Below are 72,089 nucleotides of genomic sequence, written 5' to 3'. Positions count from 1 at the left end.
CTTATAAAACCAGTCTATTTTGTAGTTAATTTTATATATTTTAGTCTACATATGGTTCGATATTAAAATAAGCAAGCATCCAAACATCATATTTAAACTTCATTTTTAAAATTGTTCTTTCTGTTTTCAAGAAAAATAAAAAGTATTTTATATATGCATTTTCAGATGTACATATGTATGTATATGTATGGCATGTATTGTATGTGTGTGAATGTGTAATTTGGTGCCTAATTTTTTACCACATTATTTATGGAAAAGGTGGGATTTAGATACAGTCAGGTGGCCATTTCCAGGAAATGTATAGCCTTTTTTTACTTCATTAGAAAATGTTATAAACTTAATACATATAATTGAAAAATCATTTATATTTTCAATGGGAATATTATTATTTTTTAATATATTTTATTGATTTCAGAGAGGAAGGAGGAGGGAGAGAGAGATAGAAACATCCATGATGAGGGGGAATCGTGGATCAGCTGGCTCCTGCAAGGCCCCCACTGGGGATTGAGCCCACAACCCTGGGCATGTGCCCTTGACTGGAATCAAACCGGGAAACTTTCAGTTCGCAGGCAGACACTCTATCCACTGAGGCAAACCAGCTAGGGCATCAATGGGAATATTATTAAAATTCAGAGGTTCTTTGTCTACTTATACTTTAAAAAATGCAAAAAAAAAAATATATTGTGACTTAAAATGATATAGTAGGAGAACCTGGGTATTAAATCAGATATTGGGCTGCAGGGCATTGGCCAGAGGACCCTGCCCCCAATTGAAGTTGGGGGGTCAATTTCGGGTGGGGCTGGCCATGGGGAGGGGCTGTGGGCAGTGGACCAGTTGGCCCTACCCCTAAACGGCCCTGCCCCTGATTGGGGTGGGGCATGATCTGGGGTGGGGCTGGGTGGGGGAGGGGCTGCAGGAGGTTGACCAGCAGGCCCCGCCCCGTTTTGGGGTTAGGGGTGCAATCAGGGACAAAGCAGCCAGGGGGAGAAGCTGCAGGTCGATCAGGGTGGTGGGGGCCCATAGGGATTGGGGCCAGCCAGGGGGATGGGCTGCGGGAGGTGGCCAGCCAGCCCCATCCCCTATTGGGTTGGGGTGTGGGATCAGAGGCAGGCCTGCTGTGGGGAGGGGTTGTGGGTCTTCATGGTGGGGTGGGATGATCAGGGGCAGGGCTGGCCAGGGGAAGGGAAGGGGCATTTGGCTGGCCGTCCCCACTCTTGATCAGGGTGGAAGAGTCCAATCAGGGGCAGGCCGGCAGTGGGGAGGGGCTGCAAGGTTGGCCGGCTGGCCCCACCCCCTGATCGGGCAGTTCACTGGCCACAGTGGGCATCATAGTGACTGGTCGTTTCAGTCGTTATGGCCATTAAGGTCGCTGGCCTTTCATATATATAGGTATTTTTATTTGTGTATATATGTGTGTATATTTGTCTATATATCCTATATACCCATATATATGCCTATATATACTACATACTAGCAGTTAGGTCTTTTAGTCCTGGGATCATACATTGAAAATCAAATACATGCTAATAATTTTATAATTGAAAGAAACCTTAGAATTTGTGTGCTAGTGACATTCTTTAAGATAAGCTGAAGTTTTTGCTGCTCTGTTGGGTAATTTCCAATTCAAAAATTATGACAACTCCAAGGGACAGAGAAGGGGTAAAAAACTTAATGTGGTTAACTACTCAGTTCCAAAGAGTCCTTTGAGCAGCTGGGCCAGTGGTTGAACATTAACCTATGAGCCAGGAGGTCTCAGTTAGATTCCCAATCAGGGCACATGCCTAGGTGGCAGGCTCTATCCCCAGTAGAGGCATGCAGGAGGCAGCTGATCAATGATTCTCTCTCTCATTGACGTTTCTTTCTTTTTTTTTTTTTTAAGATATTTTTATTCATTTCAGAGAGCAAAGGTGAGGAAGAGATAAATAGAAACATCAATGATGAGAAAGAATAATTGATTGAGTCTACAACCCAGGCATGCGCCCTTGACCCCTTGACTGGAATCAAACTTGGGACCCTTCAGTCCTCAAGCCTATGCTCTATCCACTAAGCCTAATTGGCTAGGGCTCTCTCATTGATGTTTCTCTCTCTCTCTCCCTCTCTCTTCCTCTCTGAAATCAATAAAAATATGTTTGTTTTTTTAAAGAAAACAAATAGTCCTTTGAGCAGACATTTGGACGTATTCATTATACTCATATCACCCTGCCATAGACAATGCTAATCATCCACTAGACTTTGGTAATGACCTCATTCCTAAAGCTCAGTTCCACTTTTACAGTGGTCAAAATAAAAACGAGGTCATATAGACTGACCCTAAAATAAAATGTAAATGGTTTCCACACCTCCACTTTGTAGAGTCTATCTATACACATTTTTAGTCGCATTGCCAACTCACCTTATTTCTCTTTAACTCCTGCTTCAATTTTAACCTCTGTTCCTTCCACAATGCCAGTAATTCCTGCCAACCACCTGGTTCTAGCTCATTACAACAGTCCCCAGCCACCTGCTTCTTTACTCCTCCATTCCATCTGCCATAAAACGAGCATTGCAAAACCCTTATTAAACTCTTTAGAGATGCCATCTGTTACCTAGGATTGTTTATGAAACATTAAGGTAATAAATATTACCTTTGCATTGTGTGGTGTGGGACCTCTGAGAGACTGGCTCAAATAATTTAACATCATAATTATAATCATGGCCTGGAGGACTGTAACATTCAAATATTAGTTCAACAATAAGAGAAATGGATTTTAAATGAGTACAATATCCTCCTTTTTCCTTATACTCTTTCCACCATCCAACCAAATTCAGCTCAGAATAAAAGATTCTGGAAGATGTCACCCTTTTAGGTGATACTAAGAATCAATTAAGAACCGAAATGTAGTCAAGACTCAAATCATTTGGAGATTTTGAATATAATAAAATGAGTCTTAGAAAATATATTGTGTGTTATAGGATTAGTTGAAGGTGACTGAAGATAATCATTATACTCAACCAGGAGTTAATTGAAGAAGTGGGGAAAAAGTTCTGTTTCTCCACCAATACTCTTCCTAAATAACAAAGATTTATGTAATCTTTACCATTTAGCACTATTATTTTTATAATAATTACAAATTTAGAGTATATTCAATATAAATATTTAATCCCCAATACTAAACTACATGTATCACTAAAATATGTATTTAAATCTAAATTGTTTAAATACTTATATGAAGAACAACATTATTGAATTATTTAAATAATGATTTAAATAATGATTTAAATATACATTTTATATATATACAATTATTTCTTTTATCCTAAAGTATTTACATATGTGCAATATTCTTCATTATGTATGTTATTTTATAAAATAAATCTCAACAGAATCATATAAATGGTTCTGAAACCAAAATGTAGATTACTATTACTTTCAACAATACAGCAATATTGATAATTAAGTCCTTAAACTTGATAGAATAACCCAGTACTACCATCTACTGTTTGAAACAGAAAATTCAACTTAGGGAGTTCAATTATAGTTAAAGAAATGGGAGCTTAAAGTGTGGCACAGTTACAAATCATCATAAAGGGATAAATTACCATTATCACCATATCTCTCATTTAAATGTTTTAAAATAACACTTTTTAGCATATGTGCAGATTTTTAAATATCCTGATATTATGAAAAAGAGTTAAGTGGAACAAAACAAATACTGCTAAATCCCTTGCCTAGAGGACAATGTAAACATGTGTCCTCCCAAGATTACTCACCTTACCAATTTTATCTAAAAATAAATATTCCAATAAAAAGCTAATGAGGCAGGCAATTGAGGTTGCCTGGTTGCTATCAGCCAGGCCATCCCTTAGCCTTCTCTTTCACAGTGAAACTGTGTTGGAGTAATCTGTTCATCCGTCATTCATCATTCGGGGGCTGCTGGTCCTGAATGATGATGCAAAGCAGGATGATTATGTAATCTCAAAGCAGGTATTGACAAGATAATTATTAATTACAAGGAGGAAAACAGTAATTTTACATTGGAGAAAATTGGCAGATATTACCTTTAGTAAGTAGATGAAGTTAAATTACTGCCCCACTAATGGCACATCATGATGCATTGAGAAAGACACATCAGTCCTATGGTAATCTTGTCAAAAATGCATAATTTGAATTTAATAATAGGCAAATACCAGACAAGCACAAACTGGGAAGCATTTTACAAAATAACTGGACTGTATTCTTAAAAATATATGTCATAAAAAAAAGAAAAATTAAGGATCTGTTTCAGATTTATGGCATATAAAAGATATGACAACTATATGAAGCATATGCTCTTGTAATGGTTATGGACATTAGTGGTACACATGGCTGATTTTGAATATGACTTCTGGATTAGATACTGGTATTATTAATGGTAGTTTCTTGATTTTATTTATCATAATATGTTAAGTAACAGAAGATGTATACTGATGTATTTAGATGTAAAGGGTATCATCTTTTAAATATTTGAGAGTAAGTTTGAAACTTACTCTCAAATATTTAAGGAAAATATAGGGCTATGGTTATATCTTTAACTATATTTATATTTATACCCATAGACATACCTATGGAGACAGGGGAGAGAGAGAAACGTTGGGGTCATACAGAGAAAGAAAGAGTGAGAGAGAGAGAGAGAGAGAGAGAGAGAGAGAGAGAGAGAGAATATTAGTAATGTGTGGTAACAATTTGGGAATCTGGGTTTGGATATAAGGGAATTTATTGTACTAATTAGAAAAAAATGAAAATAGTAAAAGAAAGAGAAGGAGGGAAAAAAGAGAGAAAGAGGAGGGGGAAAGGAGAGGAAGAGGAGTACAAGGACTTACCTTCTCAGAAGAGTTTATACCCCAATCTCATTCCAAGCTGTTACATAATCTCAGTCATATAATTATGAATTTATTGAGGATAATTTAGATAGGAAAGAGGAATAAAGAACAAGGAGCTGGAGTCTGGGATAAACTGCACATTTGATTGAATGCATTTCCTGTACTATAAGCGCTATGAGAACAAGGAACAGGTTGGTTTTGCTCAGTATTACTCATCCAGTTCCAATACATTGCCTGACACATAGGAAATGCTTGATGAGGATGTATTAGAAGAATAATGTGCAATACCTACTTTGTGATTTGTTCAACTCTCGTTCTCCTCTTTTGCAATTGTTCTGATGCCTTCCTAAAATCTTTCCACTGCATGTTTAGGTATCATACACATATAATTATTCAACCTGAGTAGCTCTTTGAAGAAAGGAAAACCAAATTGTGTGAGACAGAGAAAGATGAAATCTGAGTATTACTCAGCAATGAAACATAAGGATCTCTTTGCTGGCCAATGCAAAAAACAGGAAGTTTGTGGTTAACTTATATTCTTTCCTCCCTAGTGATCAATTGTAAATTTCCATGAGCATTAATTCAATATTAATAGCCTTGAACAGCTGTCAAAGTGTTGTGGTAAAAGTAAGATGACTGGTAGAGTATAGCATCATATTTCAAACCAAATTCCAAAGTCTCAGCAACATGTGATTTTTTTTGGAATGTGAATTGTGAAATTTGAAATTACCAGAATAATTGGAAGTGCTAGAGGAGTTTAAAGGAGTCACAATTAAACTGGACATATACACTAGCTGGAGGGGCAATGTGTGGCAAGAAATGTTTCAAACCTGGCTCACTAATTTTACCTCTATTCTTAGTGACATCTGCATTTTCCTTTATTGTAGATGGCATACTAAGCAATCCAAGTCTGAGAATGCCTGCAAGCCTCAACCTGAGGCAATTCCTTAAATAGAAGTTTTCAGGATGAAAACAAATGGATACCACATTGCACATTCTGCCCATAGCTAATAAATCCAACAGTAAGTCCTTGACCCAATGGCAGCCAATCCACATGTGCAATCAGTGATATCTATGTGGCAAAAATTTTGTCATATGTGGATAGTGGTTATTGTGGATGTTTTTTGTTTAGCTCTTTTTAACGAATTATTGAGACACTAGAAGCCCGGTGCACGAAATTCGTGCACGGTGGGGGTTTGTCCCTCAGCCCAGCCTGTACCCTCTCCAATCTGGGACTCCTGGAGGGATGTCCAACTGCCCGTTTAGGCCCGATCCTGGTGGGATCGGGCCTAAACGGGCCCGATCCTGGTGGGATCGGGCCTAAACGGGCAGTCCCAACCCAGGACTGCTGGCTCCCAACTGCTTGCCTGCCTGCCTTCCTGATGACCCCTAACCGCTTCTGCCTGCCAGCCTGATCACCCCCTAACCACTCCGCTGCCAGCCTGGTTGATGCTTAACTGCTCCCCTGCCAGCCTGTTTGCCCCCAACTTCCCTCCTCTGCCAGCCTGGTCACCCCTAACTGCCCTCTCCTGCAGGGTTGATTACCTCCAACTGCCCTCCCTTGCAAGCCTTGTCCCTCTCAACTGCCCTCCCTTGCAGGCCTGGTCCCTCCCAACTGCCCTCTCCTGCTGGCCATCTTGTAGTGGCCATCTTGTGTCCACATGGGGGCAGGATCTTTGACCACATGGGGGCAGCTATATTGTGTGTTGCAGTGATGATCAATCTGTATATTACACTTTTGTTAGATAGGATAGAGGCCTGGTGCACGGGTGGGGGCCAGCTGGTTTGCCCTGCAGGGTGTCCCTGATCAGGGTGGGGTTCCCTTGGGGCGTGGGGCAGCCTGAGCGAGGGGCCTGTGGTGGTTTGCAGGCCAGACATGCCCCCTGGCAACTCAAGCGGAGGCCCTCGTATCTGGAATTTATTTTCCTTCTACAATTGAAACTTTGTAGCCTTAAGTGGGTGAGCCCGGCCAGGGTGTGAGGAAAGCTTTGCTTCCCCTGTTGCAGCCGGCAACCCTGGCCTGCTCTCTCAAGCTCCATTCTGCCACCATTTGTTTGAATTTGTTTACCTTCTATAATTGAAACTTTGTAGCTTGAATGGAGGCTTAGGCCTGCAACGGCTATGGAAAGCTTGGCTTGCTCTGTTACCTGGGAAACCTTGCTCTCTGTGGCTGTAGCCATCTTGGATGGGGTTAATTTGCATACTCGTCCTGATTGGCTGGTGGGCATGGCTTGGCTGGTGGGCGTGGCTTATGTAGCAGAGTGATGGTTAATTTGCATATTACCATTTTATTAGAGAGGATAGCTGACATAAAATAACTGCACATCATAATTGTATAAATTTTCTGTTTTAACATAAACAGATGCCTGTATATATACCATGTTTGAACAGACATAACACCCTTGAAATCATGACCAAAATCAAGACATTGAACAGATCTATCACCTCCAAAACTTCTCCTGCACCTTTGTCATCCCTTTCTCTTGTCTCTCCCCACATTCCTCCCATACAAGGCAGCCACATATCTTCTTTCTACCACACATGTTAAATATTCATTTGCTACAATAGATAGAACCATACATTGTGTCCTATGTTATACAGGTTTTTTATTTAGCACAATTATTTCCTGACAGTTACATCCATGTTGTAGCATAAATTCCTTTTTATTATTGACTAGTACTCTTTTCTAAAGATATAGCAGTTTATCCATTCATCTGCTGATGAACATTTTGGATTGTTTCCTCTCTTTATCTATTACAAGTAGAGCTAATATTAGGATTCATGTTAAAGTTTTATAAAGACTTATGCTTCTATTCTCTTGAGTAAATTGCTAGGAGTAGAATATCTGAGTTTAAGTGTTTAAGAAACTATAAACTAGTGTATTATAGTTTTAATTCTCCAACAGTTTTGCCAACACTCAGTATAGTAGGTCTCTTTTTGTTTTAACCATTCTTATAGAGGTACTAGAGGCCTGGTGCATGAAAATTTGTGCACTCGGGGGGTGGGGGGGTCCCTCAGCCCGGCCTGCACCCGCTCATAGTCCAGGAGCCCTCAGGGGATGTCCGACTGATGGCTTAGACCCACTCCCCTTGGGCAGTCTGGCCTCCCTCTGCGGGAGGTGACTTGGGGGTGATCAGAGGATGGCTGGTCAGTCCTGCTCCCCTCCCCCAGATTACCCCTCTACCGCTGCTGGTCTCTGCCACCCCCAATCACCGTCCCTTCCCTCTGCCTGCTGACACACGCCTTGGCTGGCCTGGCACTGCCTGCTCGCCAGCCCCCCGCTGACCTGTCTTTCTGCTGTTTAGTCGATTTGCATATTATGCTTTTATTATACAGGATAGTGTTAGCTCACTGTATTACCTCATTGATTTGTATTTCCAAAATAAGTAATGATGGTGAGTATTTTTTGGCATGTTTATTTGTAATCAGTAAACGTAGTTAGTTAAGTGAAGTACTTATTCAAATATCTTGCTCATTTTTAGACTGTTTTAATTATTATTTCATTTTAAGAGGTCTTTATATTTTATGAAGATATGTCCTTTAACATATATAATTAAGCACATCTATCATATATATATATATATATACACACATATGTGTGTGTGTGTGTGTGTGTGTGTGTGTGTGTGTGTTTTGCAAATGTTCTTTCCCAGATTGTCACTTGTCTTTTCATTCCCTCAACAGTCTTATGAAGAGTAGATGTTTTTAATTTTAAGGAAATCCAGTTTACCAATCTGTCCTTTCATGGACCATGCTTTTGTTTTATTACAGTGAAAGTTACTAAAAGTAACAAAAGTTTATTTCACTTAAAATTTTGTAAAATCTTTCTACCATAAGTTGCATTTAGGACCCAAAACATAGTCCCTTATATGAAAACACAGTAAGGGGTCAATAAAGCTTCTAGAATTTACACCCTGGATCAATTGCTATTAGTCTTTACTATCCAATGTGAGTGACCCTAGGGAGCCCATAACTACTGAGAGGTTCCCCATGAATGACAGTTGATATCCTCTACAACCAAATGTGACAGGAAGAAAAGAATATCAATACAAGATCAGTCTGTCAAAACCTGTGTCAGGCAGAAGGGATCCTAGGCAGCACAGGTCCTTTAAGAAACCCATTAGCTCCACAGAAGGTTTCCAAAAAACACGCTCTAAAATGAAATAAAAATGAAGAAAATATTAAGATTCAAATAGAAAAGTTGATCAGAATTCTCAAAATCAGAAATCTTTTTGGATTACACAATAAGAATGAACTTTATAGTAAGACTAAAGCTACCATGTTTTTGTCTATTTGAAGACAGAAATCTTCAAAAGTATTTTTTGGTTTTTTAAAGCTTGATTTAAATATCCTTCAAAATATTCTAGCAGGTATTATTATGATATTTGAGATACTCTGAAAAGACTTCACTAGATAATAGATATGAGTTTAAATGATTGTCTATTCAACATATATAAATTAAGTTCCCATAAAGTTATCAGGACTGTTGTAGACATTGGGGCTACATGGCATATAATAAAATATAGATTAGGAGGTGATAAATGTTATGAAAAAAATTAAGCAAAGATGGAGATTAGAGGTTGATAGAGATATGCTATTTATTTATTTATTTTAATTTCTTTATTGATTAAGGTATCACATATTTGTGCTCATCCCCCATTCCCATCCCACACCCCTCCCCACGCATGCCCCCACCCCCCTGTTGTCCTTAACCACTGGTTAGGCTCATATGCATACACACAAGTCCTTTGGTTGATCTCTCCCCTTTACCCCCACCCTCCCTTACCCTCCCTCTGAGGCCCGACAGTCTGATCCATTCCTCCTTGTTTCTGGGTCTGTTCTTGTTCATCAGTCCATGTTGTTCATCATTTCCCCTAGATGAGTGAGATCATGTGCTACTAGAAATACACTTATAAGAACCAAAAATGAGACAAGCAATAATGGTTATGCTGAAAGGCAAATGAATTAGTCTGTAGTGAGTTTCTTTCTGGGTCAACAGTTCTTTTGTGACCCAATTTCAATGTCAAACAGTTCCTTATGTGCACATGTCAGCAATGATATTTCAGTTCTGGATGGTGGACAAATGGTGGTAATGCAGGTCCGACCCTCTCTGGTTTGGTCCTGGGCAACCTGCAGTGACACACAGCTGCTGACTGCTAGTATGGCAAGGCGACGTCAGCGTCTTCCATCTCTGGACTGCTTCTTTTCTGTCTTCATGGCTGGAGTAGTCCTGTCGATTCCTCTCTGTTGCCAGAATCCACATGGTCTCACAGTTCTTTTCTGAAAATATACAAACATATTCTTGACCAAAAGTTAATAAAGTAATATTTCCTATAAATTTGACTTGGGATCCTTTTTCATTTTTTTGCCCAAATGATTTTCCTCTGGCTTGTTTTGACACCATGTGTGTTTTTCATGGGTGTCTTGCTTTTAGCATTACAATTATTTTTCTAAAGTACAAATTTTCTAGATGTAATTTACTTACAGGATATTTTTCCTTACATGATATTCTTCTACTATCCCCCCTTTTTTGATTTAAATATTAGGAGGCTTTTGAACATTTTTTAATGTAGTCTTGATAGCTTTTAAATTTTATTTTTTGCACTATAATATGACTGCTTTAGGTTCATTACCTCTTATAAACTGATAGAAAGAAAAAAGAAAAAAAGAAAAAAAAATAGATCCAGAGACAGAGAAACATAAATCAAAACGTCAAACCTCAGGGAAGAAATTGTGAGGTAACCAGAAACCCAAGAATGCCTGAGAACGCCTTTCTAGCCATGTTAGCAATCATCAGATGTACGGTAAGATTACCTGGGAAAAATGGGGAAGTATTTTGGACTTATGCTCCTGACCCTTCATGGGTAAGACCCCTTATGTGGGTTGATCCCCTGATTAATGTAGTCACCAATAATATCCAGGAGGATCATGGGTGGGGCAAGAAAGTATAATTACACAGGGGTCTCCACCCAGCTTCCCTTTTGTATGACACAAAATTAAAACACTGCCCCTTTGTGTGTAAAATTAAAGAGAGGTTTCTGGCTTGTGTGGACACCAAAGAAAGGGTGTCACTACTATCACTACTTGCCCCCTGGAGAGGTGCAGAAAATGTAACTAAGACCTTGTCAATACAAAAAGAAATGGACAGCCAGTTTGAAAGGGAATTGCCATGGCCTAGAGAAAAAAATATCCTTACATGATATTATTCTACAATGTCATTAAAATTCTTCCCAGATTCGGATTACCCCCATTACCTATAATAGTACCTCACACCCTTGGGGATCAAAAAAATAAAATAAAAATCATCTTTATGGTGCTTGGAGACAAAGGTATCACATCTCTTGACATTTTAGAATTACAACAACATAATACATAATTATCCCAAGCAAACTTACAAACTAATTCTTTGAATGTCTGGCAGCAATTTAAAAAGTACATGTAAGGATTTAATCCCTTCCATTGTGTAGAGGGCCTCCTGGGAAGGTACCTGAGCATTCTATATTGGTCCCTCTTGCCATTTTGGTCAAGAGGGACCCTCTTCTCACAATCCAGTTGCCCACAGCTGTTGCCTGAGTTTTCTGTTCATGTTGAGGTTGAAGCCTCATGATGACTGGTACCATGGATCTGCCTCTCACCCAGTGGGGCAAGCTGGGCCCTCCCTAGAGAAGAAACCCGGGTTCCCCAAGAAATATGATCAGTGCTGGGGCCCCGCCAGCAGATGAGGGGATCCCAAGGCAGGTGCTGGGCGTGGAGGCCAGGGGGACATAGGGTACTAAGGAGACAGAACTGAACCTCACATCACCCTGCTTGGCCCCGGAGGATGGCTGGTTAGCCAGAGATGGGTAAGGTTCCTCAGGGAAGGAACAGTCGCAGAGAGGCCATCAGGAGAGAACTTGTGGGTCAACAAAGGTGGGGCATAGACCCTCACCCCCCTAACATAGCAGGGGCCTGAACCCTCACCCCTTCTAAAGGAAGTCTCCTGCCCCAGTGGCTGCTTAACGTCCAAAGGCCCAGCTCAAATCGGGACCTGGGTAACAGACAGAGACTTGGCCGACAGCAGCTGCCCTCTCACTGCAACAAGAATTGTTTGAGTTGTCTTGAACCCATGGTGAAGGGAAGTGGATTTTTGATATCTAAATCCAGCCTACCACCAGGAATGCTCAGGGCCTACTCAAGAAGGCAAATAATCCTCTTCACTAATATTTACAGGGTAAAATAAGATGGTTGTTAGAGTAATAAATTTGACAGTGAAATAGTAGTCAAGTTTTCAGGCTAATTTAAATTGGCTAATTGAAGCAAGCAAATATTCTAGAAAAATTAATAGTACTGGACAAAAAACAGTTCCTAAAGTGTTAACTAAAATTTTTATTGATAGTTCATCTGAGATATGATATTTTAATTAAAAGAAAGGAAATTTATCTCCAATAAGGATATGTTTAAACAATAACCAAAGAAAGTGATGAAGTGAGTCATGTAAATATCTGGGTGAATGTTTCAGGTATGGAGAGCAGCAAATACCAAAAATCCAAAGCAGTCTCGTGTTTGGCCATATTCAAGACATAGCAAGGTGGCTGGTATGAGCTAGAGTAGAGCATACCAAGAATTAGACTTAGACAATGGGGATCTCTTAGCCCCCTACCTCCCATGAAATATACTCTATCTTTCTTTAAATTCAATAACCTCCATGCAAAATAAATTATTTTTAAAGTTATGATTCTTTCAAGTGCCTGTCATCTTCTCAGTTGCTTTTCAAGTACACTTTATGAATTTCAGCATGTCTCTGTATTTGGGTGTATTTAATATCACAGGGAAAAAATCCCTTGTATTTGCTGTAGGCTTTTTTTTTCTTCTTTTTTGATGTCTATGTAGATGTGTCCATTAGGAAAAGCTATGGCAGGTGTAGCTGAGAGAACTGCGCTCTGAGCTGTTGAGATTCAATTCATAAAATTTCAAAGAAGGCTTATATTTCAACTTCTCATCACCCACCTAAAATTGTAACAATGATAAGAGGAAAAAAATGAATTTCAATTAAGAAAAACAGAGAAAAGCCGCTTATTTGGCAAGTTTTCCTGGGATCCAGGAAAATTGTTAGCAATATTTGTCTTTGCAAGAACAAATAGAAAAAATGTAATTTATACATAAGCACATCTGTTAATTTATTGTAAAACCAAAGTAATTTTCTTTTTATAAAATTGTCCTTTGTAATTCTTTTGGCTTTTTTTTTTCTTTTTACAGAAATATTGTGATTTTTTGTTCTCAGTGTTTTTCAGGAGCAAGAGAAAACAAAACAGACACATCATGCAAATTATTTATACTGGCTAAGCAAGGGAAAATTTGTTTATGCAATCTGATCTACGGAGATGATGCAGCAATTTATAAACATTATTTTGCTAACATCAGGTTTCTACCAAAGTGATTAACTGAATTTCCTCTGTTCTGTATCTGTAACGCATCACACAGTTCACAGGTCTTATGTGGGCCTTAATCTAAGGCGATATGGTATTTCATGTTGTAAAACTATGCTTCCAGTTTAATTTAGACCAATTTCATGATAAGTGATATGGACCTATCTTATCTTCTGAGGCAGTAGACATGGTCCTTCTTATTCCTTGGCCATGAGTTTTAGGAGAAGATCAAGAAGAGGCTAGGGCAGTGATGGGCAAACTTTTGAGCTTGGTGTGTCAAACTTCGCCAAAAAACTGAGCATAACTCGGGTAGTTTGTCACTTTGAGGAAAAAACATTATTTCGCAAATGTTTCATCCTCAGGAGCAGCAAATGTTTCATCCTCGGCATGTGGCCGCCTCAGTGGCCGCGTGTCATCAGAAATGGCTACGCGTGTCAGTGCTGACACGCGTGTCATAGGTTCGCCATCACTGGCTAGGGGAAGCAAAGCAGGTATCCATTCAGAGATGAAGCCAGCAAAGTAAGAGTTAAATAAGATTAATTACATGGCTGGGTTTTCTTCATGAAGTTCTTTGTTTAAAGAACTTTCCATTTAAGACATAATAACAAACAGCTGATTAAAAGTACATTTGGCCTGGCCGGCGTGTCTCAGTGGCTGAGCCTTGACCGATGAACCAAGAGGTCATAGTTTGATTCCTGGTCAGGCACATGCCCGGATTGTGGGCTCAATCCCCAGTGGGGGGCGTGCAAGAGGCAGCCGATCAATGATTCTCTCTCATCATTGTTGTTTCTATTTCTCTCTCCCTCTCCCTTCCTCTCTGAATTCAATAAAAATAAACTTTTAAAAAGTATTTGGCAGGTAAACCCATAAAAAACACTCAGGATTCCTGACCCAGAGAGTAAGGAGTTATGTCTGCTCCAGAAATGGAAAATATTCTAGATAACTTCTCCTAGCTATTGCTTTATTAATTCTCTATAAGAATATTGCTCAGTCAAGATTAATACAGGAGGGGCAGACGGTACACAGAAATTCTGTAGTGGTTTTCCTAATATTGATGGAATATGTAAAGAATTGAATGGATCCTAAATATCCACACTAGTGATACCTAATAAACATATATAGCCTTCGGGTCAAGTTGGCACTTTACCATTCTAAATTGTAAAGGGCCAATATTTATATTAGAAGATATCGGTTGTTAAGACACTGAATCATGTGGCTTAACCTACACAATTAAAAATAAAGTCATTTCAGTATGATTTTTAAATAAATGTAATTCAGTTAAAATCTAACTTTCTGAATATAAGAAATAAAGCATACCTGTGTTTCCTTCTCATTCAAGTTGCAAGGGTATATATTTCCTTATGAAAAATAGTTATTTTGGATTTTGCATGCCCAGGCATTTTCTTTGCTTTCTGATTACAGATAATTCAGGTATTCAGAGCATTTATGGTTCAAGGAAAATAATACATTCTTTCCATATTATAGAATATTTCTACGACTAAATATAATTTAATGCCAATCTCTGCAGTATCCATCTATATTACAAAAGGCCCCATAAACACTAGAGTTGGAAACATTTGTAGATTCTTGAGAGATTTCTGATGTTTCATTGGCAAGTGTCACAAAAGGTTGAACATTTGTCAAATATATTGATATTTAAAAGAATTGGGATGAACTTGAACTGTGCCTTGCTGGTGGGAGTATACATAGAAAATATATATAAATATATATATATACATATATATATATATACACATATATGTATAAATAATATATATATATTCACACACATATATATATAAAATATATATTATATTTAATATATATTTTAAATATATATATATATATTTCCTATTATTTTTTGTTTTAACACTGACTTAAACACAGTTTGTTAATTTATATTACAATCAAAGTCTTTATCTTAATACTAGAGGCCCAGTGCACAAAATTCGTGCATGGGGGGGGTCTCCTCAGCCCAGCCTGGACCCTGTCCAATCTGGGGCCCCTTGGGGGATCAGGTCTAAACCAGCAGTCGGACATCCCTCTCACAATCCTGAATTGCTGGCTCCTAATTGCTCACCTGCCTGCCTGCCTGGTTGCCCCTAACTGCCCCCTCTGCCAGCCTGGTCACTCCTAACTGCCCCCACTGCCAGCCTGGTCACCCCATGCAGCCTGCTTGTTCAGTCGTTTGATCGTTCCTCACTAACACCCCTGCTGACCTGGTTGCCCCACACAGCCTGCTTGTTCAGTCATTTGGTCGTCCCTCACTAACTCCCTGCCAGCCTGGTCATAGGCAGCCATCTTATGAGGGTGTGATGGTCAATTTGCATATTACCTATTTATAATAAAGGATGGGGAAATAGAATGCAGCCACAAGTTTTCTATTATACTGTTGTTGCTATTATGGTTGTTTTTCCATGGTTTTCCAAATATTCTTTTTCTTATTGCTCCACTAGGGCTATTTTAAATATATACATCAACCTCCCTTTCACATGTGCCATCTTTATTCCTTCTGGGCATTTCCCAGTGCACCAACCTTTCATGTCTTATTAGGCTCTTTTCAAATCTTTTAGATCATTATATAACTGAGTAATAGTCTTCAGGGCTAAATGATATTAAAAGCCTGAGCTATGTTTTGCTATTAACTGATAAATATTTTAAACCCCTCAATTTAGTCATAAATAATTTAATCAATATGTCCTGAAAGACAGGGGACAATAATAAACTTAGGTGAAGTAGATCACCATGTATCCTGATTGGTTTTTAGATTGCCATTTGTCCCTCTCTCTCACCTCCCCAAGTCCCATGGGATCTTTAAGAATACTATCCATTTCCCAGAAGTGGAAACATTCCATCAGAGGCATATAAATTTCAGGATAATTCTAGAGTTAATGATAAAATGATTCTGACTTGCAGCATCCCAGAAGAGGATCTGAGTGTTCATTAAAGGTGCTTGTCTTTTGCATTGTCTTAAAGAACACACACTTTCTAGTTACAAGAAAAATTTCAGTTTTCTGCAAAGAAAGTGCTTGCAACTATGAATCATGCTCAGTGATGACTAAAGACCAGTGGAGAGACCAATATAAAGATATGAAACAGAAATGTTAAAAGAAAGAAAACTAATTTCATTCTAAATATATATATATATTTTAATCATCACCCAAGGATATATTTTACTGATTTTTAGAGAGAGAAGAAGGGAAACAAAGAGAGAGAAATATTGATGTGAGAAACATTGATCTGTTGCCTTCCATTAGCACCACAACCAGGGATCAAACCTGCAACCTAGATATGTTCCCTGACTGGGAATTGAACCAAAACCTTGAGTTTGATTCCCAAGTTTTGTATGGGACAACATGCCAACCAGATGAGCCATTCATCCAGGGAATCACTCTACATATTTTCCATTGCCATGAATATATTTCTACACACATGATACACTCAAAAATAAAAGAAACATATCTAAGTGGAGGGAAGCACAGGAGACTTGGTTAGAAAGTTTGTAAGGAGGACATTCCAAAAAGGGAAGTGGGCTGAAGGCGGCCCACCCTGTTTACCAGAATTTCAACTGACTTATGGGAGTTTGGCCAAAGGCAGTCACTCCTAATTCTTCCTTGACCTTTCCAAATAAGTCTGTGCACATGCAGACCCTCGGGTGTTTACCAGAACCTTTATGCTTAATCTTTAGGTGTCCTTGCTTAAAGGACACTGCAGAACTGCAGATACATGTGTCCTCCCAAGATTACTTACCCTACTAATTGTATCTAAAAGATAAACTTTATCTCAAACTGCTGGTGCAATGAAAGCCTGAAGAGGCAGGCGATTGAGGCTTCTGGTCCCTTTAGACAGGCAGTCCCTTAGCCCTCTCACAGCAATCCTGTGTCAGAGTAATCATTCATCCATTGTTCAGGGTTTGTTGGTCAGCCCTGGCAAAGTGGTGCCCCGTGTGAGGACCAAGGAACACAAGGAGATGCGGTGGAAACCTCAAAAACGAAGAGTAAGAAAACAAAGAGTAACTGCATAGTAAGTCATTGGAGCCTACTTGGGATTTCTAAGTTCAAGGGTATGTTTCTCAGCTAAGGTTTCACAACAGGACAGCAGCTGTCCACCAAGTAACAGATTTCTTTGTTACTTAAACAGTTATTAAAAGCAAATGGTGCCTTGGTTACAGAAGAAGAATTAAAGGGCCTGCTGCAGACTGTTATAATTTATAATCCTTGGTTCCCTGATGCTGGAACATTAGACTTTGATCTCTGTGAACAAGTAGGTAGGAATTTAAAATGAAATCAGGCCCAGGGAAAACTAGTGTCCTTGTCATTAACTATGTGAGCTCTTGTTTGAGCTGCACTATGCCCACTTCATATTGAGAATCAAAAGCCTACAGAATACTAGAAGGATTTACCACCTCCCCCTCCTCCTGAAGTAGAGCCTGTAGAGCCTGTAATACTCAAGGCCCCACCACCAGAGGAAATATTTCCCAATCCTCCACCTCTGGTGTGGAAGAGTCCATCAACTAGATCCTCAGTTATGGGATCTTGTGTCAGCCAAGCTATGTTAGAAAGAGAGCCTTTGACTTGCCCAGTTATGCAAGATCAGCAAGGTAATCAGATACAGGATACCTCATTTAATACCTTTAAAGAAATAAGGAAAAGTATTAGAGAAAATAGGGCTAACAGTCCATTTACAAAAGGACTCCTTAATGCCTTGTCTGAAAATTATGATATGATGCTTTGTCAAATAATAATAACTATAATATGCTTTCATTTATAGCTCTAATTGTTATTCTGGAATATGTGTTTTGCAGAAAGGACAAGATTCCATGTCATTTCCATTACTCTATAAAGTATCTGGATTTACAGAAGAAGTACTGGCAGGAAAAATCAGGAGAAACAAAAATTTTGATTATGGAGCTGAATGAACAAAAAATAATTATATAGTTTTTGTAACTTTTGTTGAAAGTATTGCTGATTCTTAAACATTTTGTTTTTCAGATATAAGAAAGAATTTTTAAAGCAATTTGGTAAATTATATATTTCTCTCCCTACCTGTCCCTCCAGAATTTGACAATTCTTAATAAGTGGCAATACATTTCATTGCATGAATTCAATAACACCTGTTTCCAATTGTAGCTATATTAACCAAGATAAACTGATAGTGGGCCTGCTTATAGCAGCCATGGCTTCACCACCTTTTGCAGAACTTGGTCCATCCAGCATTCTATGGGAATCCCTAACAATCCACAAGGACAGGCCATCATTGAACATGGCCATGCTACACTGAAGGGTATGCTAGTAAAACAAAAAAGGAGGAATATGGGACTCAAGGACCCTGCTATAATACTTTCCAAAGCACTCTTTACCCTTAAGTTTTTTAATCTGAATGATCATTTTCAATACTCTGTAGAATAGCACTTTACCTCAATAACCCCACCTCAGAAACAGCAAGTTTAGTGGCAAGATGTGGACACTAATAACTGGATAGGACCCAATGTGTTATTAACATGGGGGAGAGAATATGCATGTATTTCTACCGCCACAGGGCCGGTGTGTATTCCAGCTCACCAGATTAAACCCTACCATGGCATGGCACAGGACCAGTCCTCTTCCAGAAATGAAGAATTTGGGCCTGGGATCACCATGGCACCAATCGTTGCACCTTCCCCAGACCCAGACGGCCCCCAGAATAACCTGGGGAATAATGAAGAAGCTGATGGCAGAGGTTGAGTGATTATTGAAGAATACTCACATTCCATGCACTGCAGATAATTAATCATTGCTCTTTTTGTTTTTCTTATAGTCTGTAAAACTGGAACTCCAACAGTAAATGCACTTTGTGGACCTTGACATTCCAAAGCAGAAAGTTCACCTCAGCCCTCTGTCTCCTACATTCAGCAAAACAAAAAAGGGGGAAATGTAGGGAAGCACAGGAGACTTGGTTAGAAAAATTGTAAGGAGGACATTTCAGAAAGGGAAGTTGGCTGAAGGTGGCCCACCATGTTTATCAAAATTTCAACTGACTTAGGGGAGTTTGGCCAAAGGCAGTCATTCCTAATTGTTCCTTGACCTTTTCAAACAAGTCTGTGCATGTGCAGACCCTCGGGTGTTTATCAAAACCTTTATGCTTAATCTTTAGGTGTCCTTGCTTAAAGGATACTGCAGAACTGCAGACACATGTGTCCTCCCAAAATTACTTATCCTACTGATTATATTTGAAAGATAAACTTTATCTCAAACTGCTGTTACAATAAAAGCCTGAAGAGGGAAGCAATTGAGGCTGTCTGGTTCCTTTAGCCAGGCAGTCCCTTAGCCCTCTCACAGCAATCCTGTGTCAGAGTAATCATTCATACATCCATCGCTTAGGATCTGCTGGTCAGATCTAATATAAACTAAAAGATTTAACATAAATTAAAATTCTTAAATACAAAACTATTTAAAAACTAGAGGCCCAGTACATGAAATTCATGCACTGGTAGGGTCCCTAGAGGCTGGCAACTGCCGGCCAAGGCCTCCCTCCCTTCCCCTGGTTGGCTCCACCCCTGCCCCCTGGTCAAACTCCTGGAAGAACTCTGGTGGAGGGGACAAATTGGATACTACACTTTTATTATATAGGATAAAGCAAAAAATATAGTTCATTTTCTTCTTTGGCTGAGTAGCTCAGTCTGTTGAGTATGCCAAGATTGCGGTTCAATCCCTGGTCAGGGCACAATCAAGAATCAACCAATGAATGCATAAATAAGTGGAACAATAACTCTCTCCCTTTCTCTCTCTCTAAAATCTCTCTATATAAAAAGCCAGCGACCATAATGGCCATAACGATGATAACAACCAGTCACTATGACACCCACTGTGGCCAGCAAACCAGCCAATCAGGGGGTGGGGCCGGCCAGCCAACCTCACAGTCCCTCCCCGCTGCTGCCCCGATCGGACTCTCCCACCCCAATCAAGAGCTGGCCACCGGCCAAAAGCCCCCTCCCTTCCCCCTGATCAGCCTGCTCCACCATGATAGGCCTGCAGCCCCTCCCACTGGCTGCCCACCCCTGATCTCACCCCCCCACCCCAATAGGGGGCAGGGCTGGGAAGCCAACCTCCTGCAGCCCCTCCCCCTGGCCATCCCAACCCTGATCATACCCCCTACCCCAATAGGGGGCGGGGCCAGCCCACCAACCTCCTGCAGCCCCTCCCCCCACCAGCCCCCACTCCAGATCAGCCCCCTCACCCCATCAGGGGTGTAGGGCTATCCAGCCAACCACCCACAGCCCCTCCCCATGGCTGGCCCTGCCCCCAATTGGCCCCCCAACCCCAATCAGGGGCGGGGCCCTATGGCTAATCACCTGCAGCCCCTTCCCCCAGCCAGCCCCAATCGGGGTGGGCTGGCCGACCAACCTCCTGCCATCTCCTCCTCCCGACATGCCCAGCCTCCCCATCCACCCCAATTGAAGCTGGGCTGGCTGCATCCCACTCGTGCCTGAATTCGTGCACTGGGCCTCTAGTCAATCAATAAAAGAGTATAGTTAATTTTCTAATCAAAGGGAAATGATCAATGTATTTGAGTTATCTATATATAAAAACCTAAGCGACCAAATGACCGAACAACCAAATGACCAGTCGACCATTCACTATGACGTGCACTGACCACCAGGGGGCAATGCAGGACCCACCCCCTGGTGGTCAGTGCATCCCCACAGCCAACTTCCCGTGCTCTCCCACCCCCACTAGCCAACCTCTTGTAGCCCTGATTGGCCCCTATCGCTGGCCAGGCTGAAGGACCCCACCTGTGCATGAATTCATGCACCAGACCTCTAGTATACTATAAGAAATAAATATCAATTGAGCTCTTCTTAACTGCCTGGAAAATATGACGTATGAAATATTTTACCCTCTAGTTTGATTCCTGAGGGCTTGGACTGTAATTAGCAGAAAATTGAAGTTAATTAGTCAAGGAGCAGCAGAAAGTACAAGTAAACATTTAGTGGGTCATGTTTCTTAGACCAAGTCCTACAGTCCTGTTTCTGAAATTGTCAGCTTTACAAACAAAACAAATAGAAAGATACATATTGGCTGACAACTTACTATGTGCATTTTATGTAAATTCACATGTAGTGTTCACTCCAGCCTCTGAGATAGGATTCATCACACCTGTCCTAAGAGTGAGGAAGTAAGAATTGAGATATTAGATCATTTGCCCCAAATCATCCAGCAAGATTCATCATTGAGTCTATGTGATTCTGAACCAGCAATCCTTCTCTTGAATTCTATTGCTTTGTATTTCATAAAGACGAGGTGTTCAGTACCTTGACAGACTGATCTTGAAGATTAAGATAAGATGCATATGAGATGGGAAAGACTAAACATCTTCTAAGGAAGATGGGGGATAGTGAGAGTTCCTGCAGTGTGGACTGTGAACAGTGGGTATTTATGTGATCTCTAAAGCAACTGTGATAGGTTAAATCGAGGGCAGAGTGGGAAATTGGGGCAAGGAGAGTGCTCATAGTAGAGCATGACTGAGGAGTTAGAGGAATCTAAGAGAAACAAGTAAGTAAGTAAATAAATAAATACTCTTCTATTGCTTAATTTATCCTACAGACAGGCCTGGTTTTATGTATGTTTGTCTCTATCATGACTTAATGTTTACTGGTTGGTTTGCTTCCTTGTCTTCCCCATTGATTGCACTCAGTAACATCTCTGAGGCTGAAGTCAAAACCCAAATCTGCCTTTTTTTCTGAAGACTCTCGTGGGGCTCAGGGTTAGATAAAACTGGCCAGATTATTAAAACTTTGAGAAGGCCCAATAACACAAAAAGAAATTAATTGTAAATGCATGTATTTGTAGCACAGCAAGAATTCCCCTTCAGTGAAATAGGGCAGACCACTTCATGCCCATGTGCACAACCTCCCCTTTAGATCCTTCCATGAAAAATGATATGGGAGGCAGGTTTCCTATGGATCTGGGGTGATCTGTCCTGGTAGATTCTTCACTATATGAGCACTGCTGGATATGGTTTTGTAGCACAGGGAACCCCTCTGTGAGGGCAAGTGAAGAAACATTAGAGTCAGTCCCACTCACTAGAATCCTTGACCCTGTGTTTATCCTATGCATTGTTTGCTGATTCACTTGTAACCCAAATCTACTCCCAGTCATCATTCTCTCCAATGCTCAAATTTGAGCCAGCTTAGTGGTCTCCCTTCACTGAGGCAAGATAAGGTAATTGCTGATATTTGCTGTAACTCACTTTATAATTTTCAAGTGTCTATTACATATCTACCTAATTTTATTTTTTATTAAGAAATAATATAGTATCATTTTCCAGTTTTAAATATAAAGAAACAAAGGGCCGAAATTGTCACATCTCCTATCACAACAAATCACTGATGAATTTGGGGCCAGAATCTGTCTCTTCAGTACTGGTCTGTCTTATATACAATACTTTATAAATATGACCTATGAGAGCATTACATAGATCCTCTCCCCGCCCCCAATTATGTTTCAGCACATTTCAAAGCAAATGTAAAAGGGGATAAGATCTGCCCAGTGGAAACAAGAATCACAAAAATTTGAATAAAATTATTTTCAATTTAAAAACACAAGTAACTAGAACACAGTCTTGGAAAATATTCTAAACAGGAAGTTTGAAGACAAAGTTGATCTAATTAGGAAAGTGTGAAGAAAATATCCAAAAAATACACCATATGCCATATAATAGTCTAGAGGTAAATAACGGAAAGCTGTCTTGGTATTTAGAAATGAGAAAATTGTGATTAGATAAAAGTTGGCACCAAAATATTCATCATTTTAACTCATCAGACAGATTTTTGGCCTACACTGGCTTAGGAACGAGGTTGATTAAGGAACATGAACACAAAGTTTAATCAATACTTATTGGATGTATGAAAGAATGAATGGATGGGATTATTGCCGTAGATGTGGTTGAGGAAGGAGAATAGGAGATGCTACCTCCAAACAGATATTATTCTATGCCATCCTGCAATTTATTCTTCAACTGTTTGTTTAATTTCAACTTTTCTCCAGCTCATGAATCCATATGTCTCAGCTAGGTCCTTATAGATTGAAGAAAGGCCCAACTGCAATAAAAGTTTTAAGCATTGATGGTGTTGGATGAAAGAAGGCATTTACTGAGAGAGGTACAGTATTAGACCTTCCGTAATAATAACTGCCACTGTGTGCTAGTAGATATACTTCTTCTAATTCATTTAATTCTCACAATTCTGGGAGATAGAGATTCCTACCTCCAACTTATTTATCAAAAAATAATAAAGACAAGTACCATGTAGTAAAGGCAGCAGAGCTGAAATTCTAGCCAATATCTGTCTAAATCAATGTTCTCTGCTATTTCACTAAGCCACTCTCAGACCATAGAAATAACCCAACTCCTTCTTATCCCACATGAGTAATGAGAGGTAATTTCATTAATGACTAAAGATTACAAAATTCTTAGGGATCCAGGTACTCTAAATCTTTTTTTTATTTTTTATTTTTATAGTATACCAAAACTAGGCTTTGGTTGATTGGCTGAAGATAATTATAAAAGCATATCATATATCATATAGATTAGCATTCTTAATAATACTGCTAATTGCGTAAGTAAAAGATAAATAAGTTGCCCTTATAGAACCCTTGCCTTCACTATAACATCAGCAAGGATATCTGCTGCTGCTCCTATAAAAATCCTGGTGGCTTCCCGCCCTGGAGAACTTGCTAGAGGTTCTTGGCACCTGGTGTCCTTTGCTGGCTACCCTAGGGCCTGGCCATTCATTTCAGAAGTTACAACCCATGTGCTTGTCTTAAATTTTCTTTTCATGTTAGGTGACATAAAATAAAGTTAAGGATTTGTAATTCTTGAATTAACCAAGATCACAAAGTTAACTGAATCCAATTTAGTGTTTTTCTTCCCTGTTTCTAAGGTTATAGTATTATAATAAAAGGCATCTCGAATTGTCTTTAAAATACTCTACCCAACATCTAAATTTATCCAGAATATAAAATTCAATAGCTTTAAAGATGTTTTCAAACTACATAATTCTAGCCTTTGTTGGTTATTACATTTTTTCTAGTTATAAATTTGATCTTAGGAGGGTAGATATTTTTATTTACTTAGAGAAAAAAAAATATTTTCTGATGTTGACAAAGCTTCTGTCCAAATAATCTTAAACAAAAAATGATGTTAGAATATTGACTTGGGGTATTTCAATTTAAAACAAAAAGGAAAAAAAAGAAACTGGCATGTGCTTAGTAACACTAATTATAGATTTGGGTCACTGAATATTCCACAAAGAGCAATAGAACATTCTTTATTTTGAAATAACAAAATAATGGTGTTAACAGACCATAGTCACAGTGAAAAACTGGAATAACAAAAAAGTGGGAAGAAATTCCAAGGTTAATGCCAAAATGTTAAGACAAAATGCAAAGAATGATGATGGTTCTTTACTTTTCAAAGATTGATTTTCCATTTTCTTGGAATAAGTATGGGAGCGTATTACACTGGTGGAATGACAAACTTTACCACACCTAAAGTTGCTGAGTAGAACAATTACACAATCCTTAGTGTTAACTATTCTTGAAAGTTTGCTGTCAGATATCATTACTTACCAACTCAGAGTGAGGACACTGTTGTTAGTTTTCTGATCCAAGAAAACTGCTGTGAAACCTCATATAAATGGCAGTAATGGGAAATCAAACACACACCTGCCTTTGTCCTTGTCAGTTGGGAGAGGTAGAAGACCCTGGTTGTCTTTGGAAAGGTGGTGGAATGGTTTCCTTCACATCTGCCTTCTTGCATACTGGGAAAATTTACATTTTAAGTTACTTGGGTCTTAAAAGTGTCCCTCTTAAATGTAAATACTCCTGAGCTCACCTTGAGCCATATTCTTCATATTCTATGCTATTTCTGTTAGTAAATACAGCTGCCCAGAGAATGAGTTGAAGAAGATTTTGCTAAAAACTAGAGATTTAGTATGAAATTGTCTGATGGTAGGAGCAAGGGAGAGAGGAATTGGAGAGAGTTTGGTGGAAGGTGGGGGGTAGTAAAGGCATTTATGATGCACAATTTCCAGCTCAGTTTTAAATCATTATTAGTTAATAAGTAACAAGAAAGTCAAACATAAAAGCTAAGTTGTCAAGTCTAATTTTATGTATTAACATGCCCAAAGAAACATCCTATATAATAAAGAGGTAATATGCAAATTGACCATCACTCCAACACACAAGATGGCTGTCCCATGTGGTCAAAGATGGCCACCACAAGATGGATGGCAGAGGAGGGCAGTTGTGGGTGATCAGGCCAGCAGGTGAGAGCAGTTAGGGGTGACTGGGTCGGCAGAGGAGGGCAGTTGGGGGAGACCAAAACTGCAAGGGAGAGCAGTTGGGGAGGAAAAGACCTGCAGGGGAGAACTGTTGGGAGGGACCAGGCCAGCAGGGGAGGGCAGTTGGGGGCAACCAGGCCTGCAAGGGAGGACAGTTAGGGGTGACCAGGCCAGCAGGGGAGGGCAGTTGGGGGTGACCAGACCAGCAGGGGAGGGCAGTTAGGGGCAACTGGGCCTGCAGGGGAGGGCAGTTGGGTGGAACCAGGCCTGCAGGGGAGGGCAATTAGGGGTGACCAGGCCTGCAGGGGACGGCAGTTGTGGGGAACCAGGTCAGCAGGGAAGGGCAGTTATGGGCAACCAGTCCAGCAGGGGAGGGCAATTGGGGCGATCAGGCTGGCAGGGGAAGGCAGTTGGGGGTTACCGGGCCAGCAGGGGAGGGCAGTTGGGGGCAATTGGGTTGGCAGTTAAGCATCAATCAGGCTGGCAGGGGAGTGGTTAGGGGGTGATCAGGCAGGCAGGTGAGCGGTTGGGAGCCAGCATTCCTGGATTGTGAGAGGGATGTCTGAGATTGGAGAGGGTGTAGGCTGGGCTGAGGGACACACACACACTCCTGTGCAAGAATTTCATGCACTGGGCCTCTAGCCCTATATAATAAAGCAGTAATATGCAAATTGACCCTCACACCCTCACACAAGATGGCCGCCCCCATGTGGTCAAAGATGACCACCACAAGATGGCCAGCAGGGGATGGTAGTGGTGGGTGATCAGGCCAGCAGGGGAGAGCAGTTGAGGACAACCAGGCCGGCAGGGGAGGGCAGTTGGTAGCAACCAGGCTGGCAGGGGAGGGTGGTTAGGGGTGACCTGGCCTGCAGGGGAGGGAAGTTGGGGGCAACCAGGCCAGCAGGGGAGGGTAGTTGGGGGCAACCAGGCCAGCAGGAAAGGGCAGTTGGGGACGACCAGGGATTGGGCCTAAACCTGCAGTCGGACATCCTCGAGGGTCCCATATTGGAGAGGGTGCAGGCTGGGCTGAGGAACACCCTCTCCCCGAGTGCACGAATTTCATGCTCTGGGCCTCTAGTATCATTATATTTCTGATGCTAGTGTATGTGGAAAATATTAATCTAATAAACAATATTTGCATATCCTGACTTGACTTCCGGACAAGACGTCAGAGTAGATAAATGCTGTGCTTGCTGTTTTCACTACACATAAAATTTAAATTTAAATTATAGAACAACCACCATTGAAAATCACCTGAAGACCAGCTGAACAGACCTCCTATAACTACAGATATAAAGAAGCCACTTTAAGACTAGGAGGGGCAGATAAACAAAAAGACTGGTCCCGAGCCCACATGTGGCAGTTAAAAATCAGGAGGGATACCTTAGCTATAGAGGTTCCCTTTGAGGAGAAGGGGTCCCAGCCCCCTACTGGATACCCAGCCTGAAGTACTAGTTCAGGGAAGTAGAGTCCCCACAACAGCTGGCTGTGAAAATCAGCAGGGACACAGTCCAGGTGAGACAGAGGGCTGCTGTAACCCAAGCATCCTCTTAATGGGCATGTCCGCAGATCCCCTTGCTCACAAACACTCACCCCAAGCTCCAGAGAAGGGACAGTTGCTCAAAATGCACCAGGGACATATGGGGAGGAATTGAATTGTCTGGCTTCAGGGCCAGGGCTGAAGGGATAGCTCTTCCCAGAATTAAAGTGCCAGCAGATGCCACTGGTACTTTGTTGAGCCCTCTTACCACCCAGCCTGAAGGTATAGGCAGGGGCCAAATCTGAGTATCCATTAATCTGGCTAACACCACTCTCACCCTACCCTGGTGATTCCCTGATAATCCACCCCACCCAATTCATGTTCCTGGCAGTAACTTTTTCAGAAGTTAATCCAACAAGTGGCTGACCTGTGAAGACTTTCCTAAAATCTCTCAAAGTTCCACAAACCCCAAACACACAGTGTCTGGCCTCAGGATCCACTGTACCACTTGCTAAATAGCCCCAGGCTTGGTACTAGTGACAGCTTACCTGAGTTCACAGCATAACCACTACCAGGTGTCTCCAAGCCCAGCATATGCAGCTAACACCTGCAGATCGTTTAGTAACTCCTACCAGGTGACCCTGGGCCATGCACAGGCAGAGGCTGACCTTAGCCTGCACCAAAGCCCCTCCCAAGAGGTCCCAGAACCAACACAACTGGTGGTCAGATTCAGACCACACCAGAGCAGCACCCAGTTAATGCCATAAGCAACACACCCAAAGGGTGGACATGATAGGCACCAGAGCCATGCTATAGCAATCCTGCTCCATGGGGAAAACACTGCACAACAGCTTGTTTGTAGGAGTCATGGCCAGTCCTCACATTCAGTCAGCCTGAGGGTAAATCCCATCCACAGAGATGCTGACAGCAGTCAAGGCTCAACTAGAACAGAATGGCACACACAACCCACACAAAGAGCACACCTAGATTATGCCCTCAAGTGACCAGGGAGTCTGTGTCATTCAGCCTACAGGAAGCCTGCTATAGAAGGCCATTTTCTCAAGTCTGGGAGACATATCAGATATACCTAATACACAGAAACACATACAGGTAGGCAGCAAAAATGAGGAGACAAATAAGCACATCCCAAATGAAAGAACAAGGCAAAACTCCAGAAAAAAAAAAAAAAAACTAAACTAAATGGAGACAGCAATCTACCAGATACAGAGTTCAAAACACAGGTCATAAAGATGTTCAATGAACTTAGGGAAAGAGTAGATGATATCATTTAAGAACTTCAACAGAGACAGGAAACATTAAAAGGAGAAAAAAAACACATAAAATAGAATAAGTCTGAAGTGAAGAACACAAAAACTTAAATGAAGAATATATTAGATGGAACCAACAGCAGATTAGATAAACCAGTGATTTAGAAGCAAGGTAGTAAAAAACACACAATCAGAATAGCAAAAAGAAAAAAGAATCCAAAAAAAATTGAGGCCAGTTTAAGGAACCTCTGGGGCAATAGCAATGTAACAACATGCATATAAAAGAACCAGAAGGAGAAGAGAGAGAGAGCTAGGGATTTATCGAATAATTTCACTGAAAATTTTCATGACCTAGGGAAGAAAATAGACACACAAGTTCAGGAAGCACAGAGAGTCTCAATTATGATGAACCCAAATAAAAATATTAGAAGAAACCATTGGCAGCAAAATCTCAGACATTTCTCATAGCAATATGTTTACCAATATATCTCCCAGTGTAAAGGAAACTAGGGAGAAAATAATCAAATGGGACTATATCAAAATAAAAAGCTTCTGCATAACAAAAGACATCATCAACAAAATGAAAATGGAGCCCACGGCATGGAAGAACATAGTTGCCAATGATACATCTGATAAGGGGTTAATTTCCAAAATATATAGGGAACCCATCCAACTTAACAAAAGGAAGACAAACAGTCCAATGAAAAAATGGGCAAAGGACCTAAATAGACACTTCTCCAAAGCAGACATACAGAAGCCCAAGAGCCATATTAAAAAAAATGTTCAAAGTCAATAATCATTGGAGAGATGCAAATTAAAATGACAATGAGTTATTACCTCACACCTGTCAGAATGGCTATCATCAACAAATCAACAAACGATAAGTGTTGGTGAGGATGTGGAGAAAAGAAAACCCTAGTACACTGCTGGTGGGAATGCAGACTGGTGTAGCCACTCTGAAAAACAATATGGAGTTTACTTAAAAATTAAAAATAGAGCTGCCATTTGACCCAGTGATCTCACTTCTAGGAATGTATGCTAAGAAACCCAAAACACCAATCAAAAAGAATGTATGCACCCATATGTTCATAGCAGCACAATTTATAATAGCTAAGATCTGGAAATAGCCCAAGTGCACATCTGCAGATGAGTGGCTAAAAAAAAGTGTGGTACATTTACACCCTGGAATACTATGCAGTAGTATAAAAGATGTATCTCTTATCATTTGAGATAGCATGGAGGGACATGGAAAGTATTATGCTAAGCAAAATAAGCCAGTCAGAGAAAGATAACTATCACATGATCTCACTCATATGTGGAATCTAATGAACAAAATAGACTGATGAACAAAATAGATCCAGAGACATAGAAGCATGGAATAGACTGACAAATTTCAGAGAGTAGGCCTGGGTGGGTGGGTGGGGAGAGACTAACCAGGGAACTTAAATGCATATATGCATAGCCCATGGACACATACAATAGTGTGGTGAAGGCCTGGGAGGGGCTGGGATAGGTGGAAGAGGGTCAATGGAAAAGAAAAAAAGTAAAAAAAAAAAACTAAGGGTAAGGGGATATCTGTAATACTTTCAACAATAAAGATAAATTATATATCTATACCCAAAGAGGAAAGAGGACCATACCAAGACACAATATAAATAAAATGCCAAAGGTTCAAGACACAGAGAGAGTTTTAAAAGCAGCAAGAGAAAAGCTATGTTATCTACAAGGGAGCTCCCATAAGACTGTCAGCTGATTTCTCAACAGAGACTTTGTCAGAAGGGATTGGCATGAAATAATCAAAGTGATGTAACACAAGGAACTTGGTCTAGAATCAAAGGAAAAATAAAGAGCTCTGTAGACAAGAAAAATCTGAAAGAGTTTATCACTTTCAACCAGTATTATAAGAAATGTTAAAAGGCCTGCTTTGGTAAGAAAAAATTAAAATATGAATAAGAAACTACCACAAAGAAGAATTTTCATTGCCAAATGTAAACACATAATAAAAGTAGTAGATCAACAAACACTGAAGCTAGTACATAGGTTAAAAGCAAAAGTAGGAAGAGCATATGTTATTACAACAGTAAATTAAGGAATACACACAAACACACACATGCATAAGAAGTAAAAAGTGAATGACAAAAATATAAATGTGTAAAGGATGAGTAAAAATGGTAGTGATTTTATAATTAATTTAAACTTAAGTGACCACCAACTTAAAATAGATTGCTATAAACATAGCTGGTATATAGTAAAGCACATGGTAACCATAAGCCTAAAATCTACAAGAACTACTCAAGACATAAAGAAAGGAATCCAAACACAATACAACAGGAAGTCATCCAATATACAAGAGATGAGAGTAAGAGAATAGGAGAAAAAAACAACAATAACAACAAAAAGAGAGAACCAAAACAATCAGAAAACAATTAATAAAATGACAATAACTACATACCTATCAATAATTACTTTAAATGTAAATGAATTAAATGTTCCAATTAAAAGATCAAGGGATAAAGAAGTGGTACATATAAGCAATGAAATATTACTCTGACATAAAAAAGATAATCTTACCATTTGTGACAACATGGATGGACCTAGAGGGTATCATGCTAAGTGAAATAAGTCAGTCAGATAAAGACAAATACAATATGACGTTATTCATGTGTGAAATCTAAAAATCAAAATAAATGGAACAAACAAAACAGAAACAAACTTATAGAGAACAGATTAATGGTTGCTGGATGGGAGGCAGGTTGCAAGGGCTAGGTGCAAAAGGTGAAGGGATGAAGTACAAATTGGCAGTTTCAAAATAGCAATGGGGACGTAAAGCATAACAGAGGGAATATTGTAAAAACTGTATGATGCCAAGTGGGTAAAAGACCTGTAAATTATATAAATTTCTAACTATGCCATAAACCTTAAACTAATATATTAGTACATGTCAACTGTGATTTAAAAAATTAATTTAAAAATAACCGAAGTAAAACTAAAAAAAAAATAACAACAATATTTGCATATCCTATGGGAACACAATTTATTTTAACAGTAGAGCTGAACACCCTTTAGAAAAGCATACATTATAGGTAATCTTGTGGTGGGGTGCCTCCATTGGTATTCTAATTAAATGAATGAAAAAACAGAGACTTAAGTTCTATTTTAACCATGGACATTTGGACAAGTCACTTTTCTTCTTTTCCAGCTGTTCCATTCAAGTTAGCTATATGCTTTGGAGGCAAAAGGTCGGCCTCAAGCTATCCTAGGTAATACTTTTACTAAATGTTTTGCCACAAGGGGCACCGGGTCTCAAAGGCTGCAATACCTATTTGTTTGCCATTCTCTGCCTGACTGCTAATGAATGGCCACATATTTTTTGTTATAATAATGATTGACATTCAGGCACAAATTTCTGTATTAGCTAGCTCTTGTAACAAAAGTAATTTTAAAATGGAGAGATGTTGTAAGACAATAGTATTTAAGTCACTCTCCTAAGCAGAGATGAGTTGTTGAGGAGTGTGGGCAGCTGCCGTCAACACTCTCTCCAGTCCCTACACCCAAGGAAAGAGGGTGATGTGGACGTTGGCACATTGCTTGCCCTCACATTCCACTGGGAGTTGGGGAATTCAGTGAGAAGGCTGCACTTAAACTAGAAGGTTTTTATTACTAAGAGGAATAAAGGAGGAAGAAATACTGAGAAATCATTGGTATTCTCTTCCACAATAGACTTTAAGTTGACAAGCAAAGCCAAAATTGAATATTTACGATCTTCAAGAATGTTTGTCTCCTAGACATTGGCCCTTTGCTCTGCCCAACTTCTGTTCTTTGGTTTAATATTCTCTACTTTGAGGTCATTTGAAAAAATTGCCTTGGAGATGGAGACATACTCTCGTAAGCAATCTCGGCCACCAGTTTGTATATAAAAAGTGCCACCTTTGTGGGTGGAGGCTGTTTGACTGGATTTGTTCCTCCCATTTTAGTTTGTGATAAGAAATGTGATGTGTCTTTAGTTCTGTACTGTTTCATGTTATGGGACTCTCAGTCAATTTTATATTATGAGCCATGAGCAAAAATACCTCTTCTTGTTCTCTTCCTTCTTTGCTTCCAGAAATGTTTCCTTCAGCTTAGGGATATGGGAATATACAGGGTGAGGCAAAAGTAGGTTTACAGTTGTGAATATGTGAAACACAGAGTTTATTCTTGTATCATTATTTATTAACTAGAGGCTCGGTGCACAAAATTCGTGCACGGGGTGGGGTGTCCCTCAGCCCAGCCTGCACCCTCTCCAATCTGGGACCTCTTGAGGGATGTCCAACCGCCTGTTTATGCCTGATCCCACTTGGATCAGGCCTAAACGAGCAGTCGAACATCCCTCTCACAATCCAGGACTGCTGGCTCCCAACTGTCCTCCCCTGCAGCCCTAGTCCCCCCCAACTGCCCTCCCCTGCAGGCCTGGTCTCCCCTAACTGCCCTCCCTGCTTGCCTGATTGCCCACAACTGCCCTCCCCTCTAGGCCTGGTCCCCCCAACTGCCCTCCCCTGCAGGCCTGGTCCCCCCAACTGCCCTCCCCTGCAGGCCTGGGTCCTCCCCAACTGCCCTCCTTTGCTGGCCTGGTCTCTCCCAACTTCCCTCCTCTGCTGGCCTGGTCACCCCCAACTGCCCTCCTCTGCTGGCTTGGTCACCCCTCACTTCCCACAACTGCCCTCTCCTGCTGGCCATCTTATGGCTGCCATCTTGTGTCCACATGGGGGCAGCCATCTTTGACCACATGGGGGGCAGCCATCTTGTGTCTTTGTGTGATGGTCAATTTGCATATTACTCTTTTATTAGATAGGATTATTATATTATTTTCCATATAAACTACTGTAAACCTACTTTTGTCCAAACTTGTATGTATATATATATATATATATATATATATATATATATATATATATATACTAGCATTCCCGTTGCAGGAAAAATCCTGCAATAGGGTTTCCTGCTGCACTCTACCCCACCCTGCCTGCTCTCCTCCCTTGTCCCCTGGCCCGCCTTCTCCGCCAGCCCGCCCCGCTCTCCTTCCTTCTCCCCCAGCCCCGCCTCCACTCCTCCCTTCTCCTCCCCCCGGCTTGCTTGCTTCTCTGCAGCTTTGCTCCCTTCAGCATCTCTTGGCTTCTTTCTAAGCTGTATTGATATGCAAATTAGCAGCCATCTTTGTTGGGATAATTTGCATACTCGTCCTGATTGGTTGGTGGGCGTGGCTTGGCTGGTAGGCGTGGCTTGGGCTTAGCAAAGGTGCGGTCAATTTGCATATTTGTCTATTATTAGGTAGGGTGTGTGTGTGTGTGTGTGTGTGTGTGTGTGTGTGTGTATACACACACATAAAATGCACATATTAACAAAAGGAAGCATTTAAATTGAGAGCAGACTTAAAAGTAATCTATGCAACTTGGTAGAAGGAATATAACTTTTAAAAATGTCTATGTTTTTACACAGATCTAAATCAAACTTGGGATAAGGGAATCTTACACCACCCTGGGAACTTGTCTCTTTACCTTTTCTCTAGTCTCAGAATAAGTTGGAAAAGTCTTGCCAATAAAATAATATTTCATAGGGTTTGGGTATAGTGGCAATAGTTTCAACTGGGGAAATAACATTTTCTGGATTAAGAATCACCAACTATGCCAGCCTAAAACCACACATCCATGAGGAATTGGTAGACCATGGCTAATGTGAGACAAATCAGAAATGCTACTTTTTTCCTATTCTGAACCAGTGTAAGTGATTTTAAAGAATCAAGGCAAGAATAAGTTTTGTGACCTGAAAGTTTCCACCCTGCCTTTCTAGTTACTGTCTGGAATATATCTGTTATGTTTGTTGGCATGTATCTGTCCTCTTGTCTTGGTAATGACCTTAGCATTTTCCTTAATCTCTCTGAGCCTCCTTTTCATTATCTCTAAAAGGGGGATAATAACCCTTCATATGTAGTGTTGCCATAAGGATTTAGGGAGTTAAATATTAGAGTGCTGAGCATAGTTCCTGGCAGTTAGCAATCAATAACTAGCAGTAACCATTATTACCTCTGTTTTCCTGAGACCTAGCACAGAGCCTGGCACAGACAGTGTCCAGTAAATGTAGACTAAATATCTGATTCTGATTGTGAACTCCAACACAAGATGACTATCTCCTCCTTAGCCCCTGGCACATCTATTTACTCCTTGTAGATACATTTATTCACTGTATATTTTTTGAGAATTCAGAAATGGACAAACCTGGTGTCCGAAATAATGAAGTTTAGAGTCTAGTGAAGATGCACAGTCTTGAATTTCTTTTTATGTTTATAGTTATTTGACCTGGCATGGATATTGTACTTTGTTTTCAGTCATTTACAGGAGTTCCTTCTTATCTGTGTTCTAGCACTGGCCTCGAGTTGATAGTTCCTCTGGCTTGAGTTTATGAATGGCTGGCATCCTAAAACACTTTCTCCTTAAGGAAAGTTCACAAAGTCACATTTGGAAGGGGAATGGTGAATAATCAATTATAATAGAATATCTATCTTTTAAAAACTTCTTACTGCGGGAAATTGCCCTAAGCACTGTTTCCTCAGATGCTGGGGTTGCAGACCTGGGCACTGAGTTAAGCTGCATCGCCATCTGGTGGTCATATAATGTGGTGCCCAGATGCAGAGTTTTAATGAATTTGTGAGTAGGTTTCATAAGTTAGAATTAAAGGGCTCTCAGGAGTCACCTTGTCTACTTCCCTTATTTATACTTAAGAAAAATGAATCCACCCTCCCCCCCCAAAAATAACCCAAACTTTATGTTATAAAAAGTTAATTGCAGAACTGCTGTCCCATTTTAGTTGCTATTTCCCTGAACAGTGTACAACATGGAGTGCGTGGCTATGGCTGAATGTTGGCATTTTCTTTTATGGAGTCACATAACGCATTGTGAACACATGTGCTCTTACTTTTAAAATGAGGGTGATACAGTTGTTGTCTCAATTGAATAATAAGGGATGTGAAATTCTATATAATAAAAGGCTAATATGCAAATCAACTGAACAGCAGAACAACCAGTCGCTATGATGTGCACTGACCAACAGGGGGCAGATGCTGAATGCAGGTACTGTCCCCTGGTGGTCAGTGCACTCCCATAGGGGGAGTGCCACTCAGCCAGAAGCTGAGCTCACGGCTGGCGAGCGCAGTGGCAGTGGCAGGAGCCTCTCCCACCTCCACGGCAGCACTAAGGATGTCTTACTGACAGCTTAGAACTGCTCCCCAGGGGACTCCCAGAGGGCTCTCAGACTGCAAGAGGGTGCAGGCCGGGCTGAGGGATCCCCCCTCAAGTGCACAAATTTCATACACCGGGCCTCTAGTGGTTTTATAAGCAATAAATTAAAAGAAATCTAAGTTCATATATACTTTTTATTATTTTTTGTATGAAAACATGTATCTCTTTCAAAACGGCATTTGCAGTTGAGAGCCACTCATTCATTTATTCATAGCTTACTTCCCTATCAAGCAATTGCTATGTCATCATTATATGAAGGGAGAACACAAACATTAAGAAAACATACACTTTACCATTGAAAAGAGCAGTCTAATGGTGAAGACAGACATTAATAGGTGAACATGTTGTGATAACAGATATTAGAGACTGGTATCAAGTTTAGTGCTTCCACTGAAGGTGTTTGGTTCTGCCAAGTTGGGTAGAGAAGTCTTGCAGAGACAGAAAAGGCTTCATATAGGAAAAAATAAACTTGAATTATTCTCTGCAAAACACTAGTGGTATGCCAGAGAAATAGGTGAGGATAGCTGGCAGGAGGAAATGCCAGACATGGAATGCTAAAACCCTAAAAAGAACTTATCAAAAGAAAAATACAAACAAACAAATAAAACACAACAACAATATTGTCCTATAATTATGAAAATATTCCAGTTCTGGCAAGTCTTCCAAACTCATGGCTGTCATTTGTAACAAATGACAAATTAATCTGGTTTCTAGACAATATTTAATTACCTAAAAAATTAATATTTTGTATGCAGATATGAAAAGTAAGATCATTTTAAATTGTGTAATATCATATGACCTAAAAAGTCAATAGAAAACAATGGGAATTGAATGGCTTTTTGAAATCTCATCTAGACTAATCATTTTATTGATTTCTTTCTTACATGTTTGTCCTTTAGTTCTGTGTTAATGACTGTTGGAATTTTCTTCTATCTCCCTCTCATGAGATTGAGTATTTTGAAAATTATATTCATGTCTTGAAATGAGTCTTTCTCTTTTCAAATCCCTTCTGGTCTTCCTTGCCATCCTCTGACATTCAGAAAATTGCTTTCTATACGGATTGATTGACAGCCATCTATCCACATGTCATTCATTCTAAATGGTTTCCTTCTGAGCTATCTCAGGATGAGACGTGTTCATTAGTCCTTCAAAATGTAGCTGTAAAGACAATTCTGTCAAGAAGACACTTCCACGTATACTGAAAGTCCAAAATTACATTCTTTCAGGGTGTGTTTTCCTATTCCTGTGCATGTCAGTGAGAAAGGAAAATCTTCAGCTTTTTAATCAAATAAGGTAACAAAATAATCAGAAAAGAAAGAAAGAAAGAAATTTTCTTTTATTGAGGGAATATAAATTTTCCCAATTACACAAAAAGCTGGTTGTGTTTTAAAAATCGGTTTGTGGATTCTTTCTTTTATTTGCCCATCACAAATATTATAATTCTCAAAAGGTATTGCATCCTGACTTTGTCCCACTTAGGTCACTCCTTCTGCCTTGAAGTGCCTGCTCCTCCCCTGACTTTTATTTTCACTCTTTCAATGGCAATTTTGATTCAAAATAAATCACACCCTCAGGGAATGTCTCCTGACTGCTCTGCTGGCATACATGCACGTTCCACCTGCTCCCTGGGCGCCTAGTGCTACTCACTGGGCAGATTGATTGCAGGCACAGTGGTTTGTGTCTCCCTGTTCCATATCCTTTGCAGTGAAGCTTTGAATTTACTCCCATTAAAAGTCTACTTCCCTACCCTTCCTGGGTGACTCAGTTGGTTGGAGCATCGTCCTGTAGACTGAAAGGTCGTGGGTCCAATTCCAGGTTGGGGCACATAGCTAGGATGCCAGTTTGATCCACAGTTGAGGTGTGTGCAGAAGGCAACTGGTCAATGTCTCTCTCTCTCTCTCTCTCTCTCTCTCTCTCTCTCTCTCTCTCTCTCTCTCCTCTCTCCCTCTCTCTCTCTCTCTCTCTCTCTCAAGTCAATAAACATATAAGAACATTTTCAAGAAGAGTCTACTTCCCCATTCCTTGAACCTGGATTTACCTTGTGACGTGCCCTGGTCAATAGAATGCAGAAGAATATTGGTTTGCCAGTTTCAAGCTAGAACCCTGAAAGATTGCATTGCTTGAAATAAAAAACAAACAAACAAAACTGGTGAGCTCCTAACCAAAGGATACTAAACTATTTCTCAGTTTCTTTATCCAGTAGCTCTCAGGCACTTACTATCATAGTGGTTCACACACACAAAAATAATAATAAGACAAAATACAGACATACTGAAACCTTCCCACATTGAAGAATTTCACTGGCAGAGACGAGTACACAGTACCCCAAGGCAAGTGGCTTTGGACAGCGTGTTTGAGACCAAATGATTGTCAAGTCTGATCCTGAGAAGTGGGTATTATCAAATATGTATGATGATGAGAGCCAAACCAAAACAAACGGTTTACGTACATATATCCTGTGGGTTTCTCTCAATCTTAAAAGAATGCTTCTGATTTTTTTTTTTTGACCATTGTTAGTGTTCATTACTTAACAGAAAGGTTATTGGGGAGCATGAATTACTTTTAAGTGTTAGACTACTTAGCAACTTAATTATTCTTGGCAGAACTGTGAAAGAACACAAGTTTCAACACCTCGAGGTGCCTACTGTGTTGGAATTGAAGGCTTGCAATTGTCTCTCAGTGATTGCCGATTCTGCCAAACTGGGCATCTAGTGTCCTAACAAGGAGAAATCATGCCATCTGAAACATACCAGAGATCACTGCTGTGTTGGATCCCTAAATCAAAGGGTATGAAGTGCTTTCTTTGGGTTTTGTGGCTCCTGTGGGAAATATCACTAACTTCTTCGTTATCAGAGTAAAACTGGGGCATTCAGTTCCAGGAAGGAAAAAGGTAAAGTGCAACTGGAGCTGATTCCTACTCTTCTGCCACCTCCCCGGAAGCCCCTGCCTGGTCCTCATTGATTCTGTGATGCCTTTCAGGTGCTAACTTTCAGTCCAAGGACAAACATGGGCACACCAGTAGCTTTCACTATTTGGGATTTTTCCATCACAGAAAAATATGGGGGGTTGCTTTTGAATTACAGCATAATAACAATTCATACGCATGTATATATAGCAATGCTTAATTAGATCCCAAATTAAGCATTGCTATATATTGGACAGTCATCGTAGCAGCCTATGCAATTCTAGTATGTAACACAGAAATTCAGGTGCACCTTCCTGCAAACACCACATTCAGGAGAGTAAAATTATTCCCAGGGAGGACATCAGGAAAATCTAGGATTCCGAAAGGACAGAATATATTTCTGAGAGTGAGAAATGACTCTATAGTTCTATAAACAAGAGCTTGAGGTGCCTCCCCGACACCCATGGAGGTAAATATCACCTACATTGCATTAGATCACTTTCCACCCTCTCAGTGTATAAGTTGAGAATTGTGTTGGTAGCTTGAAACAGACACTAGAACTATGAGCTGCTTCCCAAGGAAGGAATTTAATTTTTCCTCATGTAAAATAAATCCAGAGGTAAGAAGTCCAGGGCTGCTAAGTTATCTCTGCAGGGTCCTCCCCTCACTGATTCACCATCTTCTGCACGTGGCTTCTATCCTCAAGGTCACCTTCCTTCCAATACAGCTACTGGACACCCAGACATGGCATCTACATTCCAACCTGGAAAGAAGAAAAGGTAGACAGGAATATCTGATTTTTCTTAACAGCTTGAAATTTTTTAAAGAAGCTTCCCTGAAAATCCTTACCAAAAACTTCTACTTAATACTACTTGCCAGAATGTACTCACATATCTATATCTGGCCACAAGGGATGCTAAGAAGTGCAGTCTGTTAGCTGGGCACATTTCTGATTCCAATTAGTTTGGGGCTCAGAAATGAGTAGAGAATAGATATCCAGGGAACAACTAGCCAAATCTGCTCTCCTAGGTTAGGGATATGAGAGAGGGAGGTGTCACAATGAGCTGACAATGAACCGATAGAGATGATAAAGGGAGAGGGCAGAAGAGTCAGGTTAGGCACCAGTATCCTAAAATTTTTGCTGAAGACTGGAAGAAATCAGAAGTCATTTGAGGAATAACGTAATTATAAGTTCAGGATACTTTGCAGCAGGCGCCAAGCCACAGAAACAACTGGCACAAGCACAGCAAGACTGGGGGCTAGACAAAGTCCTACCACAAGAAGCAAAAATATGAGCTGGGGTGCCCTGCTGCCAGCATTAAGATTGGCCTCTGCCTCATACACACAGCCCATGTGTGGGAGGCAACAAGAAATATTCAGCCTTGAGGCTGGGTGTAGGCAACTTCTGGGGCTCAGAGTGTTGTACGTGCAAAGAAAGGATTGCTGATGTCTATAATGCATCCAACGATGAACTGTGCCACCCCAAGAGCCTGGTGCAGACCTGCATTGTGCTCACTGACAGCACGGAACCAACAGTGATACGAGTCCCACTGGGCACTGCCCCTGGGCCACAGAAGGGGGCCAAGCGGACTCCTGAGGAGGAAGAGATTTTAAACTAAACACAACATAAGAAAATTCAGAAGAAATATAACGAAAGGAAAAGAAATGCCCAGTGTAGCAGTCTGCTCTCGAGGAGCAGTGGCAGCAGGCAAGCTTCTGCATGCATCCCTGGGAGACCAGGCTAACGTGGCCGCACAGATGGCTGTGTGCTGGAGGGCAAGAATCTGGGGTTCTAACTGAGGAAATTCAAGGCCCAGAACAGCAAATAAATCCTCCTCCCTCCTACCTTAGCTCATGTAGATATGTTTATTGTTGTAAAAACAAACAAACAAACAAAAAAACAAAAACACACACACAAAGAAGTTCAAGACTTAGGACAAGAAAAGCAAAAGAGAAACTGTAAATACTACTTCCTGATTTTGATAATCTGTCCAGGAAGAGAGCTGTAGGTAAATCTAGGTCAGCATTTTGTGCCCAAATTACAGAAACTTTTAATCAATTCCAAACACAAGTTCCATGCCTCTGCATCCAGTTGAAGATTCTGTTCTTAGAGTCCTTACCTGGCCTGGACCCTGTTCACTGCAAAAAGAAGAGATAGTTGCACACATATCTCTTTTTGACTTTCTAAGCTCTGACACTGCAGACCACACTAGGCCATGCTATGATGTCAGAGTAAAGTGTCCAGTCCTACAAGGAGAGAATGGAGTAGCTCTACACTGAGGACTTCTGGATCAGAGAAAGAGCTGCTGGAGGGAATCCCACCCCATCTGGAATGTAATGGGGAAGTCAAGGTGCAAGAGGAAAATAGATATGAACAAGTTAAGGAAATTCACTAGAGTGGGGGCACACTTTCATATACAGGAAGATTTAGAAGGAAAACTATTCTCATTGAGAGCGTTGAACAAGAATATAAACTGCTTTCTGGGAAGAACACAAAAGCCTTTGACTCCAATACACCAAGTAATTATCCCACTGAGTAAGGTGGGGAGGTGGGGACTGATCTGTAAAGAGGTGCCATGTGCTTGCCTAGGGGCTAGATCTCAAGCCCCACTGCAGAAGCTCCAATCTGCCAGACAAAGCAGGGGAAACGGAGACCAAAGGAATGAGGGAAAACAACTCTAGGAGAGGGCTTTCTGCCAGCAACAGGTCTGGGGAAATAACACAAGGTGAACGGAAAGAGGGCCACCTGGCAGGCCTGAGACGCTCAACAACTGAAAGTAACCACTGAGGTGTTCTAGTTAGAAAAATTCCTAACTGAGCAGGTTAAAATGGGAAGTCATGTCTTAAGACCTATATGATTAATCTTCAATTTCAGCGAGCCCTAGCCATTGTTTTTGTGCATCTAGGGCAGTGATGGCGAACCTATGACACGCGTGTCAGCACTGACACGCGTAGCCATTTCTGATGACACGCGGCCGCTGAGGCGGCCGCATGCCGAGGATGAAACATTTGCTGCTCCTGAGGATGAAACATTTGCGAAATAATGTTTTTTCCTCAAAGTGACACACTACCTGAGTTATGCTCAGTTTTTTGGCGAAGTTTGACACACCAAGCTCAAAGGTTGCCCATCACTGATCTAGGGTAACATACTTAAAATGTCAGAATGATCTCTTCTCCAGCCCTCTAGAGACAAACACCCTGGTACCAGGAAACAACCCCAACATGGTTCATGGCTCTCTCTTATCTACCTGCCTCTGTAAACTATGTATGTTGAAGATTAACTGTCTTGTACCCACCAATATAATAGGAATATGTATCTTTCCATTTTATTTTTTTACCCAACCTAGAGATTTCCCACTTCACAGTCTCTACCCTCTTAATCTACTGCCAATGGATTTCATGTAACGTTCCTTACATCTTCTCCTTTGATTCTAATGTATAAAATAGACTGCGCAACTGCTACTCCTGGAAGCATTTTCTCAATTCTTTGAGATTTTGCTTATGGGTCTGGTCTCCAAGCCTTGGCTCAAATAAGCTCTTTAAACATTTCTTTAGATTTGTAATTTCTTTTTTTTGACAATAACTATCCTCAAAGAGAGCAATTAGATTCCCTCACCTGACCCTTGGAGAACCTGTGGGGAATACCACTGACTGTCTTATGTTGCTTTGAGGGTGAAGCTACTGTCCTGGAGAAACTGATTCAATTCTTTCCCACTTTCTATAAAAGCTGAATATCTAGAGAACTACATGTTATTTTGCAGGGGTATAAGTTTCCAGGGGGTATGGGGGCATGTTGTTTTGAGATACATCACAATGTCTGTTTGTTTCTTTCCTAGTAATTCATTTTCACGCTCCTCTCTTCTCGATGTGGAGTAGTTGTGCCCAGTGCATCTGGAGAAAAAATGTGATCAGAATCTTTCTCCTAGCATTGGGAGCACTTAGAAAATATTCTGGAAGGTAGACGAGGAAGAAAGGCAAAGAGGATAGAGATAAGAGAAGAGATGGTTTGGGGTTCTGTGTGCAGAAGCGGATATAAAGGGGCCACATGGACAAGAACAAAATGTGCCATGGAACAGAGCCACCCATGAGACATTGCTTTCAGCCCAGAGGTTGTAGGGAATTGAGTCAGCATATGGCCAACTGCCCAGCCTCAGTAAGGACCGTACACATAGAGGTTGCCCTGGGTATGCCAACTTTTATTTCTCCCGGCATTGGAGAGGGATTCCCTTGGCAGTGACTAGATGCCGATGGAGAGTTCCTATGCTATGAGACTGGTGACAGTACATTGCATTCTAGACAAGGCAGCAGAATCACCTTCCTCCTCATCTACCTACTTCTCTACTTACCTAGCCACATTTGACCATGCACTACCTCTTTCTTCCCTGACTGCGTGGTTCTCCCTTCTTCCACATAGCTGTCCCTCTCTCCAAAACATTCCTCTCACCTGCCTGCTTGCCCCTGCCACTACCTCCTCTAAGCATGCACGTTTAAATTACAGTCATCCTTCAGCTCTCAGCTGAAGCAGCATGTCATTGAGGAAACCCTTTTTGAAATGTTAAGAGCAGTTAGATTCTTAAATATATTTATACTTCAGTTGTCATTCCTAAAAATGTATATCCCAAATGGTAATTATGCATAAATTAATATTAGTGTGATTACCTGATCAAGGTCCCTCCATTCTATTGGCGTTAAACACACTGAGGACAGGGATTTTTTTTTTTTTGCCATTACATCATCAGCAATCCACATAATTCATAGCAAATAGCAGGTTCCCAATAAATATTTTGTGAATAAGTATATGAGTTCTCATCTAATAATGCCATCTATGGCACATAATAGGTGGTTTTACACATATGCAAACACACATGTATCTCTTATTTTTTAAAAATATATATCTTTATTGATTTCAGAGAGGAAGGGAGAGGGAAAGAGATATAGAAACATCAATGATGAGAGAGAATCATTGATTGGCTGCCTCCTGCACGTCCCCTAATAGGGATCAAGCCCACAACCCAGGCATGTGCCCTTGACTGGAATCGAACCTGGGACCCTTCAGTCTGCAGGCTGATGCTCTATCCACTGAGCCAAACCAGCTAGGGCCACACACGTATCTCTTAAATAAATATATGAACTAAACAGGTTCAAATGTGTTAAATAACTGAATTTATAAATTAATTATTTAGGATACTATGTAGTACAGTGGAATGAAGATGAATATTCCAGTCAGGCAGTTTAGGATTAACTGCAGTTCTCCAACTAACTAACTGTCTGAGTTTGGGCACGTTACCTGGCCTCTCTGAACCTCAGTTTCCTCATTTGAGGAAAATAATAAAAACTCTGAATTTGGTTGTCAAACTTAAATGAGATAATGGATAAAAGCTTTCTAGTCCAGTGCTTAGTATGTAGTAAGCTCTAAATAAATGGTTGCTATTGACATGATTGGATTTGTATGCCACATGTGTTAGTTAAATTAGATATAGAGATCAGTTACAGTAAGTTGAATTCTATACAAAATATTTCTGGATACATAATATGAATCCAATGAATTGTGTAGAAAAAGCAAAATAATAAATTCATTTAGAATGACTTGAGAATTGGATTGTGAATAATTTATGTTTTGAGTATACTAGAACAATTTAGAATCCGGCCACTAGGTGTCGATAAATACACACTTTAGAAACAAGACCTAGGATACCTGGATTCTGATTCTGCTGTTAATTCTTGTATAAGTAATATTAGGGCACTACAACTATTTATGACTGAAATAATGTTCTCAGTCAGTTATTCAAAAGTTTTCAACTATCTAGGAGTATTTATCAAGTAAATCAAACTTTTACACTCTTCCTTTTTCTTTCCCCTCCCTCCCTACCTCCTCCCTTCCTTCCTTCTCTCTCTCATTCTCTCTCTTTCTCTCTTTCTTTCTTTCTTTCTTTCTTTCTTTCTTTCTTTCTTTCTTTCTTTCTTTCCTTCTCTTCCTTCCTTCCTTCCTTCCTTCCTTCCTTCCTTCCTTCCTTCCTTCTTTCTTTCTTTCTTTCTTTCTTTCTTTCTTTCACAGGAAAGAAAGAACAAGGCCTTCACTTTAGCTCTCATGATAATTTACAAGGCATGCACACACATAAACACTATAGTTCCATTGCCTTCAGCTTGCATCAACACAAATAACTGTTTAAGGGCCATTCCACCTCTTTCACATTGGTTCAACTTTCTTGACCTTTTTTCCCAGGTCATCCATAATTCAGATTTCTCCTATTACAGGAGTTTTGTCTAGACCTTATGGGAATTCTACCTGTCCCTCCCTACTCCATTTAATTCCCTGGACATCTGGGTAAATACATTTATTTTTTGCATTTCTATTTAAAATTCATCTTTTAAAATATCTTATTTTATCCATCCCTCACAGATGTGTATCCCATGTTATAGCCTCTATCAGTTTACTAGGGCAGCAATTATGAAGTGCCACAGACTGGGTGGCTTAAACAACAGAGATTTAATTTATCACAGTCCTGGAGGCTACAAGTTCAAGACCAATGTGTTAGTGGGGTTGGCACCTTCTGAGATTTCTCTCCTAGATTTGTAGATGGTCATATTCTTCCTGTATCTTCACATTGTGCTTTCTCTGAACATGTCTGTGTTCAAAGTTCCTCTTCTTATAAGGACACCAATTATATTGGATTAAGGCTTTCCTTTATAGCTACCTTATATCCAACTACAGTCACATTCTGAGGTACAGGGGTTAAGATTTTAACATATGGATTTTAAGGGAACACAATTCATCCTATAACATAAGCCCTTACAGCACCATAGAATTTCTCAACACACTTATCATAGCTGTAATTATTTAAGTGCACAAGACATTTTAAAATGTCTATTACATACCTGCATGCTATAAGTTTTCAGAAGGGCAAGAATCAGGTCTGTTTGGTTGAAAATGTAACCTTAGTATCCGCAAATGTGCCTGGTGCCTAGTACATAGTAGGTTATCTTCTTTGCATTGTTAATAATATCATCCTCTTTATTATTATTTCCTACATAACTCCAGTGTTCAGCACAAGTGATTGAGTAAATATTTAAGTAAAGACATTTCATAACTGGCACTTTTCTTTAAACAAATTACTTATTCTATTTAGCATGCCAACCCACTGATGTGACCATCCCTCCCTGGCCACAGATTTGCATTAGCAAAAAGAGGAAGGATGTCCCATACAGTCAGGTGTGCTTCATAAGGCAAATTAGTCTCCGCTCAGGTTTAATATGTTGTACTTTCGATGGCTTACTAATTGTACCAGCTGTGCTAGTTTGTGAAAGTAGGTGTCCTACGGAGCCATATGTAGTACCACCCTTGTTCCCAGACACTGGAGCCTCTGGCCTGACCTGCTGCTCCTCTGCCAGCTGTATCTGTCACTGTAAGGAAGGAGTCTAGGGAACAAGGGTACATGCAACATCATCATTTGTTACCTAAATTCCCCTTCTTTCTAGACCTTCCTCTTTCCGGACTCTGAAGTGCTAAAACTGCCCTGAGATTGCTCCTGGGACTTGCCTGGGTCCCTCCACAGACTCATTCTATTGAAAGCATCCAGGGCCAAGAGGTGGCAGGAGAATCCTCCTGGTGTGGAAAAGAGCCAGGTATGGAATGAAGGTGGCGGGGAGGGCAGAACATGGGTCAGGGGTCCCCTTTTGATCTCTTAGCTCTAGCTCCCCCAATATAGGAGCAGGCCTAGGTGTCTTTGCATATTTTTACTCTAATATCTTACATAATAAATTATACTAAAATCCATAGAAAAGTTTCCTGAGACTTCTCTACGGGAAATCTCATGCCTCTATGGAGTCACAGCTATTGAACATATGGGATGCCTAGAGTCAGCCAGGCTTAAGCCTAACTCCAAAATCTACCACTGTCAGATCTACACTATTCGTGTGATTTTTGACAAGCTGCTTCAACTTCCCAAGCTGCAGTCTCTCCCACTGAAAAATGGATTTGGGGGAACTTAAATACAATGATGTATTTGTGACAAAATCTTGAGTGATGTTGCCTATTGCCCTGGAATTGTTTGCTAGGACCCATGGCTGAGAAGTAAGAGGTATTATGTATTCCACATTCAAAGGAAGCAGCAGTTAACCAACAATTGGGCCTGGATATCTCCCACAGAGCAGATGAAGAGATAGCCAAGCCCTCACTTGTCACCCTGTCATCCCCCCAACCCTTCCCCTCAGTTCATGTCAGCAGAATCCTGGCAAGAGTAATTAAAGAGAAATGAGAATTGCAAGAAGATGTAAAATATAGCAAGTGAAAAATTCATACACAACAGGAAAGCACTAGGAGAAGCACTAGGTAATGAAATATAGAAAATGATAGACCTGGTATTCTTAATGAGTCATAAGGTAAAGGGCAGCAATAGGCAATGTTCGCATTTAAAGCATAATTATTTACTGGCTATTGTACCCATAACATAAGCTTTCCTTTTAATCATGCTGGGCACATGCACTAAGAGAAGTGAGGTCCAGTTTTTAGCCTGAGAAAAGGTGAAGAGATCATCAGCCAACCAGGGAATTTCATGTAAAAGTGACTAAAGGCAGCAGGATTCAATGAGGGGGAGAGGGGAGGAGAAGGATAAAAACAATTTCCTTCTCTTCCTCAAGTCTGAAACTATGAATTTTCCTTGTTGTCCAGTCTTTTGAAAAGACGACATTAGAGGAATTAAATTTCTATAGCAGTGGCAGGATTTGGCCAACAATACATAACTGTTAACCAGAAGTATGCTCTGAACATCTGAAAGAACCTTTATCCCCAATTGGTTACAGGGAGTCTAATAAATACTTATGAAGGACACGTCCAATCTTAGGAAGGGTGGCCAAAGGAAGACTGGCCATATCTTTGTATCTGTCCTGGAAAACTGCAGGCATGCCTCCTCAACCAGGCTCAGACAGCCTAAAGTGATGAAGAGAGACGTAGCAGAGGAAAAACATAATTGGTTAACCTGAAATCAGATTCTGCTGTTGGAGAATCTTCTTCCTTCTTTGGTTTTGGATAGTTAAGTATGCCAACAAATACCTGCTGTAAGATATCAGGGGTCAAAAAAGTTTATCTAGGCTGAGATGAAAGAGTTACTCCTTTTATTCAGTTTTACTCTTACTTCAGCAATGAAGAGAGAATATATTAATTCCTTTGAAAATGGTTGGGCTAGAAGAAATCATTTTTTTAAGCAAATGACTATAAGTTTTTTCTAGTAGAAAATATTTGATCAGATGACTGTCTTAACACTCCGGATTTCCACTGGCCAAAAACTGTTTATCTTCTTGGAGGGCTTTGGCAGGTTTTCTCTCCCTAGGAAATGAGATGGAAAACATTGGTGAGACTTCAAAGCAATGGCTCAAAGTTATCTTCTGATTTATGAAATGACTATTTCCGTCACTTATCAGAACTCAAAGTCCTTCCTGTGGAATGGCTGTCCTAGTATGTAAATAGAATCAGGGCGCTGCTGGTAACCATATTCACTGTGGGAAAAAAAACCCTACTCAAATGTCCATACCAAAAGGATAGGGACTTTTTAAAGTTGTGTGAGCTACAGGAGGATGCTTGATGAATGTAAGATTTTGGAGACTGGGAAACACAATCTTATTTTCCTTAATTTATGGTCAGTGCTATATTTTTCAAAATTAGGCCATTAGCTCCCATTCTAAAGCTTCTTCTTTTTTTTTTTTTATTTCCCCCATGTTTCTATTTCCCTCACTCTCAATAATTGAGAGTCAAAAGCAGTGGATCTCATTTTGATTGTGCTGTGTCTCATTATCTAAGCTTGAGAAAGTTTCAGAATCTCTGTAGAATCATAGGCCAGAAAACCTAATAGCAATAAAACATAAATAAATAAATTTGAAAAGTCTGGTTGCTGCCAGAACCACATCAAGTGACTATAATTCTCTCTTCATTTCTGGCCCACAATCTTTTTTCTAATCTCCACAAAACCTAATCTCCAGGTCACTGAATTATTCGATAAGACCATTCTATGTAAATGGAGCATTGCTTCCTTTCCATATACTACATTTTCAGTCATGTGTTCCTGCAGATAAATTCTGATCACTGTGCTGAAATTGGAAGGCCCCCTACTCACTCATCTTGGCAAACTATGTCTTAGAAAGGGACATTTTTAATAAACACCTTTTTTTGTGGATTTTTTAAAAGTTTAGTTCAGATACTTTTGAATGACTTTATTTACAAATTACAGTTAAATGGGATCTTGTATGTAAAAGCATCAATGTAATAACTGATTTATATAAAACTCTCAATAAAAAGGTGACCATTATTATGTTTTACACTCTTGCCCATAGCTTACATTTATAAAACGGTTGTATTTTATGATATTTTATCTCATTTACTCTTGCGAAGCAGGTATCAGTGGGACCCCTTTACTGTTGAGAAAATTAAAATTGAGTGACTATCAGAGTTTCTCAGACAACATCACACAAGAAAAAGGCAGCAAATCCCACATTTGAATTCAGCTTTTCTGATTTCCGACTTTTTAACCACACAATTTTCCTCTGTGGCAACCAGTTTGTATTTCTCTGTGCACTATGTCATAATATCCTAATTTCTTTTCGCACATGTATGAGCTCATTATGGCCTAAATGTGGAACCTATCTCTTTTTAGCCTAGGGAACTTTGAGGAACCTCAGTGAGCGACTGATGTGTTGGGGACTTCTTGCGTTGTCGTGAGGTTCCTGTAAGAAGAGGACATTCGGACTCACAAAGGGAATGTAGGCTGTGCATGCACAGAGGAAAGACCACATGAGTACACAGCAAGAAGGCGACCACCGGCAAGCCACGGAGGGAGGCCTTAAAGAAACCAACACTGCCAGCACCTTGATCTCATACTTCTAGTCTTTATAGCTGTGAGAAAATGTCTGTTGTGTAAGTCACCCGGTCTGTGACATTTGGCTGTGGAAGCCCTACAAACGAAGGCACCATCTTCCTGAGGAGGAGCCCTAACTTGAACTCACCCGTGTTTTCTGGGTTATCCTTCCTGCTGCCTCTCTGCCTGTCTGCCTAGGTGGATCCTGAACTCCACACTCCCAACTGTGCCTCTTTCTCCCCTGGCTTTATCTGACTAGCTAGACCTTTTCAACGGGAAAAACCTACCTGTCTCCTCTGACGACAGCTGTGGTTTTCACTACACCGCTGTCTGCAGATGTGGTGGGAGGCTTTGCCTGCCCTTTGGTAAGAGATGCATATGCAGTTCCCCATCCTCCACCATTCACACTCCCAGCCTCCCTAAACTCCTCCTGAATTCTGGGTCAGCTGTGCTGTCTTTCCCCTCCAGCCCGATTCAGTACACACTCTCCTTGGACCTAATTGCTGTGTACTCCACCTTCCTTTTGCCTGGCCAATTCCTATCAACCCTTCAAATCTCTACTTAGAAATAACTTCTTTGAGAAGCTTTTTCTGACCCCACAAGAGTGAATTATCCCCTTTACATGTCCTCCCATACCACCCACCTCTTACATCTTGATATATAATAGTTCAGTGGTTCTCAAACTTGAGCATGTATCCCAGTCGACCATAGGGCTTGTTTAAACAAAGACTGCTGGGCCCCAACTCAGAGTTTCTGATTCAGTACATTTGAGAGGGGCTCAAAAACTTGCATATGTTAACAAGTTCCCTGATAATAAAGACATCATTGGTACTGAGACCACACTCGGAGAACAACTTCTGTAAATATATGGCCTGTCTCCTTCAATTGACCTCCCCCATTTTACCATCAATAAATTGTATACTCTTTAAGGGTTAGGACTTTGTCTTTCAAATCACTGTATGCCAAAGATTTTGCACAGTGCCAGGAGCATGAGAGATACTCAACAAATAATTGTTTAATATATAAATGAGTAAAATTGGGAATTCATTACATCAAAAGAATACTTTTTAAAATAAGAGCAGGCTCAAGAAGGTTTTGTCATACCAAGGATAACTTAAAAGACATAAACAGGAGAATCAGTATTCATTTAGAAAGGGCTGTGTCTGAAGCCATAATGCTGTTTACACTACTTGGTATACACACAAAACTGTTTTATAGGGACTGTGGCTAGGGTTATTTTGCCTCAGAGAAATGTTGTAAAATGTATCACTGAAAAAGAGAAATGTTTAAAAAATGTGAAAATGAGGCGTAAGGAAAACTGGTCATTATCTAATGAAAGCAGAAGGGAGCCAGGAAGCAAATACAAAACAGAGGAGCCTCCAAAACCCATGACTCCTCTGCTGGTAAAACTTCAAATTGCAAATCAGAGTCTAGAAGACAGAATAAATAAAACCAAGAGGCACAGACTTGCTCAGGAGGTGGCAGTCTCACCCTGAAACCTGGCTGCAGAGGCAGAAACAGCTGCACTCCCTTCGGGCTCAGTTGCTTTACAACAGAGATTTCACTGGAGCTTTGATGTGCCCTGCAGCCTTCAAGCCTCACTCCCAAACTCCACTTCATGGTTCCATCAACCCATTATGGCAGGGAGCACAATGCAGGGACCCAGCGGCTGCACATCATAGACTCAGATGCAGTTACATAAATTCCAGTGCTCTAGGACCACTGAGAAAGAAAAAGTAGCGGCTGCTCTGGCTCATGTGGCACAGTTGGTTGAACATCCTCCAATGCACCAAAAGTTTGCCAATTCGATTCCAAGTCAGGACACATGCCTGGATTGTAAGCTTAATCCCCAGTAGTGGGTATGCAGGAGGCAGCCAGCCAATCAATGATTCTCCCTCTCCCTCTCCTTTCCCATGCTTTCTCTCTAAAATCAACAAAATATATATTTTTTTTTTTTTTTTAAAGCAAAGAAGGAGTAGTGGTGATTCGTCAGCTCCCCAGCCCCTTTTTCCAATATTTTTCTTCGACTTTCATGAAATGGCAAGACAATCAAGGAAAGAGCCCCATTTTGCTGACTAACTAGCTCACCAGTGATTTATGTTTCTACTAGAGGCCTGGTGTACAAAATTCTTGCACTGGTGTGGGGAGAAAATTCTTAGCCCAGCCTGTGCCCTCTTGTAGTACAGGAGCCCTTGGGGGTTGTCCGACTGATGGCTTAGGGCCTAAGCCGTCAGTCAAGTCAGACATCCTTAGCACTGCTGTGGAGGCAGGAGAGGCTCCTGCCATCACCGCCACACTCTCCAGCCGTGAGCCTGCTTTGGGCTAAGTGGCACTCCCCCTGTGGGAGTGCACTGACCACCTGGGGGCAGCTCCTGCGTTGAGCATCTGCCCCCTGGTGGTCAGTGCGTGTCATAGCAACAGGTTGTTCTGCCGTTGGGCTGAAACCCTAGGGATCCCAGATTGCGAAAGGGCTCAGGTCAGGCTGAGGAACTCCACTGGTGCACTATCAGGGCTGGGGAGGGATGTGGGAGGTTGGCCAGCTGGGGAGGGACTGCGGGAGGTCTCCAGGGTATGTCTAGACCATCTTGCTCAGTCCCGATCAGCCAGACCCCAGGAGCAAGCTGACCCACTGGTCGGAGCATCTGCCCCCGGTGGTCAGTGCACGTCATAGCACTGGTCGCCAGTCAACTGTCTGCTCCTGGTGGTCAGTGCATGTCACAGCAAGTGGTTGGGCGGCCTTAGCATATCATTAGCATATTACACTTTGATTGGTTGAACAGCCAACCGGACGACTGGACACTTAACATATTAGGCTTTTATTATATAGGATAGACTCAAAAGAGTGAAGCAACATCAGGTCTTGAACATCTGAGAGGGATGGAAAGGGTCTCATCATGGGTTCACTGACCTGGTTGAGTTAATCCTTAGCAGTCCAGGAAAAGGTGGGCAGTCAGGTTCATGTCTCTAGCACAATGTTCTTTCTTGTCTTTCCTTCTCAGTTTCTGAAAATCTAATCCAGCCTTCAGGCTGGTATCAGAGTATTATCAATCTAACATTCACACCTTATATCACCAGTTTCCTCTTAAAAATTCTTTAGTCAGAATAATGTGGAGTGTTATCCTCTGACTATAGCTAGGGTGAGCACAGATCTCAGTTCAACAAGACATTCCTGGTTTTCGCTTTCAGCAGGGTAATTAATAATAGCCTTTTCTCTTGAAAGTGTCCTGGGTTAGACTATCTGTGATTACCCTATCAATAGCTTCACATTTGAGGCCCTTTATGAACTGGCTCCACCTCAGAGTCTGGTTTCATTTCATATCATATTCATGCCTACAACCCATACCTAATTATTTTTTCTGAATATTTTCCTTCAGTGTCTTTACACCTTCAGTTCCCTCTGCCTGGATTGCCCTCTCTGCTCCACTCAACTGAACCATCCCCTATTAAATACCTACCTGTCCCCAGGTCTTAATTTAAAGGCTTCACAGTGTCTTCTCTGACTTAAGTATTCTGTTCTTTGCCACTATTGCACAGCAAATGGACTCATTAAAGCACTGGATATTTTATTTTGTAAATGTCTCCACATTATTCTGTATACCAATCATACATAATTCTCAAGGATACCAGTTATGTCTTTTCACCTTTACATGATATCTCAGTGTTGGATGAGTGAACGAATATAAAGAATATGCCTAAAATGACCTAAGGGAAGTCAGGAGTAGTTTGGAAGGAATATCTACTTCTGAGTGTTCTCCAAATCTCCCTTCAGTCCAGGTGCGTAAACCAACAAGGAGCAACACGGTTACTGCAGGGCTTTGTCCAGAATCATCTTCATGTCTGCATCTCCTTTGGGACACGGTGTATCCCTCCTAACTGGGGAAAGCTCTGTGTTCACTTCCTTGCATGAGCTTTTTTAAAAAATATATTTTTATTGATTTCAGAGAGGATGGGAGAGGGAGAGAGAGATAGAAACATCAATGATGAGAGAGAAACATCGATCAGCTGCCTCCCGCACACCCGCTACTGGGAATCAAGCCCACAACTGGGCATATGCCCTTGACCAGAATCGAACCTGGGACCCTTCAGTCCACAGGCCAACGCTCTATCCACTGAGCCAAACCCGCTAGGGCCTTGCATGAGCTTTTAACTCACGATCTTTCTTATTGCCTAAGTTAGTCAATTTAACCTTATTAGTACTTCAGTGTACTTAGCTTTTTCTTCCTCCTAGAAATAACCAAAAGAAAAATTCCTTCTAAGTGTTGGTGTTGACTCTCTGAGCAGCCTTCCTGTCTTGCTCTCCAAGTTAGATGAACTGCACTAGCTTTGGGCTATGATTATACTGTATGGTGACAGCATAACTCATGAACTGAAGCCCAATTTGTGAACATGGAGTTTGACTCTGGATACTTCTGAGAAATAATAGTTACGTGAAGAAAGATCAAATGCTAAGAAGGGAACTCTAAAATGTACTCATTTGGGGTATTTTATTTATCTTCCAGATTCTTTAGTTCTAAGTGTATTCTATAGATTATAACATAGGGTGAAAGGTTGGAGATCAACATGAGTAAGTACCTTACACTTCTTAGCTGTTAGCATATGGAATGCCCACACGTTGTATATTTCTGTCATAAAGTGCTTGTATGGTTTTCCCATGTTGTATCATTGCCTTCTAATACCAATGACTACATCGAAAGCAAAGTTTGCAAAAAGCCTGGAATGATTTTAATGAAGAAGATTTAGTCCCAGAGGTTAATGGGTTTGTCCATTGTGTTAAAAGCAATGCCTTTGGATGGTGATAAAGTAATACTCAACAGCTTTCAAGCTCACTCATCCATCATCAATTTGGATTGTATTTTGCTACTGATGTAAAGTTTAAAAAGAGTCCTCCACATAGCATCCTGACTCCCCTTCCCACGCCGACCCCAGTGGCACATGTCAGCCAACATCTGGGCACTGCAGTTGTGAGGTTTTCAAGACGCCTGTGCAAATGCCACTTTTCAGGGGTCATTTGATGAACAGCACGTATGCTCATTTGAAGGATGCACTCTGGCCCCACAGACACTGGCCATAGTGTGATGGATCTTATAACATATTCAATCATGTGTTTTATTATTTTAATAAAAGGAAGCAGAGCACTGACATTTTAGTAAGTAAATGAAGGAACAAGACAGGACCTTGCCATGGACTTTAGTACTCAGACCCAAATGAAAAACAGATTGATTAACAAAGGGCTTTTCCAAGACTTATCTAAGTCATTATGTGTCAAGACAAACTACATTTGTCCTAGTTTTAACGACTCCACAGAAGGACAAAGAGATGTTCCAGCCAAACAACAACAACAAAAAAACTAGTTAAGTGATTTCACAGCATTTTTCCAATAGTCTTGTGGTCTTGTATTTGAAATGGGCATTTAAAAGCATTCTTTTGTAGGTCTGTCAGTAGTAAGCAACAAATCATTCTCACTTAGAGATTATAGAATTTCAAAATGCTTGAAAGGGGAAAGAGTTACCACTAGAAGGGTCAGCTGTAAATAAGACCCCTTAGGCAGCAGTTATGATAAAGACTCTTAATGGTGCCTCTACGTTCTTGCTTTCTGTTCACTTATTCTGGACATACTTTAAAGGGAAAAAGGAATCTTACCTAAGAGCTCTATAAGCTTTTGTATTTATAAAATTTACTAGAGGCCCATTGCACGAAATTTGTGCATGGGTGGGGGGGGTCCCCTCAGCCTGGCCTGCACCCTCTCACAAACCAGCAGTCAGACATCTCTCTCACAATCCAGGACTGCTGGCTCCTAACAGCTCACCTGCCTGCCTGCCTGATCGCCCCTAACCGCTTGCCTGCCTGCCTGATTGTCCCTACCTGCCTCTGCCTCTACCTCGGCCCCCGTCGCAGCGGCTTCATCCAGAAGGATGTCTGTAATGATGTCCGGAAGGTCGTTTGGTTGTCCAGTCTAATTAGCATATTATGCTTTTATTATTATAGATAATTACATGACCAACATCCAGCCATACCCACTTCTGAATTGTTTACACCTTAGGATATGATGAATTCTCACATAATTATTTTAAATGCCAATAAAAATAATATTTAGCTGGTATTTACAGATTCACTTGACTTGTACATCACTTCAAAGTTGTTTGCATTGTTTTGCACTACCTAAGTTTTTTCTCACCTTCTTTATATATGTTCTTCCAATATTTTTCCTTAGTGTAAAAGCCATAAAGATAATCTCTCTTTTATTAGAAATACAGGGAATATTGAGATTTTGTTGTATTATCCTGAGATCTGTTATTATACTATCCAGTATTCTTTTTTTTAAGTAAGTTTTTTTAAAATCCTCAGCCAAGGACATGCTTATTGATTTTAGAGAGACGGGAAGAAGGAGAGAGAGAGAGGAAGAGAGAGAGATAGATCAATGAGAGAGAGAGAAACAGCAATTGCACCTGATGGGATCGATAAAACCCACAATCTATGTATAGGCCCTGACTGAGAATTGAACTCACAACCTTTCAGTGTTTGGGAGAACACTTCAACAAACTGAGCCACACTGTCCAGGTTCCAGTGTTCGACACTCACTTTTGAAAACATAATTGAGTTTATACTTACAATATAATATAAATACAATTACTTTCTCATTTTGGGAATCCATTTTAGAGTAAATATTAGCAATATACAATATATCTTTTAATAAAAGCCTGAACAATTAAGGCAGTACAAATTCCAATTATATGTTCTATTTTTATTTCATTTCTCTGATTAGCCACATTTTCATTTTTCTTTATTTCATAGTTTAAACATTATTAATGACATTGATTTGTTTCTGAATGTTTTGTTAAAATAAAATATTCCTTTTCCCTGTAGCATTTACCTGGTTTTAGTTAAACGTTTCATTTATATCGTTTGTTTTAAAGTTGTTTCAATTTGTAGGCTTCACTGTAGCCTGTACACTAAAATTTACAACTATCAGTTCACAAAGTTACATTTCAGCTTAACTGTTTTCCCTAAACTTGCCCTTATCTCAACCTTGGATATCCTCATGTCATTAAAAATTTTGATTTCCTACAAGATGCTCAAAATTTTCTACAAAGGTACTTTCCTTTACCTGCTACTAATCTACTAAATTATGCATATGATTCTACTTTTTTCCTCATGTTTGAAGGTTTTCATGTTAGTATTGCACACATTGTCTGCTCAACAGTAAACTATTCACAAGATTGTTTAAAAGGCCAAGGGACATGTGATAGGCAAATATTAAGCCTATTAAGGTGAAACTGTCAAATAGAAGAGTATTTATACAGACTGACTTTGTACACAATGGGCTCAACAAAGCTAATGTAAGTCACACAGGGGATTTTCTATGGGCCATAAATTAATCAGATGAAATGATGACAGCCCAGGAACAGAATGAATGCGTTCTGTGGCATGTTAAAACATCTTCCACACAGTTGTGTTTAGTAGCACGGTAACATATACACAGACAAACACACACACCTGATAATGAATACTTTTAGAAAAAGTAGTCATATTTTCAATCCTATATTCCCTCCTAGATCTGCAAGTCTAGAAGATGGGAGAGGAGTGTTTAGGGGAGTGAGGTAGGCTTGGCCTGAGTTGAATCTACACAAAGGGAGAATTAAAACAAAAATTGAAAGCACTGCATCCATGAGGTGAGAAGGAAGCAGGAGATGCCAGAGGTACCCATGACAAACTTGGTCCACTTCACAGTTTTGCAAAGGACACAAGAAACTCTGTTATCCTGTTAGACCTTGGTTTTTGAGTTATGCAAAGAAAGAATTCAGAGCTAAGAACTTTAGCGCAAGAAGTTTATTTAGACTTTTAGAAAGAAAGTCACAGAGGCAGAAAAGTGAGCCAGCTGGGCTGCATGGTCTCAGGAAACAAGTTACAGAGGCAAAAGAAGGGCCCTTTGGAGCTTATGAGAAAGAAAGCAAAGGAAACGTGCCTAAGGAAAGAAGACAGGGAAAGGTGCAGGCATGCTCTAGAGAGAGGATAGAGGGAGAAGGAGAGGGAGAGGGAGAGGGAGAGGGAGAGGGAGAGGGAGAGGTGAGCATGTACTGGGTCTTTAGTGTTAGGTTTATTAAATCTGGTTTGTAAAGGCAGGTATTTTAGGGGAGGTCTGGCAGGGTGGGGGGGGGGGGTTGTGGGGGAGGATCTCAGTAGAACATTCATCAGCTTTCCAGGTGTGTCTTTCGGGGTCATGGTCTCTACTTACTGACAGGTGCTGGGGAGGTCATTAGTCATTGCATCTAATCCTAATGTCAGCATGGCATGGCTTGGTCTGGTTTTGCTGCTTTTTGGGCCTGGAGCTGAAACACAGCTGAGGCCTAGATGTTATCTCTAGTGAGCAAAGCTCTATCTCTGTGGTCAACAGTCTGACACTTAGTTCCTAAGATTATTTGATGCTGATCAGAACCTCATTGTCCTAGGGGCATAATGCTTAAGGGAATGGTTCTGCAAAGGAGGAGGAGGCAGGTGGGTCAGTGTGCTGGATGGGGCCAGTTTGAATCAGCTATTTGAGTTTCCAAATTCCACTTGCCAAAAAATTTTCCTGGCTTATTACTATCCCTGCTTTAATTCTAAGAAAACATCTACTTCATCAAAGAAGAAATATAACTTGGCCAGTTATAATTTTGTCTGGCTTATTGGCTCTATGCATTTGTAGGTATAAGTGGTAACATCTAGTTATTTCAACTAGTTCACAAATAATATTGGAACAATTATCTATCAAATAGTAAACATGCATTTTCACAGCTACTATCACAGTTACCAGGATTTTGTGTAGGTATTGAAAAGTGAAATACTAGTCAGCAGTGCTCAATATTGGTATCTCTAGTCACTTGGTATCTCTTTATCCTTACAGAGCTTTATCTCTTTAGACATCTAGTAAGCACCCTTTCCATGGGTCGCCACACCCATGGAGGTGTAGCTGAGTGCAGACTTGAATAATTATCCTCTCACAAGTGTCTCGGTTCCTGCAGAAAATAAAATGTACACCATGAGGTTTATGACTAACTCAATGCTAAGTAGAGAGGTTAAAATGCGAAAGGAATAGAGGACTCTTTATTTTATTTTAGTTTAGTTTTGTCTTTAAGGAGTTTAAGTACAAGCACATAGAAAGAACTGGAAATAAACATGAATCTAAAATTGTTATTATTATTATTAATTATCTTTTAAGCAGACAAGCATAAAACTAATGAATTGCTCAGACGGCCAAGTTAGGAGTAAAAACACCTGGAACGAGGAAGTGAAAAAAATAAAATGCAGGTTTTTGAATAGAAAAAGTGCAAAGAGTTAATTTCTGCTGGGTTCAACATGTTATGCCCTACCAAACAAGTAAGAATCGAGCTGGGTCTCTATTTATCAGATTCCTTTAATTTACTAAGACTGCATATTAACCTAAATTGTTAGCAGCTGCTTGTCTACAAAAACCTCGCTGAACTCCCGGGGGCTATTGTATAGCTGCCTGCTTAAAACATGTCTCAGTGTGCACCAAATTGATGTTAGAAAGGAAAGATAACTCTTCCCCAAAGTACCTTATTTCAGCCATTCAAATTCATCCTCAGAAACCAGGGGACACTTCCCCCTGAACACTGTATTTTGTATTGCTTAAAGCAAGCAAGTTTTCTCCCCAAACTTCTCTGCGCTCCCTTCACTCTGGTAGAATTTTTTGTGAATTCCTGGGGCAGTGCCCACCATATACTTGCCCATCCTTGCACACGGAAGACCACAGCAAACCCCTTCTGTAATTCCAGGCTTAGAGCTTGAATCTTTTTTTTTTTTCTTGAAGACTTCCAGTTTTCTCAGTACACCCATGATCCAGATTCCCTGTTAGCATATGACTAAAGGTCACCTTAATAGCTTGCAACTAAAAGTAAAAAGGATTTTTCTTAAAACAAGCAAACAAACAACAAATGAGGTCACAGTCCAAGCTTGTGTAATAAATATTGAAAAAAATGTACAATTTGAAACATATTTTAAGAATCAGACAAAGATTTGTGTGTTTTTTTTCCCCTTTTCTTTTCAGAAAGAGGTCTCTCTTCCTGTTAGTAAATTCGATTTATGAAATTTCAGTTCAGCTTGGCTCTGCATCCTTTTGCCCAGTTCAATAGATGAGTGTCAAAGTTAAGGGCATGACTTTCCCATTTGGCAACTTTCATTTCCTGATAATACTGGATAATTAACAAATTATGTGTTGTAATGCTTTTGTCACTTCAAGTGCATTTGGGAAAAATATTTCTTGTGCCTACTGAGTAATGGCTTAAATGAAAGAACATGTTCAAAAGAATGCTTTATCCCCACACATGAAACACACTGACTATTTATGATTTTAATTGCTACACTCCATGTGCATACTCATTTGTACAATTATATACATTTTTAAATTGCAACTGGGAAAGGATGGCTGTATGTCTCTTTGTAATTCATAAGCAAATCATTTAATATTTTTATTAACTCAAGATGAAATTCTAGTAAAAATTATTTGGGGGAAAACACACCTAGCATTCTCTATGTGGTAACTGGCATTTTTGCGCGGTTGTAAAATAACTAGATGCTATGGTACATGTCTTTTGGCTAAAAGGGAACACTGACTTGTCTGCCTTTTTACTAAATGGGTAATTCGAAACTGGAGAATGCGGTTCTATTTCTAAGCGTCTTGTTTACAAAAAAAAAAAAAAAAAAAAAAAACCCACAAGCTAGTGCAACGTGTATGAAGAATTAAAGGAAAAATACCAAACATGCCGTGACATGCAAAATGTATTTGGCTGTTTGTTTTAACTACGCTACTTTCATTCTCCAGTCTGCCCTCTCCTAGACCAAGTGTTTTTGTGAGTGAAGCTAAAAATAGCCAGTCAACCCTAACAACTAGCTTCTGATTGGCTCGGTGCAAAGGCCACTCAGCCAATGAGAGCTTCTGGGAACGAAAGCAATTCTTTTGTGTGAGAGATGCTCGACCCACGTCAAAACAGCTCCAGGCTGTAGAAATGATTTTGGTTGAGATTTAACAAGGTAATAATGCCTTTCAGCCCTCTGAAAGGTTTGAAGCAGAACAAAGGGGGTAGTGAAATCTACAAAACAAATGGAGCGCTCTGGCTTTCATGGGATGAATCCTGGTGCCTTTTGCAAACCCAGAAAAGGAAGCGCGCTAGGATTTCTCTTTTTTTTCTTGCTTGCTGAGATTTTACCTTCCTGTCCAAGCGTTTTCTCTGCCCCAGGAAAGCGTCACGAAAGACGTTACATTTGACTATGCACGGGTTTGTTGTTATTTGACTATGCTGATTTGTTAATGAATGGAAAGCAACTTGTCCACGATTCCTTGTTCCTTTAAATCTCAGGAAGAGAAAACAAAGACTTTGGTAGTAGGTCGTAAAGCTCCCGAAACTTTGGATTTTGGTTTCTGGGTATGAAAACAGCTCCTGTTCTCAAAGTAAAGGCAGTTCTTGTTAAAATGCTGTGATATCTCTCACTAAAAGCAAAATAAAGCGGGACTTGCTTGCAGTTGCAAAAACGCATTGAGGGTTTTTTGGCCATTGGTAGGTTTTGGACACATTGAGAGCATTACGCCACTAGGGGTCACTGTTGCACAGCCAAGGAACCTCTTCGGGATGTCTTTCCCTCTTTCATCTTAAATGAAAGAAGAAAGGGCTTGGTAGGTGCCTTTCAGGTAGGACAAAAGGGGAGTAGAGAGTCAGTGTTTGAAACCCTTAAAACATGGTTTACGGTCAGTCACTATGAGACAAAGCATCTCATAACAATACAGATTATTTCGCATGGGACTGAAATGCTGTGCAGGGCAAGAGGTTGCTACAGTAACCACTGGAAGTGTTACATAATACACAGAAGCTCATAAACCCTTTCTGGGCTTTAAACTCTCCTTATTGAACCGGTGGTAATTCAAAGATGGTGTGACTTTTCATAGGCTCCCAGTTTTTAGGGAAGACAAAAAAAAAAAAAAAAAAAAAAGCACACGCTTTGACCTCTGTACAGATTACCAAGTCCATAACACTGTTGGCAAAGAAATAAAGATAAGTATATTATTTACATGTTTTCTTCCCAGGATCTACATATTTTTGTCTTGAGTTTAATTTTTATGATAAAAGATTGGTGATGAATGAAACCTTAATTAATCCTTGGTGTGGCATAAAGAGACCTAAGAAAATCAAACACCTCAGGACAATGGAATCACACTTTTATTGTGTGATCAGGTGTAATCAAGGAGCAATATTTCTTTAAGAGTTACCTGTTTAAGGAAAGACAGAGTCTGTCATAAAATGTGGCATTTGCTAATTATTGGTCCCGACTGAATTTATGAGCCTGTAATAAAACTTTTGCAGTAAAACATAGATTGGGTGGGGGAAGGAAAATTGCTGAGAGGAGTATCATATTCACCTAACAAATAAACCAGAATGGAAGTACCATGTTTTTTGTTTTCGTTTTTTTTTTTCTGGCTATTTCTGACAATAGTTTCCTTTGGCTAAAAAGAAGAGAAAAATAAAAAAGGAGGGGGAAAAAAAGAAAAAAAAATCCTCCTAGGAATTAAATTACTAAACAACTAAATCACCAGAGGATTGTGTATATGTAGTTTCTAATATGCAATGTTTGGAAAGAATGTGGGTTCTGTTCCCTTCAAGTACTTTTGTGAGTTTTATAGTCTTGGCTTGATCATGTTGGCCCAGAGCCAATTAAGGAATTCATCACCAACTCTGTATCTACAACAGCCCAACAGCCCGGGAGGGAGCGTCCAGAGGCTAGTTTAAAGGTGACGGGTGGTTGTGGTGGAAGAGGCCACGGGCTGTGAGAGCAATCCACGTGTTATTTCCCAGTGCTTGTCCGGCTGCTGAGTTGCTCAAGCCCCAGCCCTGACAGCTGCCCCTTTGCCATGCTCTGGATGCGTGGTAAAAGCCAAAGAGATGGGGTAAAGAAAAGCAAGATCCCTCTTCCACCCGCTGGTGCAGCTCTGAAGCTCGAGTCAAAAGCACCCGGGAAGCTACCTTCCTCACCTTCCTCACGGTCTCAGTGATCCGTCACAAGAAATCAAAGCTGCTTTCTTTCCAAAACTGGTTTTCAGTAATATAAAGCTTACTACAAACATCTGCATCAACTGTATGTTTTTAAAATATTATTTTTCCCTGTTTCTCTTCCATTTTGTCCCCATGCTTTCCTTCCCAGGGGGTAACGAGCTTTCTGCCTCAGGTTCATTTCTTCAGAGAGGAGTGTGGTCAGGCAAGAAGCAGAAGACTGAAGGCTTTCCTGGCTTTAGTTGCCAGGCCTACACCAGTAATTTGGAGAGGGTCTCACTGACTCTGGGCCCCAGCAGTGGGACCACAGCCCTGGTCCCTAGCTGAATGCTGGAGCACCAGGGATACTCCAGAGCTCAACATGCAATACAGAAATCCAGAGAAGCAAGGTGGGGGCAGGGAGAGGTGACCTTACCCAGGTTCCCAACCCTCCAGAATTCCCCCCTGAGCATGTTATACATGTCCCCGAGAGCTACCAGACCTCAAGGAGGTCCCCCAGATATTGAGAAAATCAAAAGCAACCCTGTTAGCCAGGACTTGACAGCCTCCTCCCTGTGTTCAGGAAGATTTAAGCCTGTGGCACTATTTAAGGAAGGTTAGAGGAATCCTTGACAATATGGTGGAATTGAGTCTTGGAGTTAAAATTAGGTTAATTTAAGAAAAATAATACAAAGCCATTTCTTGCATATCTGAGATTTAAATTATATGAGATCCATACTTTATATTTTCCAGCAGTTATGCTCTTCATTTCTTCATTTGATCCTCATGACAATCCTATAATGGAGTTAACTATTTATCATTTAGCATTAACAAAGCAAGCTATTTTCATTCCTATGTTGTTCTTCACATCACTCTCTGGGATTTGTTATTGTTATAACCTCTATTTAATAAACATTTTAAAGGGTTTGTAAACACTAAGTTGAAGGGCTTGGCAAAGATCATTCAGGCTGTGTCTTGTATGCCAAAACAAAATTGATAATTTAGGTGCTCTCCTGGATCATTTTATTTTCAAATCCTCCTCTTTTCTGAATCACCTGGAATGAGCACTTGCTTGGAAGTTAGATTTGGAGATTAACTGTTACATAAGCACTTAGGACTTAGTTACAGGTGCCAGGGAGAAATTGGCATAGTTAGGAAGCTGGAAGATGGAAGCCAAAGGATATAAAAAACAAAAGCTATAGCCATGCACTGCATGAAGAGGTCAATGGGACTACGAGCCTAGCAATTCTACAATTAGTAGAGCTACTCTCTACAGTTAGTACAAAGACTCCTACAAAATTATGTAATTGTCCAAAAAAGTCTACAACTTTAATATTATGTATAGACAAGGAATCTAGAATCCTGCAAAACACAGCAAGAACTAGAAGCTGTAAACAATAAATTGGATATCAAGAGAATACACGTAGGGCCACAAAGTTAGCAGGAAGTCTCCGTTAAAGTAATCTCATTAGCTAAGAAATTGAAGCTCACAACAGGAATCCAGGCACCAATGACAGTGGAGGAGTCAATATTAAGGAAGGATTCATTTCCTAGGAACTGATCAAAGCAAAAATGGCTGTGGATGCTCAGTCTTGGCTTGATCATGTTGGCCCAGAGCCAGTTAAAGGAATTCATCACCACCTGTGTAACTACAACAACCCATAGAGGCGTATCCAACAGTCAGTTTAGAACGAGGATGGGGTGATTGAGGTGGAAGAGGCCCTGGTCTGTGAGAGCTAAGTGCCTTACCATCCTTTATTCCCGACAGCAGACATTAGAAATGTCTGGCACTCATGCCATTGTTTTTCATTCATATCTGGTCAGCTGCCAGGCATCACCAGTAGATCAGAGCCTTCTCTTGTGTGAAGCTCAGAAGCAGCCTGAACATCCTTCTCAATAGTGCCCAAGAAACTACAGCTCACCCATTGAAATTACAATGCTGGGTCTGTGTAAAGGAAACAAGTTAATACAGCCTATTAGGGAATGAGAGCTATGGTTCTGTAGGGCATAGTAACTGTACCTCCCAGATTTCCCAGAATGGTTCTGATTTACATTTCTCGTTGCAGCATAAGTGTCAACAGTCCCAATCCTCCCTCTATTTTGGGGCAAATAGAGAGACATCCAAGCCCTACTTATGACTAACCATATAATCTTAAGGCTGTAAACCCTGTTAGTCAAGTTGGTGAATAAATCAGACACTCTGAGAACTTGTTACCATGGAGATTGCATTTGCTTTATGCGCACTGATCATATCTGGATGGACTCTCAGCCTCATTTTCCCTTTTATGAGAAAGGAATACTTACATTCAAAACTATAAGGGAGTCAGTGACAAGAGTTACTCAGTGGGTTTTGTGTCTTTCAGACCAGAGGTTCTGGGATGTGGTAAAGAATACTTTATCTAATATGTCTGGATAAATTTCAAGTGATATTACTATTAGGTTTATTGATGTATTCATTCCCTGAACAAATAGCAACAGAATGACTGTGATAGAGGAGCAAATGTGAGGGCACCTACTGCCACTGCCAGTGTCCTGCTCCCGTGGCAGACATCACTAATTGATCAACATCAGAATCCTCCTCCACAAGCCCTCCGGGCAGCCACGCCAGGTAAATTAAGTTGATACTAGAACTGAAACCAGCTCTCTGTCTATCCCTGGCCTCCTGTGTCAGGTAGTGGACTAGGATGTGGAAATACAGAGAAGCCTAGAAACTATCATTGCTCTGGAGAGGCTCCCTGTCCATTGGAGAAAGCTAAGACCTAAACCATTCACTGCAGTGTCTATAGAAGGACTCAGGGATGCTTGTACAACAGATACCAATCACACCATTGACCAGTCTGATGAACATAATGAAAAAAAAAGCTGAAAGCATTATAGATGAAACTTTAGGGCAGTCCAAGGAAAGATATTTACACTGAAATTTAAAGAACAACTAGGAATAATCAGACTAAAAAGAAGTAAGAGCGTTCAAGGCAGAAAAAACTGTGGAACAGCATGAGTGGGAATAGAATGAGGAGGGACACAGAGGTGGTGGGCGCGAGGGTGGCTTGCTAATGCAAAAGGGTTTGATGTCAACGGGGTGGTATGAAATACAAATTAGAGCTATGTCCACATTGAAAACAATCTACTAGGAATGAACAGTCACCAATTAATTGCAAGTTCTGCCTCTACATGAAACTGTTTTCCATGGAATGTTTTTCTTTTCTTAAATGAATTAAACAGCCTGGCTGGTGTGGCTCCGTGATTGAGCATCAACCCATGAACCAGGAGATCACTGGTTCAATTCCTGGTCAGGCCAAGTGCCCAGGTTGCTGGCTCAGTCCCCAGTGGGTGCATGCAGGAGGCAACCTATTGATGTTTCTCTCTCATCGATGTTTCTATCTCTTTATCCCTCTCTCTTCCTCTCTCTCTAAAATATAAATTTAAAAAATGAATTAAATAGTAAAGAATTAATTAAATCACTGTCTCCCCCACCCAACCTGTTTGGGCTAAATGTAGCCACACATTCAGATTTCTTATTTCTTGTTCAGTTTTTTGTTTTTCTCTTTAAAATCTCATTGTAAATAAAGAACAAACAGCCGTGTCTTTCCTAACACATTAGTTAGGTTTTTATGTTTGTCTGTTCTTTTATGTTTTCATTCTAAGGTCATGCCACCTTAAACTGCCATATCTGCATTTCAATCTAAAATATATATTTGCTGAGGAAAAAGTGAGAAATTGCTATGGCACTTTAGCCTGTAGGAGGTTAAGTTCATGACTTCTAACCCTCAAATACTATTGCAGATGTAGCTTGTAAATTTTCTTACCCACAAACCGATAGGCTCTCCAGATCAAACTTCAGAGTATTTTATCACGTTCCATTTTTTTGGAATAATTGTGCCTGCCTTTCCTGATAAAATTTGTTTAGCTTAGTGGCCTAGATCTCCACTAACTTGAAGCCATGATGTATCTGTCTACATTACACAGCCATCTTTGGGTTTTAAGCTACCAATTCCTCTCGTCTACCAGTAGAATTGTCCAGCATTATCTTCTAGAGTGTCTGGAGAAGCTCCTTCCATTTCCTTCCAATACCCACGTTCCAACCCAAGTACCATGGGCTTGCTTCTCTGTTACCTAAAAATTTTGTCCTGAAGAAGTTGTAAAACATTTGTAGATCATAAATGTTCTGAAATAATTAGGTATATACCTCTAAGGGATTATTATTCTGGGTTCATATTTTGAAGCTAAGTTTCTTTGAGGCAAAAAAAATGAATATATTTATACATGTGAGATAGTTTGTAAATTTAGAGGTAGTTTTTCTCAAGATAAATATTAAAATAAATCACAGGGTAGGTTTTTTTTTGTTTCTTGTGTTTTATTTTTTTTAGGATTTTTTTTTTTCATTTTCCAGCTATAGTTCTCTGATGGTTATAAGTGATATGAAAACCTCAAAATATTTTAGGTTTGGTTCAGATAAGCATCTGTGACTTTGAATGTTATTCCAAACTCTTGAGTCCATAAATTAAAAATGTATGAGCAAATGGCTCATGCCAGATTTTTGCTCTCAGATACAATCAGCAACAGCAATAAAGCATGCAAATGACAAATGCAATATAAATGTTATCTGACCTACAGGCAGTCTCAGGCTTATGAGCAGGTTCTTTTCCAAGAGTTTATTTTGTAAGTTGCTTAGAGTCCGGAATCAGTTACTCATTGAGACTGTGCTCCACTATGGGAGGCACCTGGGCCAGCCCTTCAAAGCCTGGCACTGAGTGCTAAGGCTCCTAACTGCCTTTTGTCGTGGACTCGGAGTTAGAGAACAACAATAATGTCGTTATTTATTCAGCTCTACATGTGTTAACTCATTTAGCAACAACTCAGAGGCAGGCTCTGCCTTCATTCAAAGTTTATGAGGACGAAGGAGCCAGCTCACCGGCACAAGGCACTCAGCTTGTAGAGGCAGAATTTAAATCCAGGCACTCTGGTTCCTCAGCTAATGTTCTCAACCACCTCTTCCATAAAGAGCTGGGGAGGGAGGTGGGTGGGCCAAAGGAGCTGCTCAGGTAAAAAGTAAGGAGGGGAGAAGATAATTAAAATAAGGAGTTGAGAACAGCCAGCCCTCCCCCTCCTGGAGAGGGTGGAATGTTGCCTCCTATTCCTAACTCCTTTTAAACATTCTTTATTATTTCCTTTTCATGTCCTCATTTGTTCTGTCTTCCTTTTCTCTTCCTTCTTGCACCACTTCAGATTCTACTATTAAAGGTAAATTAGGTAATAGGAAAAATAGGATTGGAACGAGACTGGCTGGGGTGACCCAGGGTTCTGGTTTGCCCATGCCTCAGGTCTCTGGGGACAGATTTTTAGCTCTAAAACCAGGAAAAGCCCTGGAAAACTAGGACTAGGTTGGTGATCTTTGTGTGTGTATGACAGGAAGGAGAGTCTGTAGAGAAACCAGGAGGAAGGAAAATAAGGACCAAAAAGAATTCCTCGGGAGCAGTGACCATGGGCAACCTGTGGGAGCTGAACTTCAAGCAGCGGCGTGGATTTTTGAGCTGTAAAGTCCAAGTACATTGAGAACATTAAGCAAAAGTTTCTGCTTGATCATTTCTCCCACGTTCTTACATAATATTTAGACACATGAGATTTGGCTCCAACGGAGCTCATGAGGTTTTAAGAGAGTATAGGGCAGAGTAGGAAGCAGATTTATTTTAATGTAATGAAAGCAACTGAAAAAAGAAAGCTCCGTTAAAAGTATCCTTATCCCTACAGGAACGAATACTCAGATTACTCTATGGTATTTTATGTTGTTTTTCTTATTTAGTGATTGAAAGGATGAGTAACATTACTTCACCTTAAATTCTATACATAGATAATGAATAGTCGTGATGATTATCAAATTATATCTTACTGAGAAAGAGGTCGAGATGCCCTATAAAATTCTATGCTATCTGCTATGTTCTGGTATACTCTATAAGTACAGATTTATTAACCATCACTTGAATTACTGTCCTTCATAAAATTCTAATTTGTTGAGAGTTAGAAATCTTAGGTTGGGAATATTATGGCATAGTATTGGAGTCTGTTTAGCTCAAATTTTAAAAAGCAGTTAAATGTAAATATAAGTTGCCATTTTTCATTATATTTAAAATTAAAATTCCATATTGTGTATAGCAGGCTGAGTTTTCTACTAATTTTTTTTTTCTTCTGGCACTAAAAAGAAAATAACAGAAAGAATAAGATAATAAACCTATACAATACCCTCAACTTAAACCTTGGTTAATGTATTAGTTAATTCTTGGTACATCAAGAAACATCTCTAAAATGTCAGCGGCTTATGACAAGCATTTAGTTTTTGTTTATATTACACTAGAGGCCTGATGCACGAAATCTGTGCAAGGGGCTCAGCCCTCGCAGCCCTGGCTGCCTCGCAGCCCCACCCCCGCCCACTGGTCATTCTGGAAGGTCATCCCAGAAGGTCGTTCCAGAAGATCGTTCTGCCATCCAGTCTAATTAGCATATTAGCTCTTTATTATATAGGATGAGGACTAGGGCTGACTTTAGCTCTGCTCAGCTCAGCTGGACTCAACTGGATCTTGCTCCACATATCTTATTCGGGACCTAAACTGAAGAAGCAGCCACTCTTTGGAACACACTATTTTCATGGCAGAAATGCTGTATGTACCACACACCCCTTGGGAAGGGATCCTCAGTGTTTGTTATGTGGCAAAGGATCCAGTGGCAGAACTCCATCTCAGTCACTGATGTCACAGACCACTTCCAATATCAATTGTGTCAGTTGGTCCTTCTGGAAACAGAAGACCAGATTGAGCTAAAATTGAAAGAAATGTATTGGGGAAACATATCTGTGAAACATAAAAAAATAATAAAGGTGATAGGAGCATCCAAGGAAAGCTTTCAAATGTGACAGAGGTCTGGCCCCTGTGCAAGGAGAGGGAAGGCCAGAGGATTGGGTAGAATGAGACTCACACAGCAGTGCAGCCCTTAGAAAAATCTTAGCTAACCTCACGGGAGCTCCATTGAAAAGACTGCTTTTTGAGGAGTCCCATGCTGCCTCAAAAGTAAGGCCCTCTTGTACCACTGCCATACTCATTGGCTGAGCAGTGTCCCAGAAACATGAGGCCTTGCATCAAAGTTGAGGCATAGCTTTCCCTCTGTCTTCCACTCTCTCTAAAAAATAAAAAATCAATGGAAAAATATCCTTGGGTGAGGAGGAAAAAAAAAAATTGAGGCATAGCTTGAAGACACCTGTACCTAGAGGCTGTGATCCAACTGAAATATAGATAGATATAGACATAGACATAGACATAGACATAGACATAGACATAGACATAGACATAGACATAGACATAGACATAGATATATTTCAGAGATGAAGGGAGAGGGAGAGAGAAATAGAAACATCAATGATGAGAGAGAATCATTGATCACCTGCCTCTGGCACGCCCTCCACTGGGGATTGAGCCCATAACCTGGGCATGTGCCCTGATTGGGAATCGAACTGTGACCTCCTGGTTCATCGGTTGACACTCAACCACTGAGCCACACTAGCCCAGAAAACTGTACTTTTACTAGGGTTTTTTGTTTTTGTTTTTTGTTTGTTTGTTTGTGTTTTTTTTGTTTTTTGTTTTTTTTTTGCAAGATTTGAACAACAAACCTCCATGGCTGACTAAAGAATTCTGAGTAATAGAGTGATTGCAATGATTTATTCAAACAGCTAAAATTTATCACAACACAAAATAACAAACACCAAAAAAGTATGAGATTAAAGAAAACCACCAATACTGTTTTATGATAATCTTCTTTTTACAATTTGCTATTTTTTACTCTTCCTCTACTCTTATTTACTTTCAATATCCTTCTAGTTTTATCCCCTTTTGTAAAAAGGTGACTTCCATCTTTATATTTTCTTGAAATAAAACTTATATCATTATATTTCCTTCCTCCTCATAGCTGTGATATTGTTTTATATAAGATATATGTTTTTTATTCATCTTTTTAGTGAAAGAAACCTAATAGCCAGCATAAAAAAGGTCACACACATACACACCCCTAACTTCTGCAAGATATTGAATTATGAGAAATAAAAGATATATACTATTTTGTATCTTCAGGAACCTCACTGTTAAGCAGAATCAGGTTGTCTTTTCTCACTCTTCCTCCCTTCCATCTCCTGTTGTCACAAAAATAATACTAACTTTTGTGGAAGATAAAGACATCATCCTCTTTCCTGTTCCTGCTAAGAGAGATTAATTTGCCAGGATGTGAGGATGTTGATCTTCATGAAAGCTAGTCTCTTGCCTAATTAGGAAAAGTTTTCTCATCTGTATTACTAGCTGGCTTCCTGCTTCTCTCTAATGATAAATAATTTTGTACTGGGTGAAATATATTGTTCATTCAATTGTAACTAGAGCAAGCATTACAATCAGGAAATACAGAACATGATAAAGAGCTTATCTTTTCTAAAGCCCTAACTATACACCCTGCCTCAATGTGTAGGTCTTAAATAACCACATCAAAACATTTTAAAACACATTAATCAGAATTTCTTAAAGGTTTTCAAAGTGATTTTGAGCATATATTTTATCAAGTGAACACTAAAAATCTATCTATGGGTAGATGATGCTGGCATAGTTTTTTAGGGGCCTGATTTGCTTCCTAACAAAATGATATTCTTATCCAAACATGCAATGGCACCAAATCATAAAATAAATTTATTTTTATAATCATATACTTATTTAGTTTTTTGGCATTATATGATATTCTGAAATTTACACACCAGAAATGTTAACTGGATCTACGACTCAAATACTCAGTAGAAGCCACTCATTCAATCCTTTCTAAAAAAAAAATCAATTAAACAAGAAAAAACCTAAATGAAAAACACTGATTTTCCAGAATAAAAATGAACTATTACTTTTGTACTAAGTAGGTGCCTACTATATATTGCTGGTTATGGAAAATGCAAGAAGCAGAGATCATGTCCCTCCGATGAGGACACATTCATTCACTTTGTTTTATGAGTTCAACTTTGTGCCTTTGCTTCACATATCTTACATAGAACAACTTAGTGAGTACAAGCTCTTCTTTCGTTTTTCTCGCTCGCCCCAAACTGCCTCTTGTTCTAAAATAGAACATGACTAATGTGCTTTAGTTGGGAAAGTGTGCAGTTGCATGGTCTTCCTAGCTTGACTGTTGCCTTAGAACACTGTGCAATAAAAGACTATTCATAGCATGGGACACATTTGCCAATGATATTTGATAAGGGTTTAATCTCCAAAATTTACAGAGAACTCATATAACTTAACAAAAGGAAGATAAATGATCCAATCAAAAAATGGGCAAAGGATCTAAAGAGACACTTTTTGAAAGAGGACATGCAGAAGGCCTAGAGACATATGAAAACATGCTCAAACTCACTAATCATCTGAGAGATGCAAATCAAAACAACAATGAGATACCATCTCACACCTGTCAGAATGGCTATCATCAACAAATCAACAAATGACAAGTGCTGGTGAGGATGTGGAGAAAAAGGAACCTCCTGCACTGCTGGTGGGAATGCAGACTGGTGCAGCCACTGTGGAAGACAGTATGGAGTTGCCTCAAAAAGTTAAAAATGAAACTCCAATTTGACCCAGTAACCCATTTCTAGGACTATATCCCAAGAAACTAGAAACAACAATCAGAAAGGATATATGCACCCCTATGTTCATAGCAGCACAATTTACCATAGCTAAGATTTGGA

At 40.2% G+C, this 72,089-nt stretch overlaps 1 pseudogene; it reads left to right on the top strand.

Moving 5' to 3' along the window:
- Positions 1–17,214: 17,214 nt before the first annotated feature.
- On the top strand, positions 17,215–40,313 carry LOC129149629 (40S ribosomal protein S8-like; annotated as a pseudogene).
- The last annotated feature ends 31,776 nt before the right edge of the window (positions 40,314–72,089 follow it).

Source organism: Eptesicus fuscus, chromosome 7, assembly GCF_027574615.1.
Source record: "Eptesicus fuscus isolate TK198812 chromosome 7, DD_ASM_mEF_20220401, whole genome shotgun sequence".
Taxonomy (NCBI): domain Eukaryota; kingdom Metazoa; phylum Chordata; class Mammalia; order Chiroptera; family Vespertilionidae; genus Eptesicus; species Eptesicus fuscus.
This window is presented reverse-complemented; position numbering and strand designations above follow the sequence as displayed.